We start from the raw sequence: 69,581 nt of genomic DNA, 5'->3' as shown, positions 1-69,581 counted from the left end.
GTCTGAGCACCTCTGGCGTCTGGCCTCCAGCACGAAGTAGTCAAGAACGACATGTTAGGTAGCAATAAATGAACGTGGGGCATGGATGGGCAGTCATTTACCAAAAATTGAAAAGATTCATATACGGGAGTGAATACATGCAACTTTTCCAATCTCGAGGATGACTAACGGCATAGATATCAAGAGTAGCTGAGCTCGGGCTCCAAATTGGATATCCCTACAACGAGAGCAGCGTTTTGGCTCCCGAGCTCATATGCTCCTGCTATCTGTACCATTCAATAGAGCCTCGTGATCTGAGCCAAATTCCATTTTGTGGGAATACACACAGTGTATACGCAGAGGAATACATGATGATCTGACATGTACCAGGTATAGAAGGCCCAACTGTCAGCCCCTCAGCACCCACTCCCGTCCTCTCTCTCTCTCTGGAATAATTGGCGAATTTGGTGACAAATCTGAGCATCTGGTGCTCGTCCTTGTCACGTACAACCATTGTCCGCTAAGTCAAAGCAAGGTTATCTTCTTTGGCTTCAGGCGTCAAGACTCGCATACGGCATGCTAGACGGCAGCGCAACACCGACGTCTGACGATATCAATCAGTGGCGGCTGCTAACTGCCCTGTAACCCGGGATGTACCACAACGAGGCTTGGAGAATGGAGCGCAGCCGCGCAGTGCGTGAGCCTGGTGAAACTCAGGTACTCAGCTGCCCATCGGCGATAGCAGACTGTCGACGTGGACGTGCCATGCGAGTCTGTCCTTCGCATCAGCTGTAAATCTGTAATGTCTTCGCCATCACCGTCGACCTCCAGCCTGAGCACATGGTGCTGCCTTAGCACAGCGTCGGCGGCGGCTAGCAGCGTGGAACATGCCTTGCAGGTCTCTCGCGTCACGGTGAACAACCCATCACGAGTGCCTCCACTCGGCAGCGTGCCAGCGTCCGTGTCTGTTGGAAATATGCCCTAGAGGCAATAATAAAAGTATTATTATTATATTTCCTTGTTCATGATAATTGTCTTTCATTCATGCTATAATTGTATTATCCGGAAATCGTAATACACGTGTGAATACATAGACCACAATACGTCCCTAGTAAGCCTCTAGTTGACTAGCTCGTTGGTCAACAGATAGTCATGGTTTCGTGACTATGGACATTAGATGTCCTTGACAACGGGATCATGTCATTAGGAGAATGACGTGATGGACAAGACCCAATCCTAGGCATAGCACAAGATCGTGTAGTTCGTTTTGCTAGAGCTTTTCCAATGTCAAGTATCTCTTCCTTAGACCATGAGATCGTGTAACTCCCGGATACCGTAGGAGAGCTTTGGGTGTACCAAACGTCACAACGTAACTGGGTGACTATAAAGGTGCACTACAGGTATCTCCGAAAGTGTCTGTTGGGTTGACACGGATCGAGACTGGGATTTGTCACTCCGTATGACGGAGAGGTATCTCTGGGCCCACTCGGTAATGCATCATCATAATGAGCTGAAAGTGACCAAGTGTTTGGTCACGGGATTGTGCATTACGGTACGAGTAAAGTGACTTGCCGGTAACGAGACTGAACGAGGTGTTGGGATACCGACGATCGAGTCTCGGGCAAGTAACGTACCGATTGACAAAGGGAATTGCATACGTGGTTGATTGAATCCTCGACATCGTGGTTCATCCAATGACATCATCGAGGAGCATGTGGGAGCCAACATGGGTATCCAAATCCCGTTGTTGGTTATTGACCGGAGAGCCGTCTCGGTCATGTCTGCATGTCTCCCGAACCCGTAGGGTCTACACACTTAAGGTTCGGTGACGCTAGGGTTATTAGGAAGACTTGTATGTGATTACCGAATGTTGTTCGGAGTCCCAGATGAGATCCCGGACGTCACGAGGAGTTCCGGAAGGGTCCGGAGGTGAAGATTTATATATGGGAAGTTGTCGTGCGGACACCGGAAAGTTTCGGGGGCATATCGGTATTGTACCGGGGCCACCGGAGGGGTTCCGGGGGTCCACCGGGAGGGGCCACCCCTCTTGGTGGGCCACATGGGCCGCGTGGGGCAGGGAACCAGCCCCTGGAGGGCTGGGCGCCCCCCCCCCCCCTGGGCCCATGCGCCTAGGGTTGGGGGGGGAACCCTAAAGGGGGCGCCCCCTTTGCTTGGGGGGCAAGCCCCCTCCCTGGCCGCCCCCCCCTCTAGATCTCATCTAGAGGGGGCCGTCCCCCTTCCCCCTTACCCTATAAATAGAGGGGTGAGGGGAGGGCTGAACACCTGATCCAAGGCGCAGCCCCTCCCATCCCCAACACCTCTCCTCCTCCGTTAAGTGCTTGGCGAAGCCCTGTCGGAGTACTGCCTCTCCACCAACACCACGCCGTCGTGCTGCTGCTGGAGCCTTCTTCCTCAACCTCTCCTTCCCCCTTGCTAGATCAAGAAGGAGGAGACGTCGTCCGTACCGTACGTGTGTTGAACGCGGAGGTGCTGTCCGTTCAGCACTTGGTCATCGGTGATTTGAATCACGGCGAGTACGACTCCATCATCACCGTTCCCTTGAATGCTTCCGCACGCGATTTACAAGTGGTATGTAGATGCAATCTCTCTCCCATGACTCGTTGCTTAGATGAACTCATAGATGGATCTTGGTGAAACCGTAGGAAAAATTTTAATTTTCTGCAACATTCCCCAACAGTGGCATCATGAGCTAGGTCTATGCGTAGTTCTCTATTGCACGAGTAGAACACAATTTTGTTGTGGGCGTAGATCTTGTCAACTTGCTTGTCGTTACTAGTCTTTTCTTGCTTCAGCGGTATTGTGGGATGAAGCGGCCCGGACCGACCTTACACGTACGCTTACCTGAGACAGGTTCCACCGACTGACATGCACTAGTTGCATAAGGTGGCTAGCGGGTGTCTGTCTCTCCTACTTTAGTTGGAGCGGATTAGATGAGAAGGGTCCTTATGAAGGGTAAATAGAAGTTGACAAAAATCACGTTGTGGTTATTCGTAGGTAAGAAAACGTTCTTGCTAGAACCCAATTGCAGCCACGTAAAAGATGCAACAACAATTAGAGGACGTCTAACTTGTTTTTGCAGCAATTGTCATGTGATGTGATATGGCCAGAAGTTGTGATGAATGATGAATGATATATTGTGATGTATGAGATCATGTTCTTGTAATAGGAATCACGACTTGCATGTCGATGAGTATGACAACCGGCAGGAGCCATAGGAGTTGTCTTTATTTTTGTATGACCTACGTGTCACTGAAGAACGCCATGTAAATTACTTTACTTTATTGCTAAACGCATTAGGCATAGAAGTAGAAGTAGTCGTTGGCGTGACAACTTCATGAAGACACAATGATGAAGATCATGATGATGGAGATCATGGTGTCATGCCGGTGACGAAGATGATCATGGAGCCCCGAAGATGGAGATCGAAGGAGCTATATAATATTGGCCATATCATGTCACTATATATAATTGCATGTGATGTTTATTATGTTTTATGCATCTTGTTTACTTAGAACGGCGGTAGTAAATAAGTGTTGGGGAACGTAGTAATTTCAAAAAAATTCGTACGCACACGCAAGATCATGGTGATGGCATAGCAACGAGAGGGGAGAGTGTTGTCCACGTACCCTCGTAGACCGTAAGCAGAAGCGTTAGCACAACGCGGTTGATGTAGTCGTACGTCTTCACGATCCGACCGATCCAAGCACCGAACGTACGGCACCTCCGAGTTCAGCACACGTTCAGCTCGATGACGATCCCCGGGGTCCGATACAGCAAAGCTTTGGGGATGAGTTCGGTCAGCACGACGGCATGGTGATGATGATGATGTTCTACCGGCGCAGGGCTTCGCCTAAACTCCGCGACGATATGACCGAGGTGGAATATGGTGGACGGGGGCACCGCACACGGCTAAGGAACGATCCGTAGATCAACTTGTGTGTCTATGGGGTGCCCCCCGCCCCCGTATATAAAGGATCCAGGGGGGAGGAGGCGGCCGGCCAAGGAGGGCGCGCCAAGGGGGGGAGTCCTACTCCCACCGGGAGTAGGACTCCCTTCTTTCCTAGTTGGAATAGGAGAAGGGGGAAGGAGGAGGAAGAGGGGAAGGAAAGGGGGGGGCGCCGCCCCCCTTCCCTTGTCCTATTCGGACTAGGAAGGGGAGGGGCGCGCGCCCCCTCCTGCCTCCTTCCCTCTTCTCCCTCGAGGCCCATGTAGGCCCAATAACCCCCCAGGGGGTTCCGGTAACCTCCCGGTGCTCCGGTAAAATGCCGATTTCACCCAGAACGATTCCGATGTCCAAATATAGGCTTCCAATATATCAATCTTTATGTCTCGACCATTTAGAGACTCCTCGTTACGTCCGTGATCACATCCGGGACTCCGAACAAACTTCGGTACATCAAAACTTATAAACTCATAATAAAACTGTCATCGTAACGTTAAGCGTGCGGACCCTACGGGTTCGAGAACTATGTAGACATGACCTAGAAATATTCTCGGTCAATAACCAATAGCGGAACCTGGATGCTCATATTGGTTCCTACATATTCTACGAAGATCTTTATCGGTCAAACCGCATAACAACATACGTTGTTCCCTTTGTCATCGGTATGTTACTTGCCCGAGATTTAATCGTCGGTATCCAATACCTAGTTCAATCTCGTTACCGGAAAGTCTCTTTACTCGTTCCGTAATGCATTATCCCGTAACCAACTCATTTGGTCACATTGCTTGCAAGGCTTATAATGATGTGCATTTACCGAGAGGGCCCAGAGATACCTCTCCGACAATCGGAGTGACAAAACCTAATCTCGAAATACGCCAACTCAACATGTACCTTCGGAGACACCTGTAGTACTCCTTTATAATCACCCAGTTACGTTGTGACGTTTGGTAGTACCCAAAGTGTTCCTCCGGTAAACGGGAGTTGCATAATCTCATAGTTATAGGAACATGTATAAGTCATGAAGAAAGCAGTAGCAACATACTAAACAATCAAGTGCTAAGGCTAACGGAATGGGTCAAGTCAATCACATCATTCTCCTAATGATGTGATCCCGTTAATCAAATGACAACTCTTTTGTCCATGGTTAGGAAACATAACCATCTTTGATAAACGAGCTAGTCAAGTAGAGGCATACTAGTGACTATATGTTTGTCTATGTATTCACACATGTATCATGTTTTTGGTTAATACAATTCTAGCATGAATAATAAACATTTATCATGATATAAGGAAATAAATAATAACTTTATTATTGCCTCTAGGGCATATTTCCTTCAGTCTCCCACTTGCGCTAGAGTCAATAATCTAGTTCACATCATCATGTGATTCAACACCAATATTCACATCTGTATGTGATTAACACCCATAGTTCACATCGTCATGTGACCAACACCCAAAGGGTTTACTAGAGTCAATAATCTAGTTCACATAGCTGTGTGGCTAACACCCAAAGAGTACTAAGGTGTGATCATGTTTTGCTCGTGAGAGAAGCTTAGTCAACGGGTCTGTCATATTCAGAGCCGTATGTATTTTGCAAATATTCTATGTCTACAATGCTCTGTACGGACCTACTCTAGCTAATTGCTCCCACTTTCAATATATATCCAGACTGAGACTTAGAGTCATCTGGATCAATATAAAAGTTTGCATTGATCCAGATGACTCTAAGTCTCAGTCTGGATATATATTGAAAGTGGGAGCAATTAGCTAGAGTAGGTCCGTACAGAGCATTGTAGACATAGAATATTTGCAAAATACATACGGCTCTGAATATGACAGACCCGTTGACTAAGCTTCTCTCACGAGCAAAACATGATCACACCTTAGTACTCTTTGGGTGTTAGCCACACAGCTATGTGAACTAGATTATTGACTCTAGTAAACCCTTTGGGTGTTGGTCACATGACGATGTGAACTATGGGTGTTAATCACATACAGATGTGAATATTGGTGTTGAATCACATGATGATGTGAACTAGATTATTGACTCTAGCGCAAGTGGGAGACTGAAGGAAATATGCCCTAGAGGCAATAATAAAGTTATTATTTATTTCCTCATATCATGATAAATGTTTATTATTCATGCTAGAATTGTATTAACCAGAAACATGATACATGTGTGAATACATAGACAAACATATAGTCACTAGTATGCCTCTACTTGACTAGCTCGTTAACCAAAGATGGTTATGTTTCCTAACCATAGACATGTGTTGTCATTTGATTAATGGGATCACATCATTAGAAGAATGATGTGATTGACAGGACCCATTCCGTTAGCATAGCACTTGATCGTTTAGTATATTGCTATTGCTTTCTTCATGACTTATACATGTTCCTGTAACTATGAGAATTATGCAACTCCCGTTTACCGGAGGAACACTTTGGGTACTACCAAACGTCACAACGTAACTGGGTGATTATAAAGGAGTACTACAGGTGTCTCCGAAGGTACATGTTGAGTTGGCGTATTTCGAGATTAGGTTTTGTCACTCCGATTGTCGGAGAGGTATCTCTGGGCCCTCTCGGTAATGCACATCATTATAAGCCTTGCAAGCAATGTGACCAAATGAGTTGGTTACGGGATGATGCATTACGGAACGAGTAAAGAGACTTGCCGGTAACGAGATTGAACTAGGTATTGGATACCGACGATCAAATCTCGGGCAAGTAACATACCGATGACAAAGGGAACAACGTATGTTGTTATGCGGTTTGACCGATAAAGATCTTCGTAGAATATGTAGGAACCAATATGGGCATCCAGGTTCCGCTATTGGTTATTGACCGAGAATAGTTCTAGGTCATGTCTACATAGTTCTCGAACCCGTAGGGTCCGCACGCTTAACGTTACGATGACAGTTTTATTATGAGTTTATAAGTTTTGATGTACCGAAGTTTGTTCGGAGTCCCGGATGTGATCACGGACGTAACGAGGAGTCTCGAAATGGTCGAGACATAAAGATTGATATATTGGAAGCCTATATTTGGACATCGGAATCGTTCCGGGTGAAATCGGCATTTTACCGGAGCACCGGGAGGTTACCGGAACCCCCCGGGGGTTATTGGGCCTACATGGGCCTCGAGGGAGAAGAGGGAAGGAGGCAGGAGGGGGCCGCGCGCCCCTCCCCTTCCTAGTCCGAATAGGACAAGGGAAGGGGGGCGGCGCCCCCCCTTTCCTTCCCCTCTTCCTCCTCTTTCCCCCCTTCTCCTATTCCAACTAGGAAAGAAGGGAGTCCTACTCCCGGTGGGAGTAGGACTCCCCCCTTGGCGCGCCCTCCTTGGCCGGCCGCCTCCTCCCCCCTGGCTCCTTTATATACGGGGGCGGGGGGCACCCCATAGACACACAAGTTGATCTACGGATCGTTCCTTAGCCGTGTGCGGTGCCCCCCTCCACCATATTCCACCTCGGTCATATCGTCGCGGAGTTTAGGCGAAGCCCTGCGCCGGTAGAACATCATCATCGTCACCACGCCGTCGTGCTGACGGAACTCATCCCCGAAGCTTTGCTGGATCGGAGCCCGGGGATCGTCATCGAGCTGAACGTGTGCTGAACTCGGAGGTGCCGTACGTTCGGTGCTTGGATCGGTCGGATCGTGAAGACGTACGACTACATCAACCGCGTTGTGCTAACGCTTCCGCTTACGGTCTACGAGGGTACGTGGACAACACTCTCCCCTCTCGTTGCTATGCCATCACCATGATCTTGCGTGTGCGTAGGAATTTTTTGAAATTACTACGTTCCCCAACAGTGGCATCCGAGCCTAGGTTTTATGCGTTGATGTTATATGCACGAGTAGAACACAAGTGAGTTGTGGGCGATACAAGTCATACTGCTTACCAGCATGTCATACTTTGGTTCGGCGGTATTGTGAGATGAAGCGGCCCGGACCGACATTACGCGTACGCTTACGCGAGACTGGTTTCACCGTTGCGAGCACTCGTGCTTAAAGGTGGCTGGCGGGTGTCTGTCTCTCTCACTTTAGCTGAATCGAGTGTGGCTACGCCCGGTCCTTGCGAAGGTTAAAACAGCACCAACTTGACGAACTATCGTTGTGGTTTTTATGCGTAGGTAAGAACGGTTCTTGCTAAAGCCCGTAGCAGCCACGTAAAATTTGCAACAACAAAGTAGAGGACGTCTAACTTGTTTTTGCAGGGCATGTTGTGATGTGATATGGTCAAGACGTGATGCTATATTTATTGTATGAGATGATCATGTTTTGTAACCGAAGTTATCGGCAACTGGCAGGAGCCATATGGTTGTCGCTTTATTGTATGAAATGCAAACGCCCTGTAATTGCTTTACTTTATCTCTAAGCGGTAGCGATAGTCGTAGAAGCAATAGATGGCGTAACGACAACGATGCTACGATGGAGATCAAGGTGTCGCGCCGGTGACGATGGTGATCACGACGGTGCTTCGAAGATGGAGATCACAAGCACAAGATGATGATGGCCATATCATATCACTTATATTGATTGCATGTGATGTTTATCCTTTATGCATCTTATCTTGCTTTGATTGACGGTAGCATTTTAAGATGATCTCTCACTAATAATCAAGAAGTGTTCTCCCTGAGTATGCACCGTTGCGAAAGTTCTTCGTGCTGAGACACCACGTGATGATCGGGTGTGATAGGCTCTACGTTCAAATACAACGGGTGCAAAACAGTTGCACACGCGGAATACTCAGGTCATACTTGACGAGCCTAGCATATACAGATATGGCCTCGGAACACGGAGACCGAAAGGTCGAGCGTGAATCATATAGTAGATATGATCAACATAGTGATGTTCACCATTGAAACTACTCCATCTCACGTGATGATCGGACATGGTTTAGTTGATTTGGATCACGTGATCACTTAGATGACTAGAGAGATGTCTGTCTAAGTGGGAGTTCTTAAGTAATATGATTAATTGAACTTAAATTTATCATGAACTTAGTACCTGATAGTATTTTGCTTGTCTATGTTTGTTTGTAGATAGATGGCTCGTGCTGTTGTTCCGTTGAATTTTAATGCGTTCCTTGAGAAAGCAAAGTTGAAAGATGATGGTAGCAATTACACGGACTGGGTCCGTAACCTGAGGATTATCCTCATTGCTGCACAGAAAAGTTACGTCCTGGAAGCACCGCTGGGTGCCAGGCCTGCTGCTGATGCAACTGACGACGTTAAGAACGTCTGGCAGAGCAAAGCTGATGACTACTCGATAGTTCAGTGTGCCATGCTTTACGGCTTAGAACCGGGTCTTCAACGACGTTTTGAACGTCATGGAGCATATGAGATGTTCCAGGAGTTGAAGTTAATATTTCAAGCAAATGCCCGGATTGAGAGATATGAAGTCTCCAATAAGTTCTATAGCTGCAAGATGGAGGAGAATAGTTCTGTCAGTGAACATATACTCAAAATGTCTGGGTATAATAATCACTTGATTCAACTGGGAGTTAATCTTCCTGATGATAGTGTCATTGACAGAATTCTTCAATCACTGCCACCAAGCTACAAGAGCTTCGTGATGAACTATAATATGCAAGGGATGAACAAGACTATTCCCGAGCTCTTCGCGATGCTAAAAGCCGCGGAGGTAGAAATCAAGAAGGAGCATCAAGTGTTGATGGTTAACAAGACCACCAGTTTCAAGAAAAAGGGCAAAGGGAAGAAGAAGGGGAACTTCAAAAAGAACAGCAAGCAAGTTGCTGCTCAAGAGAAGAAACCCAAGTCTGGACCTAAGCCTGAAACTGAGTGCTTCTACTGCAAGCAGACTGGACACTGGAAGCGGAACTGCCCCAAGTATTTGGCGGATAAGAAGGATGGCAAAGTGAACAAAGGTATATGTGATATACATGTTATTGATGTGTACCTTACTAATGCTCGCAGTAGCACCTGGGTATTTGATACTGGTTCTGTTGCTAATATTTGCAACTCGAAACAGGGACTACGGATTAAGCGAAGATTGGCTAAGGACGAGGTGACGATGCGCGTGGGAAATGGTTCCAAAGTCGATGTGATCGCGGTCGGCACGCTACCTCTACATCTACCATCGGGATTAGTTTTAGACCTAAATAATTGTTATTTGGTGCCAGCGTTAAGCATGAACATTATATCTGGATCTTGTTTGATGCGAGACGGTTATTCATTTAAATCAGAGAATAATGGTTGTTCTATTTATATGAGTAATATCTTTTATGGTCATGCACCCTTGAAGAGTGGTCTATTTTTATTGAATCTCGATAGTAGTGATACACATATTCATAGTGTTGAAACCAAAAGATGCAGAGTTAATAATGATAGTGCAACTTATTTGTGGCACTGCCGTTTAGGTCATATCGGTGTAAAGCGCATGAAGAAACTCCATACTGATGGGCTTTTGGAATCACTTGATTATGAATCACTTGGTACTTGCGAACCGTGCCTCATGGGCAAGATGACTAAAACGCCGTTCTCCGGAACTATGGAGCGAGCAACTGATTTGTTGGAAATCATACATACTGATGTTTGTGGTCCAATGAATGTTGAGGCTCGCGGCGGGTATCGTTATTTTCTCACCTTCACAGATGATTTGAGCAGATATGGGTATATCTACTTGATGAAACACAAGTCTGAAACATTTGAAAAGTTCAAAGAATTTCAGAGTGAAGTAGAAAATCATCGTAACAGGAAAATAAAATTTCTACGATCTGATCGTGGAGGAGAATATTTGAGTTACGAGTTTGGTCTACACTTGAAACAATACGGAATAGTTTCGCAACTCACGCCACCCGGAACACCACAACGAAATGGTGTGTCCGAACGTCGTAATCGTACTTTACTAGATATGGTGCGATCTATGATGTCTCTTACTGATTTACCGCTATCGTTTTGGGGTTATGCTTTAGAGACGGCCGCATTCACGTTAAATAGGGCACCATCAAAATCCGTTAAGACGACGCCTTATGAACTGTGGTTTGGCAAGAAACCAAAGTTGTCGTTTCTTAAAGTTTGGGGCTGCGATGCTTATGTGAAGAAACTTCAACCAGATAAGCTCGAACCCAAATCGGAGAAATGTGTCTTCATAGGATACCCAAAAGAGACTATTGGGTACACCTTCTATCACAGATCTGAGGGCAAGATTTTCGTTGCTAAAATCGGATCCTTTCTAGAGAAGGAGTTTCTCTCGAAAGAAGTGAGTGGGAGGAAAGTAGAACTTGATGAGATAACTGTATCTACTCCCTTATTGGAAAGTAGTTCATCACAAGAACCGGTTCCTGTGACAACTACACCAATTAGTGAGGAAGCTAATGATATTGATCATGAAACTTCAGATCAAGTTTCTACTGAACCTCGTAGGTCTACCAGAGTAAGATCCGCACCAGAGTGGTACGGTAATCCAATTCTGGAAGTCATGTTGCTTGACCATGATGAACCTACGAACTATGAGGAAGCGATGATGAGCCCAGATTCCGCAAAATGGCTAGAGGCCATGAAATCTGAGATGGGATCCATGTATGAAAACAAAGTATGGACTTTGGTTGACTTGCCCGATGATCGGCAAGCCATTGAGAATAAATGGATCTTTAAGAAGAAGACTGACGCTGATGGTAATATAACTGTCTATAAAGCTCGACTTGTTGCGAAAGGTTTTCGACAAGTTCAAGGGGTTGACTACGATGAGACTTTCTCACCCGTAGCGATGCTTAAGTCTGTCCGAATCATGTTAGCTATTGCTGCATTTCATAATTATGAAATTTGGCAAATGGATGTCAAAACTGCATTCTTGAATGGATTTCTGGAAGAAGAGTTGTATATGATGCAGCCAGAAGGTTTTGTAGATCCAAAAGGTGCTAACAAAGTGTGCAAGCTCCAGCGTTCCATTTATGGACTGGTGCAAGCATCTCGGAGTTGGAATAAACGCTTTGATAGTGTGATCAAAGCATATGGTTTTATACAGACTTTTGGAGAAGCCTGTATTTACAAGAAAGTGAGTGGGAGCTCTGTAGCATTTCTGATATTATATGTAGATGACATATTATTAATTGGAAATGATATAGAATTTCTGGATAGCATAAAGGGATACTTGAATAAAAGTTTTTCAATGAAAGACCTCGGTGAAGCTGCTTACATATTGGGCATCAAGATCTATAGAGATAGATCAAGACGCTTAATAGGACTTTCACAAAGCACATACCTTGATAAAATTTTGAAAAAGTTCAAAATGGATCAGGCAAAGAAAGGGTTCTTGCCCGTACTACAAGGTGTGAAGTTGAGTCAAACTCAATGCCCGACCACAGCAGAAGATAGAGAGAAAATGAAAGATGTTCCCTATGCTTCAGCCATAGGCTCTATCATGTATGCAATGCTGTGTACCAGACCTGACGTATGCTTAGCAATAAGCTTGGCAGGAAGGTACCAAAGTAATCCAGGAGTGGATCACTGGACAGCGGTCAAGAACATCCTGAAATACCTGAAAAGGACTAAGGATATGTTTCTCGTATATGGAGGTGACAAAGAGCTAGTCGTAAATGGTTACGTCGATGCAAGCTTTGACACTGATCCGGACGATTCTAAATCGCAAACCGGATACGTGTTTTTATTAAACGATGGAGTTGTAAGTTGGTGCAGTTCTAAACAAAGCGTCGTGGCGGGATCTACATGTGAAGCGGAGTACATAGCTGCTTCAGAAGCAGCAAATGAAGGAGTCTAGATGAAGGAGTTCATTTCCGATCTAGGTGTCATACCTAGTGCATCGGGACCAATGAAAATCTTCTGTGACAATACTGGTGCAATTGCCTTGGCAAAGGAATCCAGATTTCACAAGAGGACCAAGCACATCAAGAGACGCTTCAATTCCATTCGGGACCAAGTCCAAGTGGGAGACATAGAGATTTGCAAGATACATACGGATCTGAATGTTGCAGACCCGTTGACTAAGCCACTCTCACGAGCAAAACATGATCAGCACCAAGACTCCATGGGTGTTAGAATCATTACTATGTAATCTAGATTATTGACTCTAGTGCAAGTGGGAGACTGAAGGAAATATGCCCTAGAGGCAATAATAAAGTTATTATTTATTTCCTCATATCATGATAAATGTTTATTATTCATGCTAGAATTGTATTAACCGGAAACATGATACATGTGTGAATACATAGACAAACATATAGTCACTAGTATGCCTCTACTTGACTAGCTCATTAATCAAAGATGGTTATGTTTCCTAACCATAGACATGTGTTGTCATTTGATTAATGGGATCACATCATTAGAAGAATGATGTGATTGACATGACCCATTCCGTTAGCCTAGCACTTGATCGTTTAGTATATTGCTATTGCTTTCTTCATGACTTATACATGTTCCTGTAACTATGAGAATATGCAACTCCCGTTTACCGGAGGAACACTTTGGGTACTACCAAACGTCACAACGTAACTGGGTGATTATAAAGGAGTACTACAGGTGTCTCCGAAGGTACATGTTGAGTTGGCGTATTTCGAGATTAGGTTTTGTCACTCCGATTGTCGGAGAGGTATCTCTGGGCCCTCTCGGTAATGCACATCTTATAAGCCTTGCAAGCAATGTGACCAAATGAGTTGGTTACGGAATGATGCATTACGGAACGAGTAAAGAGACTTGCCGGTAACGAGATTGAACTAGGTATTGGATACCGACGATCAAATCTCGGGCAAGTAACATACCGATGACAAAGGGAACAACGTATGTTGTTATGCGGTTTGACCGATAAAGATCTTCGTAGAATATGTAGGAACCAATATGGGCATCCAGGTTCCGCTATTGGTTATTGACCGAGAATAGTTCTAGGTCATGTCTACATAGTTCTCGAACCCGTAGGGTCCGCACGCTTAACGTTACGATGACAGTTTTATTATGAGTTTATAAGTTTTGATGTACCGAAGTTTGTTCGGAGTCCCGGATGTGATCACGGACGTAACGAGGAGTCTCGAAATGGTCGAGACATAAAGATTGATATATTGGAAGCCTATATTTGGACATCGGAATCGTTCCGGGTGAAATCGGCATTTTACCGGAGCACCGGGAGGTTACCGGAACCCCCCGGGGGTTATTGGGCCTACATGGGCCTCGAGGGAGAAGAGGGAAGGAGGCAGGAGGGGGCCGCGCGCCCCTCCCCTTCCTAGTCCGAATAGGACAAGGGAAGGGGGGCGGCGCCCCCCCTTTCCTTCCCCTCTTCCTCCTCTTTCCCCCCTTCTCCTATTCCAACTAGGAAAGAAGGGAGTCCTACTCCCGGTGGGAGTAGGACTCCCCCCTTGGCGCGCCCTCCTTGGCCGGCCGCCTCCTCCCCCCTGGCTCCTTTATATACGGGGGCGGGGGGCACCCCATAGACACACAAGTTGATCTACGGATCGTTCCTTAGCCGTGTGCGGTGCCCCCCTCCACCATATTCCACCTCGGTCATATCGTCGCGGAGTTTAGGCGAAGCCCTGCGCCGGTAGAACATCATCATCATCACCATGCCGTCATGCTGACGGAACTCATCCCCGAAGCTTTGCTGGATCGGAGCCCGGGGATCGTCATCGAGCTGAACGTGTGCTGAACTCGGAGGTACCGTACGTTCGGTGCTTGGATCGGTCGGATCGTGAAGACGTACGACTACATTAACCGCGTTGTGCTAACGCTTCCGCTTACGGTCTACGAGGGTACGTGGACAACACTCTCCCCTCTCGTTGCTATGCCATCACCATGATCTTGCGTGTGCGTAGGAAATTTTTTGAAATTACTACGTTCCCCAACACGAACATGAGTCGTATGGAAGATACGATCAACATGGAGATGTTCACCGATGATGACTAGTCCGTCTCACGTGATGATCGAACACGGCCTAGTCGACTCGGATCGTGTAACACTTAGATGACTAGAGGGATGTCTAATCTGAGTGGGAGTTCATTAAATAATTTGATTAGATGAACTTAATTATCATGAACTTAGTCTAAAACTTTTGCAAAATATGTCTTGTAGATCAAATGGCCAACGCTCATGTCAACATGAACTTCAATGCGTTCCTAGAGAAAACCAAGCTGAAAGATGATGGCAGCAACTATTCGGACTGGGTTCGGAACCTGAGGATCATCCTCATAGCAGCCAAGAAAGATTATGTCCTAGATGCACCGCTAGGTGAAGCACCCATCCCAGAGAACCAGGATGTTATGAACACTTGGCAATCACGTGCTGATGATTACTCCCTCGTTCAGTGCGGCATGCTTTACAGCTTAGAACCGGGGCTCCAAAAGCGTTTTGAGAAGCACGGAGCATATGAGATGTTCGAGGAGCTGAAAATGGTTTTCCAAGCTCATGCCCGGGTTGAGAGATATGAAGTCTCCGACAAGTTCTATAGTTGTAAGATGGAGGAAAACAGTTCTGTCAGTGAGCAAATACTCAAAATGTCTGGGTTGCACAACCGCCTGTCCCAGTTGGAGATCAATCTCCTGGAAGAGGTGGTCATTGACAGAATCCTTCAGTCGCTCCCACCGAGCTATAAGAGCTTTGTGTTGAACTACAATATGCAGGGGATGGTAAAGACCATTCCTGAAGTATTCTCAATGCTGAAGTCAGCAGAGGTTGAAATCAAGAAAGAACATCAAGTGTTGATGGTCAATAAGACCACTAAGTTCAAGAAGGCCAAGGGTAAGGAGAACTTCAAGAAGGACGGCAAAGATGTTGCCGCGCCCGGTAAGCCAGTTGCCGGGAAGAAGTCAAAGAATGGACCCAAGCCTGAGACTGAGTGCTTTTATTGCAAGGGGAAGGGTCACTAGAAGCGGAACTGCCCCAAATACTTAACGGACAAGAAGGCCGGCAACACTAAAGGTGTATTTGATATACATGTAATTTATGTGTACCTTACCAGTACTCGTAGTAACTCCTGGGTATTTGATACCGGTGCCGTTGCTCACATTTGTAACTCACAGCAGGAGCTGCGGAATAAGCGGAGACTGGCGAAGGACGAGGTGACGATGCGCGTCGGCAATGGTTCCAAGGTCGATGTGATCGCCGTCGGCATGCTACCTCTACATTTACCTACGGGATTAGTTTTAAACCTTAATAATTGTTATTTAGTGCCAAGTTTGAGCATGAACATTGTATCTGGATCTCGTTTGATACGAGATGGCTACTCATTTAAATCGAGAATAATGGTTGTTCTATTTATATGAGAGATATGTTTTATGGTCATGCCCCGATGGTCAATGGTTTATTCTTAATGAATCTCGAGCGTAATGTTACACATATTCATAGTGTGAATACCAAAAGATGTAAAGTTGATAACGATAGTCCCACATACTTGTGGCACTGCCGCCTTGGTCACATTGGTGTCAAGCGCATGAAGAAGCTCCATGCTGATGGACTTTTAGAGTCTCTCGATTATGAATCATTTGACACATGCGAACCATGCCTCATGGGCAAAATGACCAAGACCCCGTTCTCCGGAACAATGGAGCGAGCAACCAACTTATTGGAAATCATACATACTGATGTGTGCGGTCCAATGAGTGTTGAGGCTCGCGGAGGATATCGTTATGTTCTCACTCTCACTGATGACTTGAGTAGATATGGGTATGTCTACTTGATGAAACACAAGTCTGAGACCTTTGAAAAGTTCAAGGAATTTCAGAATGAAGTAGAGAATCAACGTGACCGAAAGATAAAGTTCTTACGATCGGATCGTGGAGGAGAATATTTAAGTCACGAATTTGGTACACACTTAAGAAAATGTGGAATCGTTTCACAACTCACGCCGCCTGGAACACCTCAGCGTAACGGTGTGTCCGAATGTCGTAATCGCACTCTATTGGATATGGTGCGATCTATGATGTCTCTTACAGATTTACCGCTATCATTTTGGGGATACGCTCTAGAGACAGCTACATTCACTTTAAATAGGGCACCGTCTAAATCCGTTGAGACGACACCGTATGAATTATGGTTTGGGAAGAAACCTAAGCTGTCGTTTCTGAAAGTTGGGGATGCGATGCTTATGTCAAGAAACTTCAACCTGAAAAGCTCGAACCCAAGTCGGAAAAATGCGTCTTCATAGGATACCCTAAGGAAACCATTGGGTATACCTTCTACTTAAGATCCGAAGGCAAGATCTTTGTTGCCAAGAACGGATCCTTTCTGGAAAAAGAGTTTCTCTCGAAAGGAGTAAGTGGGAGGAAAGTAGAACTCGATGAAGTACTACCTCTTGAACCGGAAAGTAGTGCAGCTCAGGAAAACGTTCCTGTGGTGCCTACATTGAATGGAGAGGAAATTAATGATGATGATCAAGGTACTTCCGATCAAGTTGCTACTGAACTTCGTAGGTCCACAAGGACACGTTCCACACCAGAGTGGTATGGCAACCCTGTCCTGGAAATCGTGTTGTTAGACAACGGTGAACCTTCGAACTATGAAGAAGCGATGGCGGGCCCAGATTCCAACAAATGGCTAGAATCCATGAAATCTGAGATAGAATCCATGTATGAAAACAAAGTATGGACTTTGACTGACTTGCCCGATGATCGGCGAGCGATTGAAAATAAATGGATCTTTAAGAAGAAGATGGACGCGGATGGTAATGTCACCATCTATAAAGCTCGAATTGTCGCTAAGGGTTATCGGCAAGTTCAAGGGATTGACTACGATGAGACTTTCTCTCCCGTAGCTAAGCTTAAGTCCGTCCGAATCATGTTAGCAATTGCCACATACTATGATTATGAGATATGGCAGATGGACGTCAAAACAGCATTCCTTAATGGGCATCCTAAGGAAGAACTGTATATGATGCAGCCAGAGGGTTTTGTCGATCCTAAGAATGCTAACAAAGTATGCAAGCTCCAGCGATCCATTTATGGGCTGGTGCAAGCATCTCGGAGTTGGAACACTCGCTTTGATGAGATGATCAAAGCGTTTGGGTTTATGCAGACTTATGGAGAAGCCTGCGTTTACAAGAAAGTGAGTGGGAGCTCTGTAGCATTTCTCATATTATATGTAGATGACATACTTTTGATGGGAAATGATATAGAATTCTTGGACAGCATTAAGGCCTACTTGAATAAGTGTTTTTCAATGAAGGACCTTGGAGAAGCTGCATATATATTAGGCATCAAGATCTATAGGGATAGATCGAGACGCCTCATAGGTCTTTCACAAAGCACATACCTTGATAAGATTTTGAAGAAGTTCAAAATGGATCAGTCCAAGAAAGAGTTCTTGCCTGTACTGCAAGGTGTGAGATTGAGCTCGGCTCAATGCCCGACCACGGCAAAAGATAAAGAAGAGATGAGCGTCATCCCCTATGCCTCAGCCATAGGATCTATTATGTATGCCATGCTGTGTACCAGACCTAATGTAAACCTTGCCGTAAGTTTGGTAGGAAGGTACCAAAGTAATCCCGGCAAGGAACACTGGACAGCGGTCAAGAATATCCTAAAGTACCTGAAAAGGACAAAGGACATGTTTCTCGTTTATGGAGTGACGAAGAGCTCGTCGTAAAGGGTTACGTCGATGCTAGCTTCGACACAGATCTGGATGACTCTAAGTCACAAACCGGATACATGTATATGTTGAATGGTGGAGCAGTAAGCTGGTGCAGCTGCAAGTAGAGCGTCATAGCGGGATCTACATGTGAAGCGGAGTACATGGCAGCCTCGGAGGCAGCGCATGAAGCAATCTGGGTGAAGGAGTTCATCACCGACCTAGGAGTCATACCCAATGCGTCGGGGCCGATCAAACTCTTCTGTGACAACACTGGAGCTATTGCCCTTGCCAAGGAGCCCAGGTTTCACAAGAAGACCAGGCACATCAAGCGTCGCTTCAACTCCATCCGTGAAAATGTTCAAGATGGAGACATAGGTATTTGCAAAGTGCATACGGATCTGAATGTCGCAGATCCGTTGACTAAACCTCTCTCACGAGCAAAACATGATCAACACCAGAACTCTATGGGTGTTCGATTCATCACAATGTAACTAGATTATTGACTCTAGTGCAAGTGGGAGACTGTTGGAAATATGCCCTAGAGGCAATAATAAAAGTATTATTATTATATTTCCTTGTTCATGATAATTGTCTTTTATTCATGCTATAATTGTATTATCCGGAAATCGTAATACACGTGTGAATACATAGACCACAATACGTCCCTAGTAAGCCTCTAGTTGACTAGCTCGTTGGTCAACAGATAGTCATGGTTTCCTGACTATGGACATTAGATGTCATTGACAACGGGATCACGTCATTAGGAGAATGACGTGATGGACAAGACCCAATCCTAGGCATAGCACAAGATCGTGTAGTTCGTTTTGCTAGAGCTTTTCCAATGTCAAGTATCTCTTCCTTAGACCATGAGATCGTGTAACTCCCGGATACCGTAGGAGTGCTTTGGGTGTACCAAACGTCACAACATAACTGGGTGACTATAAAGGTGCACTACAGGTATCTCCGAAAGTGTTTGTTGGGTTGACATGGATCGAGACTGGGATTAGTCACTCCGTATGACGGAGAGGTATCTCTGGGCCCACTCGGTAATGCATCATCATAATGAGCTCAAAGTGACCAAGTGTTTGGTCACGAGATCATGCATTACGGTACGAGTAAAGTGACTTGCCGGTAACGAGACTGAACGAGGTATTGGGATACCGACGATCGAGTCTCGGGCAAGTAATGTACCGATTGACAAAGGGAATTGCATACGGGGTTGATTGAATCCTTGACATCGTGGTTCATCCGATGACATCATCGAGGAGCATGTGGGAGCCAACATGGGTATCCATATCCCGCTGTTGGTTATTGACCGGAGAGCCATCTCGGTCATGTCTGCATGTCTCCCGAACCCGTAGGGTCTACACACTTAAGGTTCGGTGACGCTACGGTTATTAGGAAGACTTGTATGTGATTACCGAATGTTGTTCGGAGTCCCGGATGAGATCCCGAACGTCACGAGGAGTTCCGGAAGGGTCCGGAGGTGAAGATTTATATATGGGAAGTTGTCATGCGGACACTGGAAAGTTTCGGGGGCATATCGATATTGTACCGGGGCCACCGGAGGGGTTCCGGGGGTCCATCGGGAGGGGCCACCCCTCTTGGTGGGCCACATGGGCCGCGTGGGGCAGGGAACCAGCCCCTGGAGGGCTGGGCACCCCCCCTTGGGCCCATGCGCCTAGGGTTGGGGGGGAACCCTAAAGGGGGCGCCCCCCTTTGCTTGGGGGGCAAGCCCCCTCCCTGGCCGCCGCCCCCCCCCCCCTCTAGATCTCATCTAGAGGGGGCCGGCCCCCTTCCCCCTTCCCCTATAAATAGAGGGGTGAGGGGAGGGCTGAACACCTGATCCAAGGCGCAGCCCCTCCCCTCCCCAACACCTCTCCTCCTCTGTTAAGTGCTTGGCGAAGCCCTGTCGGAGTACTGCCTCCCAACACCACGCCGTCGTGCTGCTGCTGGAGCCTTCTTCCTCAACCTCTCCTTCCCCCTTGCTGGATCAAGAAGGAGGAGACGTCGTCCGTACCGTATGTGTGTTGAACGCAGAGGTGCTGTCCGTTCAGCACTTGGTCATCGGTGATTTGAATCACGGCGAGTACGACTCCATCATCACCGTTCCCTTGAACGCTTCCGCACGCGATCTACAAGTGGTATGTAGATGCAATCTCTCTCCCATGACTCGTTGCTTAGATGAACTCATACATGGATCTTGGTGAAACCGTAGGAAAATTTTTAATTTTCTGCAATGTTCCTCAACAGTGTCCACGCATCATGTTAGCAGGAGCACCGCCGGAGCCGGTGGCCAGCACACACGTCGTCCGAGCACCTCTGGCGTCTGGCCTCCAGCACGAAGTAGCCAAGAACGACATGTTAGGTAGCAATAAATGAACGTGGGGCATGGATGGGCAGTCATTTACCAAAAATTGAAAAGATTCATATACGGGAGTGAATACATGCAACTTTTCCAATCTCGAGGATGACTGACGGCATAGATATCAAGAGTAGCTGAGCTCAGGCTCCAAATTGGATATCCCTACAAGGAGAGCAGCGTTTTGGCTCCCGAGCTCATATGCTCCTGCTATCTGTACCATTCAATAGAGCCTCGTGATCTGAGCCAAATTCCATTTTGTGGGAATATGCACAGTGTATACGCAGAGGAATACATGATGATCTGACATGTACCAGGTACAGAAGGCCCAACTGTCAGCCCCTCAGCACCCACCCCCGTCCTCTCTCTCTCTCTGGAATAATTGGCGAATTTCGTGACAGATCTGAGCGTCTGGTGCCCGTCCTTGTTGCGTGCAGCCATTGTCCGCTAAGTCAAAGCAAGGTTATCTTCTTTGGCTTCAGGCGTCAAGACTCGCATACGGCATGCTAGACGGCAGCGCAACACCGACGTCTGACGATATCAATCAGTGGCGGATGCTAACTGCCCTGTAACCCGGGATGTACCACAACGAGGCTTGGAGAATGGAGCGCAGCCGCACAGTGCGTGAGCCTGGTGAAACTCAGGTACTCAGCTGCCCATCGGCGATAGCAGACTGTCGACGCGGATGTGCCACGCGAGTCTGTCCTTCGCATCAGCTGTAAATCTGTAATGTCTTCGCCATCACCGTCGACCTCCAGCCTGAACACATGGTGCTGCCTTCGCACAGCGTCGGCGGCGGCTAGCAGCGTGGAACACGCCTTGCAGGTCTCTCGCGTCACGGTGAACAACCCAGCACGAGTGCCTCCACTCGGCAGCGTGCCAGCGTCCGTGTCCACGCATCATGTCAGCAGGAGCACCACCGGAGCCGGTGGCCAGCACACACGTCGTCCGAGCACCTCTGGCGTCTGGCCTCCAGCACGAAGTAGTCAAGAACGACATGTTAGGTAGCAATAAATGAACGTGGGGCATGGATGGGCAGTCATTTACCAAAAATTGAAAAGATTCATATACGGGAGTGAATACATGCAACTTTTCCAATCTCGAGGATGACTGACGGCATAGATATCAAGAGTAGCTGAGCTCGGGCTCCAAATTGGATATCCCTACAAGGAGAGCAACGTTTTGGCTCCTGAGCTCATATGCTCCTGCTATATGTACCATTCAATAGAGCCTCGTGATCTGAGCCAAATTCCATTTTGTGGGAATACGCACAGTGTATACGCAGAGGAATACATGATGATCTGACATGTACCAGGTACAGAAGGCCCAACTGTCAGCCCCTCAGCACCCACCCCCGTCCTCTCTCTCTCTCTCTGGAATAATTGGCGAATTTGGTGACAGATCTGAGCGTCTGGTGCCCGTCCTTGTCGCGTGCAGCCATTGTCCGCTAAGTCAAAGCAAGGTTATCTTCTTTGGCTTCAGGCGTCAAGACTCGCATACGGCATGCTAGACGGCAGCGCAACACCGACGTCTGATGATATCAATCAGTGGCGGCTGCTAACTGCCCTGTAACCCGGGATGTACCACAACGAGGCTTGGAGAATGGAGCGCAGCCGCGTAGTGCGTGAGCCTGGTGAAACTCAGGTACTCAGCTGCCCATCGGCGATAGCAGACTGTCGACGCGGATGTGCCACGCGAGTCTGTCCTTCGCATCAGCTGTAAATCTGTAATGTCTTCGCCATCACCGTCGACCTCTAGCCTGAACACATGGTGCTGCCTTCGCACAGCGTCGGCGGCGGCTAGCAGCGTGGAACACGCCTTGCAGGTCTCTCGCGTCACGGTGAACAACCCAGCACGAGTGCCTCCACTCGGCAGCGTGCCAGCGTCCGTGTCCACGCATCATGTCAGCAGGAGCACCGCCGGAGCCGGTGGCCAGCACACACGTCGTCCGAGCACCTCTGGCGTCTGGCCTCCAGCACGAAGTAGTCAAGAACGACATGTTAGGTAGCAATAAATGAACGTGGGGCATGGATGGGCAGTCATTTACCAAAAATTGAAAAGATTCATATACGCGAGTGAATACATGCAACTTTTCCAATCTCGAGGATGACTGATGGCATAGATATCAAGAGTAGCTGAGCTCGGGCTCCAAATTGGATATCCCTACAAGGAGAGCAGCGTTTTGGCTCCCGGGCTCATATGCTCCTGCTATCTGTACCATTCAATAGAGCCTCGTGATCTGAGCCAAATTCCATTTTGTGGAAATACGCACAGTGTATACGCAGAGGAATACATGATGATCTGACATGTACCAGGTACAGAAGGCCCAACTGTCAGCCCCTCAGCACCCACCCCCGTCCTCTCTCTCTCTCTGGAATAACTGGCGAATTTGGTGACAGATCTGAGCGTCTGGTGCCCGTCCTTGTCGCGTGCAGCCATTGTCCGCTAAGTCAAAGCACGGTTATCTTCTTTGGCTTCAAGCGTCAAGACTCGCATACGGCATGCTAGACGGCAGCGCAACACCGACGTCTGATGATATCAATCAGTGGCGGCTGCTAACTGCCCTGTAACCCGGGATGTACCACAACGAGGCTTGGAGAATGGAGCGCAGCCGCGCAGTGCGTGAGCCTGGTGAAACTCAGGTACTCAGCTGCCCATCGGCGATAGCAGACTGTCGACGCGGATGTGCCACGCGAGTCTGTCCTTCGCATCCGCTGTAAATCTGTAATGTCTTCGCCATCACCGTCGACCTCCAGCCTAAACACATGGTGCTGCCTTCGCACAGCGTCGGCGGCGGCTAGCAGCATGGAACACGCCTTGCAGGTCTCTCGCGTCACGGTGAACAACCCAGCACGAGTGCCTCCACTCGGCAGCGTGCCAGCGTCCGTGTCCACGCATCATGTCAGCAGGAGCACCGCCGGAGCCGGTGGCCAGCACACACGTCGTCCGAGCACCTCTGGCGTCTGGCCTCCAGCACGAAGTAGTCAAGAACGACATGTTAGGTAGCAATAAATGAACGTGGGGCATGGATGGGCAGTCATTTACCAAAAATTGAAAAGATTCATATACGGGAGTGAATACATGCAACTTTTCCAATCTCGAGGATGACTGACGGCATAGATATCAAGAGTAGCTGAGCTCGGGCTCCAAATTGGATATCCCGAATAAATCGATCTATCAACTTCTTTGGCTTGAATAAGCTTTACTGCCACACTTGAGTCCATCTCTATGAATATAGGAAGATCACTTCTCCGCAAAGAAAAGGAGAGACCCTCCATGCATGCACACGACTCCGCTTCAAGAGCATCTCTACATAAAAACAATTCCCTACATGCCGAGAAAACAATATTGCCCATTTTGTCCCTGAGCACCATACCCGCTCCGGCAGAGCCCTCTTCAGAAAATGAGCCATCGGTATTCAGTTTTACCCATCCTGAATAAGGAGGCAGCCAAGATTCAGTAGATGGTTTGAAGATGAATGTATGAGAATAGGGCGAGTGATGATTTCGTCGAAAAGTTGGAACGGTTTCTTCGGCAAACGAAGGATGTGTTGTCCATGTCGTAGATGTGACAACACGTGAATGGTAAGAACAAAAGATGAAATTTCAATATCATTTGGTGAAGAGGGTTTTTTTACTGATGGTTATACATGTTGGACATCACATGGTGAGGATCTGGCGGGCCATGACGATACCGAAGATGACAGTGGCACATGTCATGCTCACGATGAGCGAGATGCTGACAACGACATGTACTGGGTGGACAGGAAGATGAATGAAATCCATAAGATGAGAATGAGAAAAATCAAAGGTAGTGAGAATATAAGTGAGATGTTGGATGACGTGCATGATCAGGTGGTGCAAGACAGAAAATCCAAATGAGGTAGAAAAGTTTGAGCAATTATCCGTGGAACTGTAAACCCCTTTGTATCCTAGTAGCGACGAAAAATTCTAAAGATCAAAACAATCCACAAATTAGCCCAACAAAAATGTCGACACATTGTTAAAAATCTTGCAAAGGTTTGGCCAAAGGCAGCAAGTTGCCTAAGTAGACCTCATAAATGTTTTTAACAAATTATTATTTTGTAGTAAAAAGTAAATATTTGTAGGGATATCCAATTTGGAGCCCGAGCTCAGCTACTCTTGATATCTATGCCGTCAGTCATCCTCGAGATTGGAGAAGTTGCATGTATTCATTCCCGTATATGAATCTTTTCAATTTTTGGTAAATGACTGCCCATCCATGCCCCACGTTCATTTATTGCTACCAGGCTCACGCACTGCGCGGCTGCGCTCCATTCTCCAAGCCTCGTTGTGGTACATCCCGGGTTACAGGGCAGTTAGCAGCCACCACTGATTGATATCGTCAGACGTCGGTGTTGCGCTGCCGTCTAGCATGCCGTATGCGAGTCTTGACGCCTGAAGCCAAAGAAGATAACCTTGCTTTGACTTAGCGGACAATGGCTGCACGCGACAAGGATGGGCACCAGACGCTCAGATCTGTCACCAAATTCGCCAATTATTCCAGAGAGAGAGGGGACGGGGGTGGGTGCTGAGGGGCTGACAGTTGGGCCTTCTGTACCTGGTACATGTCAGGTCATCATGTATTCCTCTGCGTATACACTGTGCGTATTCCCACAAAATGGAATTTGGCTCAGATCACGAGGCTCTATTGAATGGTACAGATAGCAGGAGCATATGAGCTCGGGAGCCAAAACGCTGCTCTCGATTTATTCTTCTTTAGTTACAGAAATTAGACATCTTTTGAGTCTTCGTGAATCTTGTAGTACTCATATTTCTCGATCCCAAAATAGGGTTAGTGACAGTTTAGCAATTATTGCTCGTACCAAAGGTAGAACCATGACATGGTTAGGTTCTTTTTTTTTTTGCGAATAGACATGGTTAGGTTCTGGTCGTGAGGAAACTGTCCAGCTAGCTGTTGTTGGTTGTAATTCTATGAGTTGAGTAATACAAGTTTTTCACGCGCAAAAAAGAACCCCATGTACACCAAATACATATAGTTAGCACTTCCACATCGTGTGTGAGAGAAAATATCTTTATCATATTTATATAATATAATTGCAACAAATTCGGTCGTGAAAAATGGTTCTAATATGCTGAAGGTCTGGAAAGATATATTTAGGCATACAAGCATTAATATTCCATATGGATTTTTTGTTTTGTTTAAGTGTTAGTCTATGAAATATGTTTATCTTCTCCCGCAAAATAAATAAATGTGTTTATCTTCTCCGTCATGCCTTTTTTTTATAGAAGTTACACTATGCTGATTTTACCTCTTTTGACCAAACAACACATACTTCTATTAAAAAAACCTATATTGATCAATTCATCAATAAACAAATTATTTTTTAAATCACCCAATAAGAAACTATCACCTGAAACATTTTGTAAAGTAAACATCAACGGCTTATGTATAAGCAAAAGGCAAGAAACATACAAAATATAATTAAAAGAAGATGATAAACAAATAAATACAAGAGAAGAGATATAAAAAATATAAAAATAAAAGTACAAAAAAGAGAGAAGAGGGAATAGAAAGGAAAGTAAAAGACCAAAACAAAAATGATTATTGGGTAACCCAGCAAACGCAGAAGGGGAGTGAGGGCAGAGGATTTTCTTTTTAGAAAACATATTGTACTCACCAAAAAATTAAAAGCAAATCTCATGCAAATGACTCAGTATTGTTTTCGAATGCAAATGTCAAATAAAGATATTCAATTCAAAATATTATCTATAAACATGTTCCACTGTCTAATACATAACCGTGTAGACAGCAAAAAATGTTCCATACTTGAAAAAAATCCTGACATATGTGTTCAAATCACACAGCTGCACAAGGCTCATCACAAGATATCTACTTGAGCACAAAGCAAATCTACCACTATAGGGAGTCAGAGGCCACCATGCCAAAAACATCGCAAATCTTCCATATGCACAACAACCACAGCACTAGCTGAAAACCAATGCAATAACAACTTAGACAGTAACAACCATAATTACTTCAGACGATTACTGATGCTCTGCAGCTAACAGAGTAACCTAGTTCATGTAAAACAGACCATATTTGTAGGCACAGAAACAACCACGGTACTAGTTGAAAACCGATGCAGTTAACAAGTTGAATAGTAACCACCATAATGAGTTCAGGCATTAGTGCTGATAACCATACCAGTACTGCTAATGCATTTCATGGCTTGAATGGGTTCACTGAACACCATACCAACCAGTAACTACCATACATACCATGGTAAGATAGATAACATATGAGCAGCTTGCAAAATAACCACTGAACAATAACATCTATAGCACGGTCTGATAACCTGGTAGCAGCTTGCATAGAAATAACAGCAGTTCAGTCATGAGGGAAGAGCCATGCTGCCAGACGCATTTCATCGCCACGCTTCCATGAAATCTTTGGGTGAACAGAACTGAACCCGCCAGATCTTATGTCATAGGTGCCAAAAGAAGCGTTCTCCTTGTCATAGCCATACCCATACTCCATACAATTTTCCTCATCATCATCCAAGAACGAGATCTGATCACCTGCACCCAGGACCCCATACGGAGACAAGGACACAGCCCTGGAGCACCTTCGCCCTAGAAACAACACCTGGTTAGCCCCCACGGTAGACACACTGACCCACCGCGAATGCTCAAAGTCAGCCTTGAAAACCTCAAACGCACTCCATCCAGCAACAGCTTCACTATACAGCCCAGGTTCAGGAACCCGGCACACAATCGTCCTGCGTACCATCAGCAGTGCCCCACAGGATTCAACCAGGTAGAGCTTCTTGCAGAGCATAGTGTTGTTGGTGAACGCAATTGAATACCATGGATCACCCTTGATGGCTTGTCCAATACGAGAAACCTGTGGATCCCCGGTGCTATGGTCGTCGCTGATGTTCACGACAAGAAGGTTCTCGCCTTTGGTGAGGGCGTAGAGCTTGCCCTGGTAGAATGACATGTCTTCAAACCTCTTGCACCGATCGTACGCACGTACTGACCACGACAAGGCCCCTGGCTGGCACATTAGAATCTGACTGGTGTATCCAATGCCGACAAGGGCAGCAACAAGATTTGGTGAGCACACGACTAGCTTACTTATGTGCAGCTTGTCTGAGTCCTTCATATGCATCCATGTGACATAAGGGTCAGCTACTTTTGCCCCATGCTCATACGACCATTTAGCGACTGCATTTGGAGGCCGGAGTCGGACGCTGGAGAGAGGAGGGAGCGTCACTGTTTCCCTAGAGAAGGGATCAACCAGGAAGCACCCGTCGTCGCGGGGGAAGACAAGCCAGCTGCCGCAGGCACTCTGGTACCCGGCGAAGCCGCAGCCAGGGAAACGGAAGGGCTTGGTATAGGGGAGGCTGTAGAAGGTGCCATCAGGGAGCGCAAGCAGCGGCAGTGGCGGTGGCAGCAGCTGCTGCCTCGCGGCGGCACGCCACTGCGGGCACACTGACGCGAAGCGGGCACGGTCGGCGTGCGCGGGGAGCAGGCGGAGCACCAGGCCAGCCAGGTCGAGCGGGATGGACGACCACGACAGCGCCGGCGGCTGCAAATTGGGTTTCTTCTGTGCCACCACCGTCCCTGCAAAACAAAGAATCAACGGCATGAGTGAACGTTGCCTCGCTTTCCAACATTGCAGACACACCAAGAAGAATCACGGCGCGGCAGCATTTCCCTCGCGAAGTGGCAATGCGTCGAACACCTGGCGCTCATAGAAAGCGAACGCATCCGGAGCCCGGGACAGAAACCCAAACCCCACAGGCCACAGCATTACCTCCACGAGCGAACCACACCGCGGCGAAGCGGGCGCGGTTGGCGTACGAGTGGAGCAGGCGGAGCACCATGCCAGCCAGGTCGAGCGGGATGGACGACCATGACCGCACCGGCTGCCAGTGTGATATCTCCTCTGCCGCCATCGTCCCTGCAAGTGCAAAGAAACAACATCATCAGCGACCGCTGCCCTTTCATCGAACATCAACCATCCAACAGAACACAACGAGAAGAAACACGGCACAGCACCACCCCCAGCGCAGAGGCAATGCGTCGAACGGCTGGCGCGCATGCCCAGCGGACGCGGCGGGAGCCGAGACGGAAACCCAAACCAAGAACCGGGGCTAGCAAGAGAGGAAGAGGATGGCGCCAGAGAGCAGCGCCGTCCCGTTGCCGGAGCAGGCGTCGATCTGCCGTAAGCGCCTGATGGCCGGACGACCACGGCGGGCGTGGGGAGGAACACCCAAGGGCCAAGGCTCCAGCTTCCATGCCCCTCCGAGCGAGCGAGAAAAGCGGAAGAGGTGTCAGGAGAAGGGAGGATTCGGGTACCGGAGAGAGCAGCGCCGTCCTCCCGGTGCCGGAGCTGTGGTCGATTCGCGGTGGGCTGGCCGCCGCGCCGCTGCCGTCAGTGGAGTGTCGGGTGTTATTGTTTTTTTCTTCTTCTATAAAACACGAAGGCAAGAGGAGGTTGAAGGATCCTACAGAAAGACCAGTGTATTTGTTTTATTTTTTTGCATCGATGTATTTTATTTTTATTTATGCGGGGATGCATCGATGTATTTAGCCATAAAATTAAGTCTTTTTTAAAAGATGAAGAAACAAGAATGAAATGATGTCGACCATTTCTTTTCCCGAAAGATGTTCCCTTGCAATCCACCTGATATCATTGACGGGATAGCAATAAATCATCTGTCATGTCTACCGTCCCGACACGCCATAGGTTCAAGCACCAGATGGATCAACAACTCCTGGGCACACCATAGCCGAAGATCCAAGGTAATGTCATGTTGAATCCTTGCACATAACACTGAAAGATCTAATATGATGATCGAGAGATTGCTCCATCTACTCGAATCTTAGTAATAGCAGGAGTAGGAGGAATCTAAGTGTCTGATGACAAGAGTTTCGAGAACCTTGCAGTCCAGGCTAGGTTTGGGGCTTGGATGATCTAACAAACATGTGTGTTGCTTGGGACTTTGAAATTCATGCTCATGCAGGGCCTGCTCGCAGGCCAAATGGCCCATAGAGTGACCAAAACAGACACGAAAATCTACGTGTGGCAGAGAATCCATCAGGAAGAAAATTCAGCATTTAGTATTTAATCACTAGTTTGTTTCATCGACTCCACCAAGTCTTGATTTGCAAGAGCCTAGACACACAAAGATATGGTGCAATCCATCAAGGAGTGTTCCCAAGAATCTTTTGCCTGCATAAGCCGCAATTGCTTACTGGTGAAATGTTGCGAGGGTGTAGAAGGTCATCCATGGGTAGGGACTGCCGAGCCAAAGGCCATAAGAAAAATTTCAACTTTGAAGGGACCTGCACCTTCCACATCATGCTCGAACTTCCCTAATCTCTATTAGTACTTGAAGTATCAACCTGCTCCTCTAAACATGCCTCGCGCTGGTGTTTGTGACCGCTAGCATTCCGTATGTACTAAAAATGTCCTTCTTCTCGAAATTCCAAGACTAGAAATTGTCCATATGACGGGTACACAACAGGACAGATAGAATTAGCTCGGCGTTGATGGCAATGAAATGTTGCAAGGTCATTTCACGATTCCATGATGCCAAATTTGGGATGATCAGTTTGCTAACCAGCCGCGGTGGGTTATTCGAAATGCTAGATATTGGTCTCATGTTATAATCCCTCGGGAGTTAGTTATGCCTCCAAACTTCCGTACTGTTTCCATCGCCGATTCTTCCATCAAGAATAAACGGTCATATCTGTGATGGAAAGATACCCACCTAGGATTCCAAGAACTCTATCAAGGTTAAACACCGAGCCTTGAGAATCTGGGCACTAAGAGATTTTGGGTCGTGCAATATATACCATGCTTGGCGAGCTAATAGAGCAAGGTTAAACAATTCAATATCTCTAAACCCTAGACTGCCAAAACTTTGGTTTTGCATTTCTTCCAATGAAACCTACTGATCGTGAAAACAGAAGTCTGCCATCCGCAAAGAGCAAGTGGCTTACCGGTGGCGTTGATTGAGCAACTTTAATACGATTGAGGTGCAATGACTCACTTTTCCTTTTTAGGAGGCACGAAAGACCTTCCGCTGCTATTAAGAACACATGCGGAGAAATACTACCCCCTGCCCTGATGGATTCCTCAAGAAGGCTTAAACTCTTCAAGTTTATTGCCATTAACCAAAACAGAGAATCTGACGGAACTCACCCTGCTCATGACTAAAGATATCCATGTTGGTGCAAACCCCAACTTGGTCATTATAGCCTCAAGATACTCCCACTCAACACGATCATATACCTTCATCATATCCAATTTGAGAGCATGTAATCTATTTTAGTATTTTTCTTCACTTTGTTCCTCTTCATAAAATGAAGACATTCATAAGCTGAGATAATATTGTCAGTGATAAGACAGCTTGGAACAAAAGCAGATTGCTCCTCAGAAATAATCTCAAGAAGGATAAGCTTCAGACGATTGGAGACAACCTTCGACGCAATCTTATGTAAAAATTTACAAAGACTGATTGGCAAGAATGGTCTGATTGATGCTCTCGAGACTTTCTTCACCTCAAAAAATTCGGAGAACCTCGAAACTTCAGCACCGCAGATGTCCCAATGTTGCCGAAAGGGATGCACCGGATAACCATCAGGCGCGATACTTTAGTCGGGAACATCTGAAAAGGGCGTATTTCACTTCCTCACAGCTATATGACTTGAGAGGCTTTGAATTCATGTCTTCCTCAGACCTCAACTATGTGTATGTGGTACAAACATATATAGACAACACTGTCAAATCACATGGCATGCCAGTGTCAACTGTGACTAATCGGGACATGACTTTCACCAGCATTTTTTGGCGAACCATTTTCAAATATCTGAATGTTGCTCTAAATATGAGTTCCACACATCACCCTCAAACAGATGGCCAGACTGAGAGGATGAACCAAAGATAGAGGCTTATTTGAGAAGTATGGTTTTTTGCTGAGCGTAAAAAGTGTTCACGGTTGTTATTTGTTGAGTGGTGGTGCAACATCTCCTACCACACAACCACCAAGTTCACCCCGTTTCAGTTTTTATATGGACACCCTCCTCCTCTTATAAATGAAGTATATGTTCCTGGTCCAGTGTACAGTTAAGCTAGAACATTTTTAGAAGGAAAAAAAAGCATACATCAACAATTACAACACAACTTGTTAGAAGATCAAGCTAAAATGAAAAAGCATGTGAATATGAAAAGGACTGACGTAACATATGAAGTTGGTGACATGGTTTATTAAAAATGCAACCATACCGATTGGCGGCATTTGGTATAAGAATAGGACTGGAACTTGCAACAAAACTCTATGGCTCCTTCAGAATTTTACAGAAGGTGAGTACCAGAGCATAGAAACTACAATTACCTCTTTTTTTTTTTGCGAAGTATACAAATTACAATTACCTGACACTACACAGATACATGGTGCTTTCGCATCAGTCAGTTAAGGAAACACTTGGTTCATGGCTGTTACAGCTCCAGACTTCCTCTGGTTGAGTCACATGGCAAGATCAAAGTGGCACCAATCATGGTACTAGACACAAGAGTTGTTCCTAGACACCAAAAATTGGTTACACCGGAGCAGGTTCAGTGGCTGAACATGTCACTCGAAGAGGCTACCTGGGACGTTGTTGATTCCATCAAGTACACGTTCCCAGAATTCTTCAATGCAACCATTCACTCATACTTGTGGGCAAGGATCATCTTCAGCAAGGGGCAATTGTCAGGGTCCTGATGTTGTGAACCTGACAAAACTGAATCTCTTCGAATAGTTCAACAATCAACACCGAGCTCTCTGAAGGTTCAAAGGAGGAAGAGAACCTTTGGTTGACGTGTGAAGAGATCAATATCTCACGGCGACGATGGACTCCATTTTTACTCGACCGCATAGTACTCGACCGTTAAGAGCTACAGTTAACTGAAGAAGATGCTTTACCACGCTTTTGTTAACTGACCATTTCTTTACCACACACAATATTTTTCCTTTATAGCGCATTCCGTGGATCGAGTCATCATCTTCTTCTCCAAGTCGTTGTAGCCTAGCTATAAAATCCTAGACTACTTGGTAGAATTAGTTGATCCAAGAGAACTTGTATCGGGTTATCAATTCAGGGATTCATGAACACATCCGAATGTATCGGCAAACACATTCGTTGCATAGCCCTTGAAGAGAAGATGCTCTAGGATCCTGACGATGTCCACCTCCAACTCCAAGGCATGCTATCAGCGATGCCCAGGGCAATCCGAATGTGTTGGGTATTTTGCATAGGCATCGTAGATAGATCTACGTGTAGCTTGGCCAGCGACTCACTTTAACAGTGACCGTATGTATGCCCTGAAACTCTGTGCAGTGTGTCTGAAACTCTAAACCTGGGCGAACAAGAGTGTGGACAGAATTTATGCCATGGCTTGCCTTATCAAGTCTCCGTCAGTGCTATATCCATGAGATCTTACATTAAGATCCATGCAAAATTTTCTTTTCAGTTTTTCCTTTTTCTCTCTTGCACGTCGTTATATCACTTGACTGAGACTTGCGACTGAGACTTGGTTAAATCTCAGTTGACTGAGACCTAGCCACACCCAGAAAAGAAACTCTATGCACATCACTAGTGGATCGATGGGAAGGGAGAACTAATGTAAGTACTACTACAACTGAAGAAGATTACATGAATTGCAGACATAATTTCGCCAAGTATTGGGAGCAAGTATTAGGTTTCCCGCAAATAAATAAATAAAATTAGAAGATGTACTGTATTTTTATGTATCCTTCTTTAGTGCAGTACCATATACTACTATAATTCCATTATTCCCTTTGCAATGCTGATTATGAGCATAGTATGTTTATCTGTAACCAGACCGAAGACACGGATGCGGGCGGCTTCAGAAGGAGTAGAAGCTGCGCAGCCTGTCCTTGTTCTCCTGCCACCACACCCTCGCCTTTACCTCCCCGAACTTGTCACGGCTGCAATGCAATTTTGCAACACCAATTCATTCATTCATTGCCAGTCCAATACAGTACATGCTAGGTGCTCGAGTAGTACATTGGTACCTGAGTTCGACGTGCCGGAGCTGCATGGGGTGGTCGGGGTAGGCCCGGACGGTGATGAACACGCCGGGCTCGTACTCCTCGACCCACTCCGTCCACGGCGTGTTCCTCTGCTGGTGGTCGCTCATGTCGTCCCCCTCCTCCCCGTCCTCGTGTCGGGCCGCCGGCGCCACAGCTTTAGGTGTCGTCGTCGTCATTGTTGTTGTTGGTGGCGTTTTGCATGCTCTGAGGGTGTCGGGCGCGGTGACCAGGCCCAGTATCGGCGACCCCGCCGTGCCGCTCGACCTGCTCCCGCTGGACGGCTCGCTGGCCGCCATCGCATCATCCTGTGCCAACCAAATCCACAAACACAAGCATTGCAATTGAGTCGATCGAATCGAACCAAGCAAACGATCGATCAAGTGCATACCGGCAGCGGTTCTTCTTCGTCCGACTCGGACTGGCACGGGGTGACAGGTGCGTCGTCGTTGCCGTCGCCGTCGGACTGGTTGACAAGGCTGTAGAGCTCGACGATGCGGTCGTGGTTGTACGCCCACCAGCTCTGCGCCGCCCAGTCGTCGAACAGCTCGTCCCTGAACCGCACCTTCCGGAGGCGGTTGGTGCCGTCGGGGCGCGGCGCCAGCGTCATCAGCACGCCCTGCTCCGGCTCCGCCACCCACTCGTCGGCGCCGTCGTCGCCCTTTTCAGCCGCATCGTCGTCGGCGTCCAGCGAAGGGGAGCAGCACTTGTCGCAGTCCTCCTCCGTGTGCAGCAGATGATCATGGCGGCGATCGTCCTGCGGCTGCGCCGGCGCGATCTTGGCCGACGTCGCCCCTGAACCATCCTTGTGGCGCTCACGGGGGTCTGCCTCCCTCCGCTGCCTCCGCCGCGCATGACCGGCGCCCCCGGCCGCCTTCGCCTTGAGAGACATGGCCTTCATCTGAAAGCAACACAAGAGTGGGAGACAAACTAATCAGCAGGCGAGCAGCACCAATGCGCGCCTGCGGGCACGGTGGGTACGTACGTTCTTGGCCAAGCCCCTGATGGACCTGGCGGCCCTGCTGTCGCCGGCGCCGCCACGGAAGCACACGTTCATCTCGATCGCCGGCCGGCCGGCCACCCACCTCTGGTCCGCTCCCCTCCCCTCTCCTGGCTGTACGCCCACCTCTGCTCCGCTACTGCCTGGGACGGATAGAGGTTGGATTGGGAGGAAGATGAAAATTTGAAACCAGGAAGGAGTAGTTAATGCAGATGGAGTATTTCTTGGCTACATTCGTGCGCGAGTTACACGGGCGGCGCGGACATTTCGGATTTCGAGTCGCTGCTGCTGCGACTGCGATCGAGGTTGGATTTTCGGATTTCGAACGGGGAACGGCCAGGGTAGAGCGTGTTCCGCTTATAGCGCCGCTTGTAGCCCGTGTAGGAACGGGCCGGCCCATGTAGAACTATGTCTCTGCTTTAAAAGCTTTCACATCTTTCCCTCAAAAAAAAAAAGCTTTCACATCCGCGAAAATTACTCCCACCTTCAAAAGTTGACACGTGACACACCCTCTTTTCATAGATTCGTTGAACGCTTTTATCTCTTGAACTATGCGTCTAAATCCCGAACCATTGTTATTGTTAGATTTCACGCACAATATCTTCAAAACTAGATCCCATGTTAAGGGCATGTTCAATGGTGCTATCCTAAAGGTGTCACATAGTATAAGTGTTGACGTGGAGGAGAGAGAAATCGTAAGAAAATGCTTACCTTCTCTTACTTAAGAGATGATCTTTTAGTATAATATGTCTTACCATGTTTTTAGGAATAACTAGTTATAGAGTATAAGGCTAAGAGATAACCCATTGCAAACGTGTTTTTATTGTCATCTTTAAACTACATGCAAAACTTAAGATAAGATTATCTTATCAACCACTGTACATGACCTAATAGATTTGGACGAACCTTTTTTCACGAAAAAACCGGAAGAAAAAAAGCCAGACACGGAAGCATTTTTTCCCTTTCCGAGAAACACAATTATGCCTCTCACGAGAAGCAAATCTGTGCTTCTCATGGAAGCAAAAAAAGAAGCATTTCTCCTTTCCAAGAAGCACAACGCGGAAGCAAATTTATGCCTTCACGAGTTCTCGTGAAAGCAAAAAAAAAAAGATGTGTTTTTTTTCTTTCCAAGAAGCACAGCGCAGAAGCAAACCAAAACAGTTCATGCAGAGAAGCAAATCTGTGCTTATTGCGGAAGCAAAGATGCATCTACACAAGAAGCAAATTTGTCTTTCTTGTGAAAGAAAAAAAACATGTTTTTTTCCTTGAGACGAAGCATAAGTATGTGCCTCTACAAGAAATAAATCTGCGCTTCTCATAGAAGCAAAAAAAATGTATTTTTTTTAAATTTGTTTTTCTCCCAAACCTAATGAAGACTGGATGAAACCAAAAAGCCTAAAAAGGAAAAAAAAACATGTAAAACCGGAAAACTCGTAATGGAAATTAAAAAACAAAATCCTAAGAAAATGCCCAGCATACGACATGTGCAGCTCTCATCCCACTAAAGGGCCCTTGGGAGGATCCGGCAAGGATTAGTTGCTCTCCTGCTAACCGTGAGACCTGGTCTCATATAATTTTCCCCCAGCCTAGTTAGGCTTCCACCAGCTATGTGCTTTACATGCATACACTTCCCATTTTCAGCTATTTTTTCTCTTTCTTTTCCTTTTTGATTGGTTTTTCTTCTATTTGGATTTTTATTCAAAAAATTTAGATATATTATTTATTCTAAAAATATACTCACGAATTTACCAAAATATTGGTTAATCTTGATTAATTCTCATATTTAATATGAATTTGTGATTTTCTTAAAAAGTTCACAAATTTTGTAAAAGTGGTCATCCAATTTTAAAAAGTTCATTTATTTAAAAAATATTAGGTAGTTTTAAAGCTACTCTTGAATTTCAAAAAATGATGTTATTTTTAAAAAAAATCATGATTTATAAATGAAAGAATGCTCATGAATTTGAAAAAAGTAAAATAAAAAATAGAGGAAAACACAGAAAGAAAAAACCACAGGAGGACCAATATGAAACCAAAAGAAAGAAAAGAAAAGGGTACTAGAGAGAAACCTGAAAGAAATAATAATGGAGGAAGCCAATGAAAAGCCGCATAAAATGGAACAAACCCATTGAAAGAAAACGGAATGGGTCTGGTCCATAGTGCTGGAATTTAGTCTATTTTGGGCAGCCCAATAACTATTTCAGAAATTCCTAATAAATCCTAGAGGCCCACTTAGCTCATTTGTGCAAGGCAAGGGATACTACTAAAAGTTTAGTCCCACATTGCTAGTTTAGTGGGAGTTGGACCTCCTTATAAGGGGGGTTCTTTTCCCACTTGTATGAGCATGAGAACAAGAGGGACATCCACGCGCGCTCCTCCTCCGCCGCCCGCCTCGTCGCGGGTTGCGGGAATGAGCCAAGCCGATGTCTAAATTTTTGCCATGCACTACGGTATACGAAAGGTGGAAAGTTTTGCTGTAGTGGAGATTAAATGCGAACTCTGCACCCTTCGGCTGTTGTCTGTTCGTTTCATCTCCCTCGGTCCCTTCAGCTCCAGGCGCTGCCCTCTCGCCTTCTTCTCTTGCGCCTATAAAAGGGAGGTCGCTCCTCTCAGCAAGAAGCACCAGAACTACTTCCTCTCGCCACCGGTTCCTGAGCACTTCGCTGCTGCTACGATCTTCTCCATCCTGGCTTGCGGCGTGCACCGCAGGTCGGGACAGTAGGCCTCTGAAACCGCACTCTTTGAGTCCTGTACGGGAGAAGGGTGATAAGGTTTTTGGGGAGCGCTCTGCGCGACTACTGGCTGATTCATCACGGACGATCCGGTCGCCGACGACTACTTCCCCGACAACGACTTCTTCCCCGACCTCCACGACCTCCTCGACGACATGGCAGGCGAGGACACCGACCCCAAGTCCAGCGCTTCTGCTGCTGCTGTGCCGTACGTGTTCTTCTCCTTTCTGTTAGAAGTCCTGCTACAGTTCTTGGCTCTAGTTTCTGTCCTACATATGTTAGGTTCTATGTCGTATAAGCAACTTCATCTAGTGACTGTTCTAGATGTGTTTACCTCAAGTTCATATATGCAGACGATGTTTACCTTCTCTCTATCAAATTGCATGACTTGCTTTATATTTGCTATTTTAGTCATGTTTTATCTACTATTTCTATTAATAAAATCATTCGGTAAATTGCTCATATTTCCAACAATCCAAAAATCTTATTATAGGCAATTTACCCCAAGTGGTTTTGCTGCTTCCATGAGACCTCCTATGTTTGAGGGTATCCACTATAAGAGGTGGCGCGTGAGAGCAGTCTTATGGTTTCAGACCATGAGCTGTTATGACGCCACTCTTGGCAAACCTGAAGGAGAGCAAGATGCCCAACAGGCACAAGCTTTTCAGAAAATGGATACTCTGTTTAAGGCTGCTCTCTTGAGTGTTCTTGGTGAGAATATAGTTGATGCTTATGCGTCAATTAACAATGGAAAAGATATATGGGATGCACTCGAGGCCAAGTTTGGGGTCTCGGATGCCGGCACTGAGTTGTATATCATGGAGCAATTCTATGATTACAGGATGACTGAAGAGCGCTCCGTGGTTGAGCAGGCTCATGAGATACAGTCATTCGCTAGAGAACTTGAGCACTTCAATTGCATACTACCGGACAAGTTTGTTGCCAGGGGTATCATTACTAAGCTTCCTCCTTCATGGAGGAACTTTGCTACCTTACTGAAGCACAAGAGACAGGAGTTTTCCGTTTTGGATCTCATTGGTACTCTTGATGTGGAAGAAAAGGCGAGAGCAAAGGACACACGTGCTCGAGGTATTGAGGGAGGATCTAGTGCCAATGTGGTACAGAAGCAGAACTTCCAGCCCCACAAGTTCAAAAACAAGGGCGAGTTTGATGGTAAAGCAAAGTTTGATGGAAAAAACAAGGCTGTGCAACACACGAACTTCAAGAAGAAGAATGGCAAGAAGAAAGGTGCTTGTCATGTGTGTGGAGATCCTGATCATTGGGCTCCTAGTTGCCCTAATCGCCATGACAAGCGTCATCCTGGGAAAAGCGGCAAGACCGCTAATGTTGTCATTGGAGATACTGACATGAAGGATGCTGGGTATGGTATATTTCCCACTATTCTTTCAGTATGTCATTCTCCTGATTGGTTGATTGACACGGGTGCTAATGTGCATGTATGCGGTGATATTTCCATGTTTTTGTCTTATCAGACCGCAGGGACTTCAGCCGTGCTGATGGGCAACGGTTCAAGTGCTTCTGTTCGTGGTGTTGGCACGGTTGATCTGAAGTTTACTTCGGGGAAGATCGTGCGGCTGAAGAACGTGCATTATGTCCCCTCCATCAATAAAAATCTTGTTAGCGGATCTCTTCTGTGTAGAGATGGCTATAAGCTTGTCTTTGAGTCGAATAAATTTGTAATATCCAAGTATGGAACCTTTGTTGGGAAAGGCTATGAGTCAGGAGGCCTGTTTCATTTATCCATATCAGACGTTTGCAATAAAGTTGTTAATCATATTTGCAACAATAGTGAATCAAATGTGTGGCATTCACGACTCTGTCATGTTAACTTTGGTTGCATGTCGCGACTAGCGAAGTTGAACTTAATCCCTAGTTTCACCACTGTCAAGGGATCTAAGTGTCAAGTGTGTGTGCAAGCTAAGCAACCTCGTAAATCTCACGTGACTGCGGAGACGAGAAATCTTGCACCACTAGAACTTATACATTCAGATCTATGTGAAATGAATGGTGTTTTGACAAAAGGTGAAAAGAAATATTTCATGATGTTAATTAACGACTCCACTAGATACTGCTGTGTGTATCTTCTGAAATCTAAGGATGAGGCTTTGAACTTTTTCAAGATCTATAAAGCTGAAGTGGAAAACCAACTTGATCGGAAAATCAAGAGGCTTAGGTCCGACCGTGGTGGAGAGTATTTTTCCAATGAATTTGATGCTTTTTGTGCGGAACATGGTATAATCCATGATAGGACGCCTCCCTACTCACCTCAGTCAAATGGGGTGGTCGAAAGAAAGAACCGTACTCTAACTGATTTGCTTAACGCCATGTTAGACACATCGGGTCTCTCCAAGGCATGGTGGGGGGAGGCGATATTGACAGCGTGTCATGTCCTAAATCGAGTCCCCATAAAGAACAAAGAGATAACTCCATTCGAGGAGTGGGAGAAGAAAAGGTTAAAACTCTCTTATCTGCGAACATGGGGTTGTTTGGCGAAAGTCAATGTTCCAATTCCAAAGAAGCGGAAACTTGGACCAAAGACTGTGGATTGTGTTTTCTTGGGATATGCTTTTCATAGCATTGGCTATAGATTCTTGGTTGTAAAATCTGAGGTACCTGATATGCATGTCGGTACGATCATGGAGTCGAATGATGCGACTTTCTTTGAAGATATCTTTCCCATGAAGGATATGGCTACCTCATCTAATCAGGAGATGCCTAGTTCATCGAATCAGGAACCAGTTACAATTACCGAACCTGCCATTTTGATGGAACACTTTGAAAGTCCTGTGGAGGAGAACAATGAAGTTCCTATTAGGAGCAAGAGACAGAGGACTGCAAAGTCCTTTGGTGATGATTTTCTTGTGTATCTCATAGATGACACTCCCAGTTCTATTTAAGAGGCCTATGCATCTAAAGATGCTGACTACTGGAAGGAAGCAGTTCGTAGCGAGATGGATTCCATCTTGGCGAATGAAACTTGGGAGATAACTGATCGTCCTTATGGGTGCAAACCTATAGGATGCAAATGGGTATTCAAGAAGAAGCTTAGGCCTGATGGTACTATTGAAAAATACAAGGCTCGGCTCGTGGCTAAGGGTTATACCCAAAAGGAAGGTGAAGATTTCTTTGATACTTACTCACCTGTGGCTCGACTGACCACTATTCGAGTTCTACTTTCACTAGCTGCCTCACATGGTCTTCTTGTTCATCAAATGGATGTTAAGACTGCTTTCCTAAATGGAGAGTTGGATGAGGAAATTTATATGGAACAATCAGATGAGTTTGTAGTAGATGGTCAGGAAGGGAAAGTGTGCAAGTTGTTGAAGTCCTTGTATGGACTCAAGCAAGCACCCAAACAGTGGCATGAGAAGTTTGAAAGAACTTTAACAGCTGCAGGCTTTGTTGTGAACGAAGCTGACAAATGTGTGTACTATCGCCATGGTGGGGGCGAGGGAGTTATGCTTTGCTTGTATGTTGATGACATACTAATTTTCAGAACAAATCTGAATGTTATTAAGGAGGTCAAGGATTTCCTATCTCACTGTTTTGAGATGAAGAATTTAGGAGTGGCTGATGTCATTCTGAACATCAAGTTGTTGAGAGATGATGATGGTGGGATTACATTGCTTCAATCTCACTATGTGGAAAAGATCTTGAGTCGCTTTGGCTATAGTGACTGCAAGCCCTCTCCAACACCATATGATGCTAGCGTGCTGCTTCGAAAGAATCAAAGAATTGCTAGAGATTAATTGAAGTATTCTCAGATTATTGGCTTGCTTATGTACTTAGCAAGTGCTACAAGACCTGACATCTCTTTTGCTGTTAGCAAACTGAGTCGGTTTGTTTCAAAACCAGGAGATGTGCATTGGAAAGCTCTAGAGAGAGTTTTGCGTTATTTGAAAGGCACTGCGAATTATGGAATTCACTACACTGGGCATCCAAAGGTGCTTGAATGGTATAGTGACTCAAACTGGATCTCAGATGCTGATGAGATAAAGGCCACAAGCGGTTATGTATTCACTCATGGAGGTGGCGCTGTTTCTTGGAAGTCTTGCAAGCAGACCATCTTAACGAGGTCAACTATGGAAGCAGAACTCACAGCACTAGATACAGCTACGGTCGAAGAAGATTGGCTTCGCCGACTCTTGAATGACTTGCCGGTTGTTGAGAAACCTGTACCGGGTGTCCTTATGAACTGCGACAATCAAACTGTGATCACGAAAGTAAGCAGTTCAAAGGATAACATGAAGTCATCAAGACATGTTCAGAGAAGGTTAAAGTCTGTCAGGAAAGTGAAAAACTCCGGAGTTATTGCGTTGGATTATATCCAAACATCTAAAAATCTGGCAGATCCTTTTACTAAGGGTCTATCGCGTAATGTGATAGATAATGCATCGAGGGAGATGGATATGAGACCCACAATATGAGTTGTTTACAGTGGTAACCTATTCTTTGTGATCGGAGATTCCGTGAATTAGATGTGGAAGACAAGCTGTTGGTCAACTGAGAGGAGAGTATCCCTACTATTCTCAATACCACTCCATGAAGATGCAATACTCTGCTAATCTGCATGGCAGGTTGATGTATATCTTAATGTGTTTTAAGTGGCTTATTTAAGCAGAGATGTTATCCTGCAGAACATCTTTTGAAGAATACACCTATATGAGTCTGATTGTCAAACGTCGCAATCTATGAGAGTAGGGTTCTCTCTAGTAAACTCATGAAAGGTCACGGAGTATGACGCATAAGCTCCACCCGCGGGGAAGACCCATGGTAGCCACGTATCGGTCAAGGCTTTATGTGAAGCTAGATTCGCACAAAACTTGCAGTTCAAGGCCCAGTCCACTGTTCAAGTTGCTTACTAGTGTAGTATAGAGTTCTAGGTGGAAGTTCAACTTAATAGTCTCCACTGCAGTACCGGTATATAAAACAGTATTTTGGAACCAAAGGCAAATTTCTGTGTGCCTCTGGGATCTGGTGGGGGATTGCTGGAATTTAGTCTATTTTGGGCAGCCCAATAACTATTTCAGAAATTCCTAATAAATCCTAGTGGCCCACTTAGCCCATTTGTGCAAGGCAAGGGATACTACTAAAAGTTTAGTCCCACATTGCTAGTTTAGTGGGAGTTGGACCTCCTTATAAGGGGGGTTCTTTCCCCACTTGTATGAGCATGAGAACAAGAGGGACATCCACGCGCGCTCCTCCTTCGCCGCTCGCCTCGTCACGCCGCGCCGCGCCGCGGGTTGCGGGAATGAGCCGAGCCGATGTCTAAATTTTTGCCACGCACTACGGGTATACGAAAGGTCACTCGGGAAATGGAAAGTTTTGTTGTAGTGGAGATTAAATGCGAACGCTGCACCCTTCGGCTGCTGTCTGTTCGTTTCATCTCCCTCGGTCCCTTCAGCTCCCGGTGCTGCCCTCTCGCCTCCTTCTCTTGCGCCTATAAAAGGGAGGTCGCTCCTCTCAGCAAGAAGCACCAGAACTACTTCTTCCTCTCGCCACCGGTTCCTGAGCACTGCGCTGCTGCTACGATCCTCTCCATCCCGGCTTGCGGCGTGCACCGCAGGTCGGGACAGTAGGCCTCCGAAACCGCACTCTTTGAGTCCTGTACGGGAGAAGGGTGATAAGGTTTTTGGGGAGCGCTCTGCGCGACTACTGGCTGATTCATCACGGACGATCCGGTCGCCGACGACTACTTCCCCGACGACGACTTCTTCCCCGACCTCCACGACCTCCTCGACGACATGGCAGGCGAGGACACCGACCCCAAGCCCAGCGCTTCTGCTGCTGCTGTGCCGTACGTGTTCTTCTCCTTTCTGTTAGAAGTCCTGCTACAGTTCTTGGCTCTAGTTTCTGTCCTACGTATGTTACGTTCTATGTCGTATAAGCAACTTCATCTAGTGACTGTTCTAGATGTGTTTACCTCAAGTTCATATATGCAGACGATGTTTACCTTCTCTCTGTCAGATTGCATGACTTGCTTTATATTTGCTATTTTAGTCATGTTTTATCTACTATTTCTGTTAATAAAATCATTCGGTAAATTGCTCATATTTCCAACACATAGCACACGAGACATGTGCATTTCTCCGGAACTTTGACACAGTGAGCTTCATATTGGAAAAACCCGGCATCGTTACATAGTCCCGAAATATTTTACAAGATATACAAATACATTATTTTGTAAAAAAATTAAATGCCAGTTTTAGGTATTTGGGCATGGAGCCCAAGGCTGGCCTGACCATCGTGATTTTGGGCTCAGGCCGTCAGCTAGGCTGCCTGTGTCCATACCTAAGCTAATATTTTTCAAAACGGATGCCCCAAAATATAATTTCCCCAATGTTGCATTAAATATAATTTTTCAACTCATATAATATAGTTTTAGGAATTACTTTTGCTATTGTTTTAAATAATATGTTTCACTATATAACTTTTTAATTATGCATCGAAGATAAAATGTTCTCGTAACTTTGTGAAGTGTTTCAACCAATAAAAATTGTACCTGAATAATATTTGGGGATATCTTCCACTTCTACGGGCAATATTCACGTTTGGTCAAAATAAAATATTCACTATGTTAAATAAATGTTCACTCAACTTCAACTGATTTCAATATTAAAAACTAGTACATGCTAAATTTTATTTTGTTCTCAGAAAATCACAATCAAAAGGCAAAACCAGATAAATGACATGTTAGTGCGCCCTCCTTTGTATTGGAATTGCGTCAAGTGTTTTAGGAGTACCTGTAAAAGAAGTGTTTTAGGAGTAGATGGAACGGAAGAACTGAAACACCTTGTTCATTCCTTTGCAAGCTGGTTAATTAGATCTATTAAATAGTAGCTTTTTAAATGGCTTCCCAGCTTATCCCGCATAGCAACTTCAATTCATGTTGCCTTCGACCAGGGACCAAGAAATTAACTGTGAATCTCCGAATTCAGTCAAACCACACTAGCAGCACAACTGAACAATGTCCATTGCAAGTTAAATACCATCACAAGAGAGCAGCAACTCGAGCACAAACAAATCTACCAATTCAGAGTTAGTTGCCAAAACAACGCAAAAGAAAAAATAAATCAACAAGCCAAAGATACAGTGATGCAGTTTAAGATCATTCAGAGGCATAGCAACAACCACAGTACTATTGAAAAACTTCTGACTGGTAGTAGTAAGTACTCCACCATCATAAGTTCAGACAAAACACTGACTAAAGGCACTTAACAAGTACTCCCTCCGTCCCAAAATTCTTGTCTTACATTTGTTTAGATACGGATGTATCTAACACTAAAATGTAACTAGATACATCCATATTTAAACAAATTTAAGACATGAATTTTAGGACGGAGGGAGTAGTAACAAAGCTCAGATAGATACTAGTGCTAATCATTTTGCGGCTTGTAGGAGAACCACTGAACTGTGCAGGTTGAAAACCGATGCAGTTAACAGCTTGCATAGTAACCACCATAATAAATTCAGACAATCACTGATACATGGCAACTATGGCATAAGAAAGTTAAATACTCTCCACTAAGGCATTTCACGGCTTGTATGGGACCTCCGAACACCATAATGAACCGCCATGTTTACCACAGTCAGATAGATAACCTGTGAGCAGCTTGCAAAATAAAGGATGGACACCAACATCTACAGCATGGTTAGATAAACATGGGAGTAGCTTGTATAACAACAAGCCAACAACAATATAGCACCTTCAATTCAGTCCTGGGGGAATAGCCATGCTGCCAGACGCATCTCTTTGCGGCGCTTCCAGGAAATCATTGGATGAGGGGAAGAGACATCGCCGAGTCTCATGTCATAGGAGCTGCAAGACGTGTTCTCCTTGTCGTAGAAGTAGTCCACGCGATGCTCGTCATCGTCATCCAAAAAGAAGATGCGATTGCCCAGTAAGCCATACCGAGACGCAGACAGAGCCCTGGAGCACCTTCGCCCTACAAACAGAACCTGGTCATCCCCCACGGTCGACACCTTGATCCACCGTGAATGCTCAAAGTCAGCCTTGAATACCTCAAACTCGCTCTTTCCAGCAACAATTTTACTGGTCACTCCAGGTCTAGGAGCCTGGCACCAAATCTTCCTGCGTACCATCAGCAACGCGCCACACGATTCAACCAGATAGACCTTCTTGACGGGCATGACGGGTACAGAGTTCTCTCGACACACAACATGGTAGACACTGAGGTCCCCCTTGTAGCAATGGTCACCCTTGGCCTTGATGACCCTTCCAACCCGAGAAACCTGTGGATCGCCGGTGCTTTGGTCACTGCTGACGTTCACCACAAGGAGGTCCTCATCATCGGTGATGGCATAGAGCTTTCCCTGGTAGAATGCCATGTCTTCAAAATCCTTACACTCATCGCATGCACGTACCGACCACGACAAGGCCCCTGGCTGGCACATTAGGATCTGACTGGTGTATTCAACACCGACCAGTGCAGCAACGAGGTTTGGCGAGCACAGGAGCAGCTTAATTATGTGCAGCTCCTCTGAATCATTGATATGCATCCATGTGCAGAAAGGTTCGGCACATTTCGCCTTTCCCACATCTGACCACTTAGTGACTGCATTTGGAGGCCGGAGTCGGACGCTCGAGAGAGCAGGGAGCGTCACGGTGGCCCTGGAGAAAGGGTTGACAAGGAAGCACCCATCGTCGCGGGGGAAGACAAGCCAGCTGCCGCAGGCGCTCTTGTACCCAGCAAAGCCGCAGCCGGGGAAGCGGAAGAGCTCGCCGTAGGGGAGGCTGTAGAAGGTGCCGTCAGGGAGCGCGAGCAGCGGCAGTGGAGGGGGCGTCAGCTTCTGCCTGGCTGCGGCACGCCACTGTGGGCACACCGCGGCGAACCGGGCGCGGTCGGCGTATGCGGGGAGCAAGCGGAGCACCAGGCCTGCCAGTTCCAGCGGGAGGGCTGACCACGACGACGGTGGCTTCCAGTGCCGATTGTTCTCTGCTGCCATCGGTCCTACAGTGCAAACAAGAAACAGCATCAGCGAAGAATGACGGCACAGCAACATTTTTGCCCGGGCTGAGGCAAAGCGCCGAACACCTTGCGCGCATTGCCAGCTGACGCGGCGGGAGCAGGGAGCGAGATCCAAAACCCCCCGAGAGAGAGCAAGGGGAGAGAAGGAACGCTCGCGAGGAGAAGGAGTGGCGGGTACCAGTGAGACGGTCGCCGTCCCGGTGCCGGAGATGGGGTCGCGTTGCCGTCCCCGCCGCGCTGCGGCTGCTGTCGCTGGCGTGCAGAATGGAGTGAGTGGAATGTGGCTGGGGCCGTGCCAAGTGGATACGTACAGCCTTTTTTTTTAGTGGCGTGGATACGTACAGCCCAGGCCCACCCGAGCCGTATGGGCCACATGCCCGCTCACTGGAAAACAAAATAAAAAGAGGTTCCCGCCTTCTCGTTTTTACGAGAGAAATAACTTCGTTTTCAGTCGGCAATGTAGCTTCAAAATGGAGGCCAATTCAAAAAGCATATTTATATGAATTAATTGGAACAAATGCTTGGCATGTGAAAGAAAATGTTCACAAATATCCTAAAACAGTTTCTAATATGCTGACGGTCTATGGAAAAATATTTAGGTATACGAAAATTAATGTTCTGTATAGATTTTTTTTATTGAAGTGTTAGTCTACGAAATATGTTTATCTATTTAAGAAACATGCAACTTGGTAGTTTCAAAAAGAATAATGGGTTACACTCCTTCGTCTTGATTTGACCTCTTATAACAAAACAACACATACTTCTATCAGAAGAAAGCTGTACCGATCTAGTCACAAATAAACAATTTATTTTAGAAATCGCCCAATAAAAGGCTATCGCCTGAAACTTTTGTAAAGCAAACATCAACGGCTTACATATAGGCAAAGGACAAAAACACCAAAGAAATAAAATTTAAAGAAAATGATAAACAAATAATGAAAAGAGAAGAGATGTAATATTACAATAAAATAATTAAAAAATAAAAAAGAGAGAAAAGGAAATAAAAATGAAAGGAAAACAAAACGAAAATGTTTGTTGGGTGTATATCTGGCCATGGGCCGGGCCAGGCCAGGCTTGGGCCGGGCCTAAAAAAGCCCACGGTAGAAAACTAAGGCCCCGGCCCTCCCAAGCCCTATCATTGGGCCTACTTTTCAAGCCCAAGCCCGATCCATCTGGTAAAAAGCCCTAAAAGGCCCTTAGGGCTTAGGGCCGTGGGCCAGGCCTCTTCCTTAAAATGCCAATATGCCAAGCCCAAGCCCGTCCAGGTCCTACTGGTGGGCTCAAAACTCCGGCCCATGGGCAAGCCCGGCCCATGGGCAAGCCCATCGGGCCTAGGCCCTGGATTTTAGGGCCGGGCCTGGGTGGGCCAACAGGGCCGGGCCTGAGATGGCCAGGAGTAGTTGGGTGACCTAGCAAATGGAAGGGGTGAGCAGAGAGTATTCCTTTTTTTTAATGTTATACTCACCCAAAATTCAAAGCAAAACCCCCATGCAAATGACTCAATATTGTTTTCAAATTGCAACTGATTTTTTGAACTGTGGGGAAATAATGAACCAAAACACGTTTTCAAATTTGAAAACGCAATTGTAGCTCATTAGTACTCCCTCCGTTCCAAAATATTTGCTTCAAATGGACTACCACATACGGATGTATATAGACATATTTTAGAGTGTAGATTCACTCATTTTGCTCCGTATTTAGTCACTTGTTGAAATCTCTAGAAAGACAAATATTTTGGAACAGAGGGAGTAGTATATATTTTTCATGCATACTGCAAATCACCAAATTTGCTGGTACAAGACTCACTCTCAGATTTATTTTTGTACTGTTTATTTCCGTCATGGATCAGTTTATCCTGAGAGCCAAAAGTCCACTTTGCATTAGGAATCTCCTTTCATGATTGGTGTGCTAGATCTCTTCTTTAGTAATGCCATGGGATGGAGGCCAAGATCTTGACTATTACAGTTTTCAACACATAAATATTTCATAACTTGGGTTTGATAAAAATATATTCATAATCATAAAATTTCCAGAAAAGATTTCGTATGGCTGTATTGAAATATGTTTCAGTATCTATTTGAAATATGCATGGCAATAAAATTTGTCGCGACTTTTAGAAATTTTTTTAACAAATAAAAATATTCAATGGTACAAAATATTGTCTAGGAACATGTTCCACTGTCTAATAGTAACTGTGTAGACAGCAAAAGATGTCCTGTGCTTGAAAAAGTTCTCGAAATAGGTGTTCAGACCACAAAACTGTACAAGGCCCACCACAAGATATCTACTTGAGCACAAAGGAAATCTACCACTACAGGAGGTCAGAGTCCACCATGCCAAATCATCGAAAAATTGAAGAAGAAAATACTACAATGCATTTCAGATAAAAGTAAAGATAGTACCAGTTGAAAGCCGGCACCATCAACAGCTTGCATAGTAACCACCATAATTAGTTCAGAGAATTACTGATGCATGGCAACTAACAGAATAACCTATAGTACAGATAAATACTACTCCCTCCGTTCCTAAATATAAGTCTTTTTAGAGATTCTACTATAAACTACATACGGATGTATATAGACATAATTTAGAGTGTAGATTCATTCATTTTGCTTCGTATGTAGTCCATAGTGTAATCTCTAAAAAGACTTATATTTAGGAACGGAGGGAGTACTAATGCATTTCATGTCTTGCATGGTTTCCACTGAACACCACACCAACCACCATACATACCACGGTCAGATAGATAACATGTGAGCAGCTTGCAAAATAACCACTGAACAACAACATCTATAGCATGGTCAGATAACCTGGTAGCAGCTTGCAAAATAACCACTGAACAACATCTATAGCACGGTCAGATAGCCTATAATAGCACGGTCAGATAGCCTGGTAACAGCTTGCATAGAAATAACAGTGCTTCAATCATGAGGGAAGAGCCATGCTGCCAGATGCATTTCATCGCCACGCTTCCAGGAAATGTCTGGATGAACAGAACGGTACCTGCCGGATCCCATCGCATAGGTGCCGTAAGAAGTGTTCTCATCGGCATAGCCATACTCCGTACGATTTTTCTCATCATCGTCCAAAAACAAGATGTGATCACCCGGGACCCCATACTGAGAGAAGGGCAATGACCTGGAGCACCTTCGCCCTAGAAACAACACCTGGTCAGCCCCCACCGTCGACACCTTGACCCATCCTGAATGCTCAAAGTCAGCCTTGAAAACCTCGAACGCGCTTGGTCCAGCAACAGCTCCACCGTCATCAGGAACCCGGCAGAAAATCGTCCTGCGTACCATCAGCATTGCCCCACAGGATTCAACCAGGTAGAGCTTCTTGCAGAGCATGGTGGTGGTGCCGAACACGTATGAAAACCATGGATCACCCTTGATGACTTGTCCAAATCGAGAAACCTGTGGATCACCGGTGCTATGGTCCTGGCTGATGTTCACCATAAGAAGGTTCTCGTCTTTGGTGAGGGCGTAGAGCTTGCCCCGGTAGAATGCCATGTCTTCAAACCCCTTGCACCGATCGTACGCGCGTACGGACCACGACAAGGCCCCTGGCTGGCACATCAGAATCTGACTGGTATATCCAATGCCGACGAGGGCAGCAACAAGATTCTTCGAGCACAGGACTAGCTTACTGATATGCAGCTCTTCCGAGTCCTTCACATGCATCCATGTGAGGTAAGGGTCGGCCAGTTTTGCCCCATGCTCATACGACCATTTCGCGACTGCATTCGGAGGCCGGAGCCGGACGCTGGAGAGAGGAGGGAGCGTCACCGTTTCCCTGGAGAAGGGGTCGACCAGGAAGCAGCCGTCGTCGCGGGGGAAGACGAGCCAGCTGCCGCAGGCGCTCTGGTAGCCGGCGAAGCCGCAGCCAGGGAAACGGAAGGGCTTGGTATAGGGGAGGCTGTAGAAGGTGCCGTCGGGGAGCGCGATCAGCGGCAGCGGCGAGGGCAGCCGCTGCTGCTGCCTCGCGGCGGCACGCCACTGCGGGCACACCGCGGCGAAGCGGGCGCGGTCGGCCTGCGCGGGGAGCAGGCCGAGCACCAGGCCGGCCAGCTCCAGCGGGATGGACGACCACGACAGCGCCGGCGGCTGCAGGTGGGGTTTCTTCTCTGCCGCCATCAACCCTTGGAAACAAGCAAGCAACGGCATCAGCGAACGCCGCCTCATTCTCCGACGTCGCAAACGAGACAAGAACACCGATGAGAACCACGGAACGGGAGCATTCTCCGGCGAGGCGGCAATGCGTCGAACATCTGGCGTGCATTGCCAGCGGAAGCGGCCGGATTGGGCAGCGGGACCCAAATCCCGAGCGAGCATGGGAGGAAGAAGGAAGGCCCGTGAATAGAAAGGGAGAGGCGGGTACCTGAGATACCAGCGCCGTCCCGCTGCCGGAGCTGCCGTGCGCGCCGGAGCTGGAGTGGAGTGTGGAGTGTGTGGCTGTGGTGCGGAGTGGAGTGGACAGTGGAGTGGAGTGGAGTGTGTGGCTGCCCGAACCTAGTATCAGTCCAAATTTTTTTTAATTTTTTTTAGATAATAGTATCAGTCCAAGAGGCTGTGGATACGCAGGCCCAGGCCCAGGCCAAGCCAAGCCGTATGGGCCGCACGCTCACTCACTGATAAAAAGCCCGGTCAGCATAAGAAAATGAGTTCCCGCTTCTCCTGTTCAGAGAGGAACAATACGATTTCAGTTGGCGCTTGGCAACTTCGAGATTGATTTCAATATATTTTCCCCATATTTATGCAATAAATTTTGAACAAATACGTCTGTGTGTGCGTGCGTGCGTGAAAAATAAACTGTTACATGAAATTCTAAAACATGTCTCTAATATGCCCAGGGTCCATGAAAAAAGAATAGGTATACATTATTCCGGCGAATTTTCATGTTTGTATAGGAAAAAATATTGTGACGTTATACCGTCTACGAAATATGTTTATGTATTTAAGAAACACACAAATTGTTACTCCCTCCTTACCAAAACAAGACGTTTTTGCAGTTCAATTTTGGTACAGACCAACCACCAATAAACAATTATTATTTTTGAACCCGACCAGCCAACAGCTATCACCTCAACATTTTGTAAAACAAACATGAACGCCTTATGTATATGCAAAGGCCAAGAAAAATGAAAGGAGCAATTTAAAGAAGATGACAGATAAACAAATAATGGAAAGAGAATAGACAAAAGAAAAACAGACTGAGAGAAGATGGAGAAAAAAGGCATATTAAAGGAAATATTCAGCAAATGGAGCGGGTGCGCAGATGATTTTACTTTTCAAACAAAGTGTACTCAATTAGGTGCGTGCAGGATTTTCCTTTAGTCAGCCAAATTTGTTTAAATCTCACGTGCAAATGACTCAATGTCGTTTTCAAATGGATCATGCGATCCTTTTGCCAAAAAAAAAAAAACTCTTCATTAGGAAACCCCTATTAGATGTTGGGTGTGTTAGACCCCTTCTTTAGCCATGCTGTGGGTTGGAAGACAAGATTAAGTTTTCATTGATTGACTGTTATTAATGTTAAATAAATAAATAATTTATAGACTGTGGTTGATAAATTAATAGTTAACATAATAATAAGTTTTCCAACAAATATCTTGTACAATTGTTTTGAAATATGTTTCAAAAACGATAAAAGGACCATAAAATGTTCTTGCAGCTTTACAGTATTCTTAACAATTAAAAATATTCCATACAAAATAAATTATCTACGAACATGTCCTACCGTCTAATGATTGCTTTCACAGAAAAAAAAGGCTCGATACATGAAAAAGTTGCTGAAATATGTGTTCAAGCCACACTAACAGCACAACTGCGTAAGGATCATCACAGCTACTTCAGCTAAAAACAAATCTACCACTACAGGGAGTCACACACCACCGTGCCAAATCATCACAGAATAGAAAAAAGACCAGGACACCAATGATACATATAAGCAGTTATGCGTTTTAAACATCTTCCATACGCACAACAACAATCAGAGCTACCAGTTGAAGACCAATGCAGTTAACAGCTTCACATTAACGACCATAAATTAGTTCAGAGTACCAGTATAAGACTGTAACTAACAGAGTAACCTAGTTCAGATATAAAAGGCCACCATGTCAAAGATACAGAGAAGAAGTTATGCATTTTGAGTTTTTTCGTAGGCACAGGCAACAACCACGGTACCAGTTGAAAACCGCCGTAGTTAACAGCTTGCATATCAACCACCACAATTACTAGTTCAGACAAGTACTAATACACAGGCAAACAGAGTAACCTAGCTCAGATAAATTACTACTAATGCACTTCATGGCTTGCATGGGTTCCACTGAAGACCACATCAACTACCATACATACCACGGTCAGATAGGTAACATGTGAGCAGCTTGCAAAAAACCCACTGAACAACAACAGCTATGGCACGGTCAGATAACCCAGAAGCAGCCTGCATAGGGATAACAGTATAACACCTCCGCTTCAGTCCCGCGGGAAGAGCCATGCTGCCAGACGCATCTCATCGCCACGCTTCCAGGAAATATCTCGATGAACAGAACGGACTCTGTCAGATCTTATGTCATAGGTGCCGAAAGAAGTGTTCTCCTTGTCATAGCCATACTCCACAAGATTCTCCTCATCATCATCCAAGAAAAAGATGTGATCATCGAGGATCCGAAACTGAGACAAGGACAAAACCCTGGAGCACCTTCGCCCTAGAAACATCAAAGCCCCCAAAGCCGACACCTTGACCCACCGTGAATGCTCAAAGTCAGCCTCAAAAACCTCAAAGCTGCTCTCTCTGGCAACAACTTTGCCGCGCATTCCAGGTCCAGGTACCTTGCACCAAATCGCCCTCCGAACCATCAGCAACGCCCCATGCCCTTCAACCAGGTAGAGCTTCTTGCAGGGTATAGTGTTGTCAGCGAACACAACTGGATACCATGGCTCACCCTCGATGACTTGTCCAATCCGAGAGACCTGCGGATCGCCGGTGCTTTGGTCCTGGCTGATGTTAACCACAAGAAGGTTCTCGTCATTGGCAACGGCGTAGAGCTTTCCCTGGTAAAATGACATGTCTTCGAAGCGCTTGCACCGATCGTAGGCGCGTACTGACCACGACAAGGCCCCTGGCTGGCACATGAGAATCTGACTGGTGTATCCGATGCCGACTAGTGCTGCAACGAGATTTGGCGAGCACAGGATTAGCTTACTTATGTGTAGCTTCTCAGATGTATTGATGTGCATCCATGTAGTGTAAGGGTCCGCATATTTCACCGTGCCGTCCTCTGACCATTTAGCGACTGCATTTGGAGGCCGAAGCCGGACGCTGGAGAGAGCAGGGAGCGTCACTGTCTCCCTAGAGAAGGGGTCAACCAAAAAGCAGCCGTCGTCACGGGGGAAGACGAGCCAGTTGCCACAGGCACTCTGATACCCAGCAAAGCCGCAGCCAGGGAAGCGGAAGGGCTTGGTATACGGTAGGCTGTAGAAGGTGCCGTCCGGCAGCGCGAGCAGTGGCAGTGGCGGGGGCAGCTGCTGCTGCTGCCGCCTCGCGGCGGCACGCCACTGTGGGCACACCGCGGCGAAGCGGGCGCGGTCGGCGTACGTGGGGAGCAGGCGGAGCACCAGGCCGGCCAGGTCGAGCGGGATGGACGACCACGACAGCGCCGGCTGCGAGTGCGGTTTCTTCTCCGCCGCCATCATCGGCCCTGCGAGCGGAAAGAAACAACATCATCAGCGACCACTGCCCTTTCACCGAACACCAACCGTCCAACCAAACACATCGAGAAGAATGACTGCACGGCACGGCAGCAGCATTTGGTTGCGCAGAGGCAATGCGTCGAACACCTGGCGCGCACGGCTCGCGAACGCGGCGGGAGCCGCGACGGACGGACGGAACCCCAGACGCACACCCCGCGCGATCAAGAGAGGAGGCCCGAGATCAGAGGCGCCCCATCGCCGGAGCAGGCGTCGATCTGCCGTAAGCGCCGCATGGCCAGAGGCACGGCGGGCGCACCCCAGGTCATCCCGGCCCCAAAACCCCTGGCTCCGAGCGGGAGAGGAATGCGGAAGAGGCGCGAGGATGAGGGGGAGCCGGATACCAGAGAGAGCAGCGCCGTCGTCCCGGTGCCGTAGCTGGGGTCGCCGCGCCGTCCGCGCCGCGCCGCTCATGCTGCCGCTGCCGTCAGTGGAGTGGAGTGGAGTGAACCGAGTGTGACTGGCTCCTGGGCTTGCCGTGTGAAGTGAACCGAGTGAGGGCAGCCCAGGCCCATCCATCCCGTATGGGCTGGACCGGGCCCGCATTTCTCATTCCTTGGGCCCAGGCACGTCGCGTCAGGTCGCTGGCGGCTGGCGCGGCGTGCGGCCGACTAACGGAGCGGAGCGGAAGCCACAACCACCCCGGCCGTGATACGATCTATCCAGCCGCAGCCAACGAGAAGCAGTAGCAGCAGCAAGGAAGAGCCCGCCGCCGACGAGGAAGAAGGCGGCCGGAGGAAAGGGAGATGGCGTACAGGGCGGAGGACGACTACGACTACCTGTTCAAGGTGGTGCTGATCGGGGACTCCGGGGTGGGCAAGTCCAACCTGCTCACCCGCTTCACCCGCAACGAGTTCAGCCTCGAGTCCAAGTCCACCATCGGCGTCGAGTTCGCCACCCGCAGCATCCACGTCGACGACAAGGTCGTCAAGGCCCAGATCTGGGACACCGCCGGCCAGGAGAGGTAAACCCTACCCCCATTCCAACCCCCAGATCCATTCCTCGTCACAGCAGCTGGTGTGGCATGTGGATCTCATGGCCCCTTGTCGTCGGCGATTCTTGGATGATGCTGCAGGCCAGCAGCAGCACACGCTGCTGCGTTCGGTTGAAATGCTTCACTGAATGTTGAGATTTGATTTGGCATTGCCTCGATCCATACATAGCTTTCCATGGCTGAGCAGCCTGACATGCTTCAGGTTCAGGGTATCACATTTTTAGCAATGCGCTGTTGCAGCTGAAGATTGTGTAGGGCCAGGAGCTGACCCTGATATAGACTGACTGTACATGCAATCCTGTGCTGAACATGCTTGGAACTCTTGTAGCCATCAATTACAACTCCTGTGCTGAACAATTTGTAATCAGAGGTCGATTAGACGCAGGAACCTTTTAATTGAGAGCGACTAATTTAACTGCCCATGTTCATCAATGAGAGCGACCATACATGATACATGCCCATTTGCTGTTCAGCTGTTACCCGCGCCGGCGACTGATCGTCGGTTTGCGCTGCGTCCGCAGGTACCGGGCGATCACGAGCGCGTACTACCGCGGGGCGGTCGGCGCCCTGGTGGTCTACGACGTCACGAGGCACGTCACCTTCGAGAACGTCGAGAGGTGGCTGAGGGAGCTCAAGGACCACACGGACGCCAACATCGTGATCATGCTCGTGGGGAACAAGGCCGACCTGCGCCACCTCAGGGTCGTCCCGTCCGAGGACGCCAAGGCCTTTGCCGAGCGCGAGAACACCTTCTTCATGGAGACGTCCGCCCTCGAGGCGATGAACGTCGAGGACGCCTTCACCGAGGTGCTCTCCCAGATCTACCGCGTGGTGAGCAAGAAGGCCCTCGACATCGGCGACGACCCCGCCGCGCCCCCCAAGGGCAAGACCATCAACGTCGGCTCCAAGGACGACGTCTCCGCGGTGAAGAAATCCAACTGTTGTTCCTCTTAGCTCAAGATTGTGGGCATTGGCATCTTATACTGTAGGGGAGGGCACTATGTTATTGCAGTCATAGTCCTCGTTTGTATTCATGCGCCATCAACCATATCCCAGTGTTCATTTTGCCATGTTTGATGCATTTGATTCGTTCAGGACTACAGCCTTTGCTGGTATAGTTTAGGGATTTGAAAGTGTGAGTGAGGTTATCGCGAATTTCTTACAGGCCTTTCCTTGGGATGTTTTCTACGTCTTGGATCTGTGTATTCCTGAGTCTGCTTGTTTACACAGTTCCATTTCGTTCAGGGGATTTGTCATGGTAAAACTGTTACTGTACCAAATATTTTTGCAGACTCCCATCATGAAAACTACAGTTAAAAGCCAAAAACTATTGCTAGACTATTTTTGGTTTATAATCCAAAAAAACATAGTATATTTTTCTGCTTTTGGCTTGTACCATCATGTAACAGTATATCCAGTCAAAAGCCAAAGCCAAGAGCATAAAAATAGATGCTTTTTTGAGTTATATAAACCAAACTCCAAAAGCCAAAGTTAAGCCTAACCAAACACCCGTGCAAACCGAAACTGCAAAACCAAGAAAACCATATAGAACATCCAGAAGAAAGAACCATTTGAGTTCTCAACTCTGATTTTTGGCAAAGGGAAATATATAGGTTTAATTACAATGTACAAATAGATAAAAGGGGCAGACAATCCAGGAAAGCCATGATGAGAGAAGTTCAGGCACCATGGGGGGTCTAAGAGCAGTCTAGGAAATGAAACCATGCATTCTGGCTATACAGTTTTGGGGCAGGCTATGTCCACAACAAACCGAACAGGAAATTACAGGTAAATAACACAAATCATCCAACATCTCTTATGTACAAGAAACTGAGCTGAATCATCTCAGTCACTGCTGCGGCAAATGATTTATTGGCGCGGCGGACACCCGCTGCTTCACTCTGCTGGCAGAGCTGTTGCCTTGCAGATGGGGCATAAGTTCTTCACCATCAGCCACTGCCTGATGCACACCTCATGGTACTTGTGACCGCAGTCGAGGGCTCCTACAAGGTCTCTCGCCTCAAACTCCTCCTGCAAAGACACGGAACAAACGTGCTTTAGAAACCAGAGACGGCATTGACAGCAAAAACTGCATATCTGGTTAATCTAGCCGTCGATCCTGACAAAGGGGTGTATTGACTGTTCTAGGTAAATGAGCTGCTTCTAAAAAGGATAAGGAGCTACAATATTATTACTATGTAAATATTGTCAGGTTAATTTTTAGTACAGTACAAAACTTAGAAATTAAGACCTAGTGGTGTTATGAACACAAGAGATAGAATGTGCAAGGGATAATACCTGGCATATAATGCAAGCATCCTTCTCCACAGACTGATCGGACCCGCGAGCTGCCCTGGGAACAACATACCAATGTACCCTCAGATTTTGACAGATGTACCTTTCTGGCAAACCGGTATTGACATCTCCAATCTGTTCTTGCAATGCTAGAAGCTCCTGCAGGAGAGCAGGACCACGTTTTATCAGTTACATACATGCAAACCCGTGAAAGTGTCTGCAAGAAACTATTGTGAGTTGGTCATCTGCTCCATACCTCATAGGTCATGCCGTCTATATCTAGCCCCATATCCCATTGTTCGTCAATAAGATGTATTGCATCATAAAATGTTGACATAGTCGCCATAGCAGCTTGCTGTATGGGCAGATTGATTACATCAGATAGCCATATTCAAAAGGAAATCACTCATAAAAGTAAGCCCAGTCATGTAGAAATACAGTATTAGTGAGGTATGGATGGCAAATTTTAATGTCTGTAGATACTAATAGAGGCAGTAGGCAAGCAAGGCAACAGAAACATGATAATCACGTATCACAGCAATGGAAAAATGGTTTCATTTGTCTTGGCCAAAATTAGGGCATGCTATTCATGAAACACAGATTGCAGGGGAAAATACATATGGTAGAGGGCTCACAAAAAATGTTTAGGTAATTTGATTTTCTAAAACTTGATGACAGGCATATTTTGAAGATTTCAAGTAAAATAAATGTGCAGCACTTCAGCAACCAAGGGTAATAATTGGCAATGTTTTCTTGAAAAAAATATCCCAGAGATCTTTATGACTAAATTCATACATCAATTAATTACTCTTTGAAAATGAAATTGTGTTTCCAGCATAAGTATGAAGCATGCATATCCTTGCAGAATCAAGGATTCAAGTCCAAATTATACATGCAAACGGGTAATACATCTTCTATGCTTCGCAAGAAACAGCAGGTAGACGCAAACAAAGTATCCAAGGAAGATTTTTTTTCCAGCATTAATTATGCAATTAGAGCTACATGCATGCTGTCATTCCATGAGAAGACTGTATGGAAATGTGAATCACCTGAAGAAGTCTTAGACTCCCATTGTAAACTTGATCTGTAAAAAATGCATGAACTGGAGGTCCATTAGTATGTCCAGAACTGGAGAAAGGCAGACATGGATCCCAGGTGAACGCCCTTCGAGAACGATTTGCACCTTGCACCATTCCAGAAGGGTTTGGACCTTGCACCATTCCAGCTTGATTTGCACCTTGCACCATTCCAGCAGGATTTGCACCTTGCACCATTCCAGCAGGGTTTGCACCTTGCACCACTCCAGAAGGATTTGCACCTTGCACCACTCCAGAAGGATTTGCACCTTGCACTACATTGCTTTGACGCTGAGGCCCTTGCATCTGAATATGATTAAGCATAGCAGGAGTTTGCATGCTATGCATAGGAATCTGGTTGAAATGAGGTAAAGGCCCATGAAAATTAGCAGAAGGGCCAGCTTGGTAATCTTGAAGACTACCATTTGGCATGCCCATTGTTCCATGAGCAAACTGACCTGTTAGAAAAGCAAGATTCTCGGTTACCTCTCCACATCTCACTCACAGAATTATATCCTATAGCCAGGCCATAGCTTATAAAAGGTTACAGTTAATCTAACTAATGAAAGCTACCAAGAATATAAGCCACTAATTATTCAATGAAAACTACTGACAGCCATAAAAAAAGTGCCTTGAATCATCACTTAACAAAATAATTTCACTTTTATTAATCACGAAGGTTTACTTACCTGAAGGATTGAGGACTGCATTGTTGTATGCCCAGTGTGGGACTCCATCAGCAATAACATTTGCAGGGTGTGTAGTCCATGTATTGCCCTGGCCCATGTGACCAGCTGGAAATACATAGTTACCATGACGCACCAATGCTGGGTGAATAGCCATTGGCGTTGACCTGTTTGGTCCATCAGCAGAAGAGCCATTTGGTGCACCATGTGATTCAAATGAAGCACCCCATGTCCCTTGTGCAGGATTCTGAGGCACATGAGCAGATGAACTCGAGCTTGCAAATCCATGATCAAAATGATGGCCACTCTCAATTACAGCATTCCTCGTTTTCATGGATTCTCTGGTAGCATCACCAAAACTGCTACTGCTGCTACTCTCATCCCTAGTTCCTGTGGCAACTTGATGATATGAAGGTGAGGGTGGTGGATTGCCCTGTCCAAAACTTGCATGAGGAACATATCTGTTCACAGATGGTGTTGACATACCGGGATTGTACATAGTCGATGGGTAGACAAAACTTGGATCAACGCCTCCATATGGGTATAAATTCTGAGCATGCTGGAGCTGATTATTAATGCTCTCATAGTAATAACTCCGTGAATCACGGACTCCATCATTAGTAGTATTTCCTGGAGCTCCAAGAGCAACTTGCACGCCCTGATTGGATAAATTACTCCCAGTGCCACCATTATTGTAATTTTCAGGCTGAGCTTGTCCTTCCTCTGATTCAAGATTATCACCCTGATGTGTCCAACACATATTTCTATGTGGCATGATGCCAACCACAATTCCCTTGCTTATGGATCAACAATGCTTTTTCATTAACTCTTCCTGCAAATCAGATTAAGTAAATATGGTCAGCAGTCAGTCCAAACTCTGCAAGTCGACATGCAAAATGCGAGGAAAACATGTTTTCTTTAAGGGGTCATGGTACAGGACAAAAACTTCACAGAGATATCAATTTGGCAAGAACAGGCATTCTTCAGCAGTAGATAAGGCTTAGCATGAGCAATGTTGATGAACATAATGGCGACAGAAGATTGTACACTAATTGTGGAGGATGAACGGACACAGATCTAGTGCCAGCATAAGAACATACACAAAGCATAAAAACTTCAACAGAGCATTAAATGAACAAAATCGGGACATATGAGTTTCACATGTTTTAGTCTCATAGCATTTTGGAATAGTTTGCAGAGGAATAAATGATCATCATAAAAATGGAAACGAGGTGTAAATTTCCTGCACAGACAAGGATCAACCATAACATCATTTATTGATTAAGAACAAATTTGGAACTAATAATTAAACATGATGACAGATTTAGCACTCAATTGCTCTGTTCAGGCAATACCCTTGCGTCTTGGTAATCTTCCAGACTTAAAAACTGCAGTAATAAAATCAAGATGAGGGAGAGAACATACGGAAATTGGAAACTGAAACAGTTTGCTGTCACTTAAACGAAGAGTAAAAACAAGAGTGTTTGGCCACCTGAAAATCAGACTCATGTGTATGATTAAGCAGTTGTACCCTGTGTCGACAGCTCACTGCAAAAAGCCAAAAACAGCAGCATTAATAACTAATTAACTACACCCGCTCGTCCAGGCACATCCCCCACCCGAATAATCTGCATTCATACATCATGTTAGTTCATCAGTAACTAATCTAAGCCGGCACGCTGTGAAAACAAACTGTCCACACCACAGTTGCAGAAACACGGTCCAAGGATGGAATGGAAAACCTCTAGGCAACCAATCTCGTGAAATCCGTTAACATGGCTCGAATTCCAGCGAAGATCACTGTCCAGTTCAACGGGCAGCCCACTGCCCTGTTCGCGTCGAGCTGAGAGCTGCTCCCCCCCATTCGCTCTAAAAATAAACCGCCCGCGGCAACCGAATGCGCGCGGGCGGATCTAGAGGCGCGCGCAGAAACCCTGGAGCCCAGTGGGGCTTACCTAGCCACGGGTGAGAAGGGACGAAATTACCTCGGAACCCGTGCCCGGGAAATCCGGGCGCGCCGGCTGACGCAGCGAGGAGGGACGGCGATTTGGAGGGGCGCGGCCGAGGATGAGCAGGGAACGGCGGCGACGGCGAGAGGGCAGTGGACGGCGCCGGACCGAACGGGGCGGGGCGGCAGCCGGGTCGGGGCGGGTTGGGGCGGGTCAGGGGGAGGAGGGCGAAAGGGTACGGGAGGAAGAAGAGGAGGAAGCCATGGGGCGGCAGTTCGTTCGTATTATGGCCACTGACCCTCGGTGGACGGCGGCATTTCGCTAATTAAATAGGCGAGCGAATTACCATAGGGGCAAAAACTGAGGAAATGGAAGTACCAAAACAGCCCTATGTGTTTTCTTTTTTCCTTACGCCGATCTAAGCTTCTGGTGTTTTATTTTAGAAAAAATATATTTAGAGTTAGTAATACCGTGGGGGGTAAGGAGGGGGGAGAGTTGATCGACGGCGGCGGCATCAGCGAGATCTGGATGTGAGCGGTCCCCCCACCCCACCCTGCGTCGCTCCCTACCCTTACGCCGCTTCTTCCTCCCGTACCCTTTCGTCGTCCTCCCCTTGACCCGCCCGTCCCACCACAATCCGGCCTCCGCAGCTGCCGCCCCGCCCCGCTCCGTTCGACCGCCGACTCCTACCCTCTCGCTGTCACTATTGTTCCCCGCTTCTCTCCGCCGCGCCCCTCCCAACCGCCGTTCTTCCTCGCTGCCTCAATCGACCCGCCCGGACTTTTGGGCATCGTTCCCGAGGTAACATCATTTCTTCTCACCCGTGGCTAACTAAACCTCACTGTGCTCTAGAATTTTCGTGTCCGGCTAGATCCGCCCATGGGCATTCGGTCGCCGCGGGCGGTTATTTTTGGAGTGAGTGGGGGGAGCAGCTCTCAACTCGAGGCGAACATGACAAGTCGGCGCTGCTCGTTGAACCAGACGGTGGTCTTCACTAAGATTCGATGGCTAGAGGGAGAGGGTGGATCTCCATTGTGCGGTGGTGGGGTGGACTGGAAAGATGGGCGCAAGAAGGAGGGGTGGATCTCCATTGCGCGGCGGTGGGGTGGATCGGAAGGATGGTCACAAGAACGCAAGAACGAGGGGTGGATCTCCATTGTGCGGTGGTGAGGGGGACTGGAAGGATGGGCGCAAGAAGGAGGGGTGGATCTCCATTGCGCGGCGGTGGGGTGGACCGGAAGGACGGTCACAAGAACGCAAGAACGAGGGGTGGATCTCCATTGTGCGACGGTGAGGTGGACTGGAAGGATGGGGCGAGAAGGAGGGGGTGGATCGGAAGGAACGGGCACGAGAAGCGAGGGGTGGATCCTCCATTGTGCGACGGTGGTGTGGACTGCTAAGGATGGGCGCGAGGAAGGGGGGTGGATCTCGGCGGTGGGGGTGGACCGGAAGGACATGTACATAGAATGAGGGGGTGGATCTCCATTGCGCGTACGGTGAGGTGGACTGGAAGGATGGGCCCGCGAGAAGGAGGGGTGATCTGGCGGTGGGGTGGACACCGTAAAGGACAGTCACAGAGAATGATGGGGATGGATCTCCATTGCGCGACGGTGATGTGGACTGGAAGGATGGGCGCGAGAAGGAGGGGTGGATCTCGGCGGTAGGGGTGGACTGGAAGGAACGGTTCCCAAGAACGAGGGGGTGGATCCTCCATTGCGCGACCGGTGAGGTGGACTGGAAGGATGGGCATGAGAAGGAGAGGGTGAAATCTCCATTAGTGCGACGGTGGGGTCGGACTTGGAAGGATGGCACGAGAAGGAGGAGCTGGATGGTGGGGGCGAGAAGAAGGGTGGACGAAAGTCTAGAGAAGAGGGGAGGGGTGTTGGCGGTGGGAGGTTTAGAAGAAGAAGACTGGCATAAAAATGAGGAGCCAGGTGTATGAAGCGTGAAAAGGAGTCGGGACCCAGGCAACACTTTACTACCGGCGGCACCGATCTTTTTATTTACCTATTCCGTCCTGGCACATTGCGCAGGCGCACCCCCCGGCAATGAAATGCATTTTCTTAGCTCATACCTCGACGAGGATCGGGTAATTAAACTTGGGAATACAAATGTCTAGCGCATTGGGGAAGCAATTAAATTTTAGACAAAACAATTCTCTTGGTGTTTTCCATTTTACGGGCCCAAAAATGTTTGCATTGGCTTCAATAGATTTGGGTTATGCCCAAAAGAAATATGCAATTCCTTTTCCTGGCCGGTGCGGGGAGGAGGGCAAAAACGTAATCTCAAACAATGCCGGTATCCGGTGAACGCGAGCAGGACATATCTTTTCAGTTTTCACCCTCACCGATAAATACTAGCAGCAAAAGCAACAAAAAAAGAAAGGAAAACAATAAACACACGGCATTAATTCATCAGCACGAAGATAAACATCGCCAGCCCAACGCCACGCAGCGCGTTTCGTCCTCACGCACGCACATACGCGCGGCGTCACTGCTGTCTATCCATGCAAAAAGGCTTCCGTTTTCCCCGCACGTTTCGACCCCAACAAAATGCGTTGCGCGTCGCCATGGACACGCTTCCTCGCCTCCCCGGACACCTGGACATGTCCGCCGCCCGCCCTTGCCAGAAAGTCAGAAACGCATGCACGCTTTCCAGCCAAAAGCCGCTCGCGCGAGTACAAATGTGCGTCTGGACGTAAAGCACGTGACGACGGGGGCCGAGAGCCTCGGGTTGTTGGCGGTGCGTCGCGTAGGGAGCGCCGGTGAGCTAGCCATGCATGCACGGGCCATGCGACGCAGGTGACGATGGACGGACGGACGGGCGGTGGATGGATGGATGGAGCGAAGCTGGCTTGCACGTAATGGCATCGGGTGAGGGCTATCCGGCCACGTCGATCGCAACGGCTCCGGCTTGTCGGACTAGCGCTTTTTTTTTTTACAGCTTTTCGCCTGTCCCGGGGCGAGCGGGCGGGCGGGCGGAACGGCACCGGGTTTTCTTCTTTCCGTTTCATGCGCGCGCGCGTCTGCATGCATGGCTCCGTTGCAAGGAAGGGGCGACGAACCCGGGTCGCTGGCCTGCGAGAACGTTTGATGGTGTGTACTGCATCTCCGGCTCAAAGCTACTTTGCCCAGATCGCCTCCCCCGCACCATGTACAAATTTTTTATGGGGTTCTTTTTTTTTAATGGGGTTCTCAGATAAGCATGTGCAGTGGCGGAGCTACCCAAAAATTTTTGGGCGGGTGCATGTGCAGTTAACTTTTCATGTGAATAATGGGCGATGCTGGGTTTTCTCTTACCCTTCTATCTGAACTTTTTTTTTCAAAATCAGTGATTTTTCTTAAATTTGATGATTTTTTAAAAAATTTGATTAACATTTCTCAAATTCACTGAACTTTTAAAAAATGAATGAACTTTTTTTCAAACCTGATGAACTTTAAAACTCGATTAACTTTTTTCAAATTCAATGGCCTCTTCTAAAATCAATGAACTTTTTTCAAATTTGATGAACAGTTTTTCAAATCCGATGATTTTATTTCAAATTTGGTGAACCTTTTCAAAATCAATGAACTTTTCAAAATTGATGAACTTTTGTTTTTCAAAATCAGTAAATTATTTTCAAATTCGTGAACTTTTTTGAAGTTTGTGTTTTTTAAAACCCATGAACCTTTTTCAATTCATGATTTTTTGCAATTAAGTGTACTTTTTCAAAATTCAACCATTGACCGACGAACCAAATGTGCCCTAGCACGTGAGTGGTGAAATGGGCCGGCCCATTCCTGCACCTAGTGGGTGCCAGAACTCCTAACCGGCGCATAAGGCGCCGACTAGGAGCTCCCATACGAAATGGTAGCTCCCCTCCTTTTTTTCCCGTGTGGGTTGGGAAATAGACACCAAATGCGCACGCCCCCGATCGGTCTCTCATAAATGGGTCGGCCTATATTACCGATTCTCACGTGCCACTCTTCCATAGATTTTGCGAAGGTTCTAAAACATTCCCTGAATTGATTTTCTTTTTTTATGATTTTATTTTTCAATATTTTCATTTAAATATTTGGATCATCTTATGAAATTCAGGAACATTTTTTGAAATTTGCAAATATTTTTTTAATGTGTGAGTAGTTTACAATGTTTGAGAACAAATTTTTGAATCAATGAACATTTTAAAACTTTGGGAACAATTTTCAGAAAAGATTTTTAAATTTGTGAACTTTTTTGATAAGCGATTTTTATTTTTTATTTTTTAATGTGCTAACATATTTGAATTTAGGAACTTTTTATGAATTTTGGGATTTTTTTTCAAAATCTATTATTTTTATTTCTGGAATTCATGAATATTTTGTAATCGATAAACATTTTTGAATCCTGCACTACCGTCATGTGTCGCACGCCTTCGTCTTCTAGCATTCACAACCGTGCAGTAGCAACCTAGGGTTTGTCCCTGTGGGGCTTCGTTGACGGAGGGTAGGTCCAATAGGAAGAGGGAGAGGAGGGCGGAGGAGGAACATGCAAAGAGGTGCAATGGCATACAACAGATGGTGGCGAGGAACGACGAACAATGGGGCCAGCGATGGGTGAACCGGTTGTGGCGCCGACGGCTGCTCCCCTTTGTCTCTATTTTCTCTTGTTAACTCTAGAAGAACGAAGAAGAGAGAGCGACTGATGGTATGTAAGGGTTCTGATCCAATATATTTTGCTGGCCTTCGACAGTAAATCCTGGGAAAAGTAAAAAAAAAGGAAAATAATAGGAAAAATAAAAAACACTAGGCACTTGAGGATCTTTAGTATGCAGCATCGAGAGTTGTAGAAAAGGTAAAGGTGTGATTACGCAGTGTTGGATATAGCAAGCGATGGGATAAGGGCGAAAGTATGCCTCGTAGGATATAGCCATGAACAAGATAGGGGTGGGAAGGTAGGTCGGATGCACATAGGATTGCCAAGGGTGGGTAAGGACCGGAAAGGGAGGGACAAAATGGGGTTGCATGAATATATTTTGAATCACTAACATTTTTTGAATTTTAGAGCAAAATTTTGAATTCGTGAACATTTTTGAACCAGTGAATATTTGTTGGACTACCGTTTTCGTCCTTTTTGCTATCATGTGCCTCTCTTCCTTGGACCGGTTTCTTTTTATTTATTTTTTACTATCATATTTTTTCTTTTTCTTTTTTTCCATTTTAAATTCGGGAACAATTATTTAAATTTGCAAAATAAAAGAGATTTTTCATTTTCCTTCTCTTCTTCTTCTTTAATATAGATTCCCAACCCAACGCCACGCACCTGCATTTCGTGCTCACGCAGGACGTCGTCACTCCTCTCTATCCATCTACCTCCACCAGCAAAAGAGCTTCCGTTTCCCTCGCACGTTTCGGCGCAAACAAAATAGGTTGCGCGTCGTCATGGGCACACTTCCTCCCTTCCTCGAGGCCCCACCTTCCCATACACGTACACGTGCTTGTCACCCTTACAGAAAGTCAGAAACGTTTCTCAAAAAAAAAAAGGTCAGAAACGCATGCACGTACGCTTTCCAACAACCCACCGCCCGTATGCGTTCCGGCGCCAAAAGGCGCTCGCGCGAGTACAAATTTACATCTGGACGTAAAGCCCATGACGACAGGGGCGTGTTGGCTGGGTACGTAGCGGCCGAACGCCTCGGGTTGTTGGGGGTGCGTCGCGTAGGGAACACCGGTAAGCCATGCGACGTAGGCGACGATGGACATATGGACGGGCGGTGGATGGATGGAGCAAGCTGGTTTGCACGTAATGGCACCGGATGGATATATCCGGCCACGTCGATCGCAACGGCTCCGGCTCGTCGGACTCCCGTTTTTACACCTTTTCGCTTGTCCCGGGGCGAGGGTGCGGCGGACGTGAAGGGATACGAGCAGTGGCGGAGCCAGGAAAAAATGAGCGAGAGGGGCCATAGTGTTGTTAATCCTTGTTGGGCAGGCCAGTCCACTAGATTACACTATTTTAACAGCAAAAAAGTATGTATTTACATGCATATTAGGTCTAAACCCAGTGTTGTTAGGGGGGGGGGGGCAGGGCCCCTGCTGGTCGGCATTTCCTATTTAGCTCTGCAGGCGCCGGTTATAGAAATAGGCTCGATATGGTTGGGAATCGATCCCGCGACCTCACGGTCGTTCGACTCATGCACTAACCACCGCACCAACTCGTATTAGTTGCCCAAATTACTGCTTCTTCACCTTTTCTTCTTACAACGATTCTTTTTTTCTATTTCTATTTCCTTTTTATTCGAAACTGTTTTGTTATGTTTTTTGTTCTTTTTTCTTCTTCTTCTTCTTTTCGGAACATCTTTATTTTTCTTTTGCTTATTTGAAAGAACTATTTTTTCAAAATCGTTGAACTCTTTTTCAAAATTGGTGAACTTTCTTTCACAATCGATGAACTCTTTTTCAAGATCGATGAACTTTTTTCTAAATCGATGTACTTTTTTTTCTAAATTGATGAACTCCTTTTCAAAACCGATGAACTCTTTTCACAATCCACGAACTGTTTTTCAAAATTGATGAATTTTTTTCAAAATCGAAGAGCTTTTTTAAAAATGGATGAACTCTTTATTCAAAACTGTTTTGTTATGTTTTTTCTTCTTTTTCTTTTTTCTTCTTTTCGGAACGGTTTTATTTTTCTTTTGCTAATTTGAAAGAACTATTTTTTTAAATCGTTGAACTCTTTTTCAAAATTGGTGAACTTTCTTTCACGATCGATGAACTCTTTTTCAAGATCGATGAAATTTTTTCTAAATCGATGAACTTTTTTTCTAAATTGATGAACTCCTTTTCAAAACCGATGAACTGTTTTTCAAAATCGATGAACTTTTTTCAAAATCGATGAACTTTTTTAAAATGGATGAACTCTTTTTCAAAATCGATGAACTGTTTTTCAAAATTGATGAACTTTTTTTAAATTCGGTGAACTTATTTCATAATTGATGAACTCTTTCCCAATTTGATGAACTTTTTTCATTTTTGTTAACTTTTTTTTCCAAATTTGATGATTTAAAAAATTAGATGAAGGTTTCCAAATCTGTGAACTATTTTGAAATCTCGTTTTTTTCCTTTTTTCTGATTTTTTTCATTTTATGTTTTCATCTTTTTTTCTGAAGTCAACGGTTGACCAGTCAGTCAACTGGTCAACCGCGACCGTACGAACAGCCCTCGAGGCTCTCGATCGAGCGAGGGACCAGGCGGGGCGAGTTTAGCGAGCGACTGGGCGTGGTCGCCACATGGGTCGGCCCACGATTCGCCGCCTGTGAGCGCCAGCTCCCTTAGCTGGCGCCTGAAGCGCCAGCTCCCTTAGCTGGCGCCTGAAGCGCCAACTAGGAGCTCCCCTGCTGGTCCCCCCTGTCTTCACCATTGGATACAAGGCCGGATCGGGATGCCACCCCCGGCCGGCGCCAAGCCGCCAACGGCCTTGGCAGCGAACCCGCATGAACGGCACTGGGTTTTCTTCTTCCCTTCTTCCCCGTGCGCGCCCGCGTACCTCCGTTGCAAGGAAGGGACGAGGAACCCGGGGCGCTGGCCTCCGAGAACACCGTGGCGCGTCGTTTGATGGTGTGTACTCCATCTCCGGCTCAAAGCTATTTTTTTTAACATCACGCAAGCGCTCATCTATACGCGCATACACTCATCCCTATAAATACACACACACACACACCCTATCCCTATGAGCACCTCCGATAGACTAAACCGGCGTGTCATCTTGAAATTCCCGCGTTATGTACGGAATTTTCATGGGGTTCTCATATACGTATGTGTGACATAACACTCCTCTTGGAATAAAAAAAGGAGCAGTCTTCTTGCTCATGCAATGAGTTGCCGGCCCATGATTTTGGGCCAGGATGGGCCAATAATAATTTTTATCATATGAGTATTGCGCCATGCTGGGTTTTCTCTTACCCTCCTATATGAACTTTTTTTAAAATGATGAATTTTTTTTCAAATCCGATGAACATTTTTCAGGTTTGAGTGAACTTCTTTCCAAAAGTGATGACTTTTAGAAAAAATATGGCCGTTTTTCAAATTCGATGAACTTTTTTCCCAAATTCGTGATTTTTTAAAGTTTCTTAACTTTTTTTAAACCCGTGAACCTTTTTAAAATCACAATTTTTTGACTTTTTGCAAAAAAAGTTTCCTTAAAAATAG

The 69,581-nt window shown here is 46.6% G+C and overlaps 7 protein-coding genes across 14 annotated transcripts; 1 reads left to right on the top strand and 6 right to left on the bottom strand.

Annotated features, from left to right (window-relative positions):
- Positions 1-26,831: 26,831 nt before the first annotated feature.
- LOC123146028 (F-box protein SKIP23) lies at positions 26,832-29,302 on the bottom strand. The gene is made up of 3 exons (XM_044565601.1): positions 29,181-29,302; positions 28,636-28,782; positions 26,832-28,442 (listed from the first exon to the last, which is right to left on the bottom strand). The coding sequence occupies exons 2-3, from the start codon at positions 28,775-28,777 to the stop codon at positions 27,205-27,207; spliced, it is 1,380 nt and encodes a 459-aa protein (XP_044421536.1). The 5' UTR covers positions 28,778-28,782; positions 29,181-29,302; the 3' UTR covers positions 26,832-27,204.
- Positions 29,303-33,551: 4,249 nt separating this feature from the next.
- LOC123081826 (putative protein Brevis radix-like 5) lies at positions 33,552-35,091 on the bottom strand. The gene is made up of 4 exons (XM_044504349.1): positions 34,908-35,091; positions 34,314-34,823; positions 33,908-34,230; positions 33,552-33,820 (listed from the first exon to the last, which is right to left on the bottom strand). The coding sequence occupies exons 1-4, from the start codon at positions 34,977-34,979 to the stop codon at positions 33,739-33,741; spliced, it is 987 nt and encodes a 328-aa protein (XP_044360284.1). The 5' UTR covers positions 34,980-35,091; the 3' UTR covers positions 33,552-33,738.
- Positions 35,092-45,067: 9,976 nt separating this feature from the next.
- Positions 45,068-47,510, bottom strand: LOC123146014 (F-box protein SKIP23). Of its 2 annotated transcripts, XM_044565588.1 has the most exons (3): positions 46,844-47,510; positions 45,698-46,647; positions 45,068-45,621 (listed from the first exon to the last, which is right to left on the bottom strand). In XM_044565588.1, exons 2-3 carry the CDS (start codon positions 46,640-46,642, stop codon positions 45,481-45,483), a joined length of 1,086 nt encoding a protein of 361 aa, XP_044421523.1. In that variant the 5' UTR covers positions 46,643-46,647; positions 46,844-47,510; the 3' UTR covers positions 45,068-45,480. The 2 variants fall into 2 exon arrangements, with proteins under 2 accessions (XP_044421523.1, XP_044421515.1); XM_044565580.1 differs by having other exon boundaries at positions 45,068-46,647; positions 46,844-47,507.
- Positions 47,511-49,094: 1,584 nt separating this feature from the next.
- On the bottom strand, positions 49,095-51,180 carry LOC123146003 (F-box protein At2g26160). The gene is made up of 2 exons (XM_044565568.1): positions 51,046-51,180; positions 49,095-50,806 (listed from the first exon to the last, which is right to left on the bottom strand). Exon 2 carries the CDS (start codon positions 50,799-50,801, stop codon positions 49,587-49,589), a length of 1,215 nt encoding a protein of 404 aa, XP_044421503.1. The 5' UTR covers positions 50,802-50,806; positions 51,046-51,180; the 3' UTR covers positions 49,095-49,586.
- Positions 51,181-52,549: 1,369 nt separating this feature from the next.
- On the bottom strand, positions 52,550-54,962 carry LOC123145983 (uncharacterized). Of its 2 annotated transcripts, none has more exons than XM_044565546.1 (2): positions 54,507-54,911; positions 52,550-54,367 (listed from the first exon to the last, which is right to left on the bottom strand). In XM_044565546.1, exon 2 carries the CDS (start codon positions 54,360-54,362, stop codon positions 53,142-53,144), a length of 1,221 nt encoding a protein of 406 aa, XP_044421481.1. In that variant the 5' UTR covers positions 54,363-54,367; positions 54,507-54,911; the 3' UTR covers positions 52,550-53,141. The 2 variants fall into 2 exon arrangements, with proteins under 2 accessions (XP_044421481.1, XP_044421475.1); XM_044565540.1 differs by having other exon boundaries at positions 52,552-54,367; positions 54,761-54,962.
- Positions 54,963-55,030: 68 nt separating this feature from the next.
- Positions 55,031-56,598, top strand: LOC123145996 (ras-related protein RABA1f). Its single transcript, XM_044565556.1, has 2 exons — positions 55,031-55,380; positions 55,932-56,598. Exons 1-2 carry the CDS (start codon positions 55,163-55,165, stop codon positions 56,362-56,364), a joined length of 651 nt encoding a protein of 216 aa, XP_044421491.1. The 5' UTR covers positions 55,031-55,162; the 3' UTR covers positions 56,365-56,598.
- A 382-nt stretch (positions 56,599-56,980) lies between these two features.
- LOC123145949 (probable E3 ubiquitin-protein ligase ZFP1) lies at positions 56,981-61,183 on the bottom strand. 6 transcript variants are annotated; one of them, XM_044565526.1, is made up of 8 exons: positions 60,960-61,183; positions 60,823-60,855; positions 59,471-60,299; positions 58,889-59,239; positions 58,755-58,789; positions 57,962-58,060; positions 57,709-57,864; positions 56,981-57,441 (listed from the first exon to the last, which is right to left on the bottom strand). In XM_044565526.1, the coding sequence occupies exons 3-8, from the start codon at positions 60,240-60,242 to the stop codon at positions 57,307-57,309; spliced, it is 1,548 nt and encodes a 515-aa protein (XP_044421461.1). In that variant the 5' UTR covers positions 60,243-60,299; positions 60,823-60,855; positions 60,960-61,183; the 3' UTR covers positions 56,981-57,306. The 6 variants fall into 6 exon arrangements, with proteins under 6 accessions (XP_044421461.1, XP_044421448.1, XP_044421455.1 ...); XM_044565513.1 differs by having other exon boundaries at positions 58,755-59,239; positions 59,471-59,866; positions 59,954-60,299; positions 60,960-61,180; XM_044565520.1 differs by having other exon boundaries at positions 58,755-59,239; positions 59,471-59,857; positions 59,954-60,299; positions 60,960-61,179.
- Between the last annotated feature and the right edge of the window lie 8,398 nt (positions 61,184-69,581).

Source organism: Triticum aestivum, chromosome 1B (assembly GCF_018294505.1).
Source record: "Triticum aestivum cultivar Chinese Spring chromosome 1B, IWGSC CS RefSeq v2.1, whole genome shotgun sequence".
Classification (NCBI taxonomy): Eukaryota; Viridiplantae; Streptophyta; class Magnoliopsida; order Poales; family Poaceae; genus Triticum; species Triticum aestivum.
Note: the sequence above shows the minus strand (reverse complement) of the source record. Positions and strands in the feature narration are given on the sequence as shown.

What these genes read in the sequence shown, in the direction of transcription:
- LOC123146028 (XM_044565601.1), bottom strand. Translation starts at nt 28,777, where the DNA reads ATGGCGGCAGAGGAGATATCACACTGGCAGCCGGTGCGGTCATGGTCG. An exon ending in GGTGTGGTTCGCTCGTGGAG is followed by an intron (nt 28,443 to 28,635) that starts GTAATGCTGTGG and finishes TTTGTTTTGCAG; the next exon opens with GGACGGTGGTGGCACAGAAG.
- LOC123081826 (XM_044504349.1), bottom strand. Translation starts at nt 34,979, where the DNA reads ATGAACGTGTGCTTCCGTGGCGGCGCCGGCGACAGCAGGGCCGCCAGG. An exon ending in TCAGGGGCTTGGCCAAGAAC is followed by an intron (nt 34,824 to 34,907) that starts GTACGTACCCAC and finishes TGTTGCTTTCAG; the next exon opens with ATGAAGGCCATGTCTCTCAA. An exon ending in ACGAAGAAGAACCGCTGCCG is followed by an intron (nt 34,231 to 34,313) that starts GTATGCACTTGA and finishes TGGTTGGCACAG; the next exon opens with GATGATGCGATGGCGGCCAG.
- LOC123146014 (XM_044565580.1), bottom strand. Translation starts at nt 46,642, where the DNA reads ATGGCAGCAGAGAACAATCGGCACTGGAAGCCACCGTCGTCGTGGTCA.
- LOC123146003 (XM_044565568.1), bottom strand. Translation starts at nt 50,801, where the DNA reads ATGGCGGCAGAGAAGAAACCCCACCTGCAGCCGCCGGCGCTGTCGTGG.
- LOC123145983 (XM_044565540.1), bottom strand. Translation starts at nt 54,962, where the DNA reads ATGCGGGCCCGGTCCAGCCCATACGGGATGGATGGGCCTGGGCTGCCC. An exon ending in CGACGGCGCTGCTCTCTCTG is followed by an intron (nt 54,368 to 54,760) that starts GTATCCGGCTCC and finishes TTCCGCTCGCAG; the next exon opens with GGCCGATGATGGCGGCGGAG.
- LOC123145996 (XM_044565556.1), top strand. Translation starts at nt 55,163, where the DNA reads ATGGCGTACAGGGCGGAGGACGACTACGACTACCTGTTCAAGGTGGTG. An exon ending in GACACCGCCGGCCAGGAGAG is followed by an intron (nt 55,381 to 55,931) that starts GTAAACCCTACC and finishes CTGCGTCCGCAG; the next exon opens with GTACCGGGCGATCACGAGCG.
- LOC123145949 (XM_044565492.1), bottom strand. Translation starts at nt 60,242, where the DNA reads ATGCCACATAGAAATATGTGTTGGACACATCAGGGTGATAATCTTGAA. An exon ending in TGCAGTCCTCAATCCTTCAG is followed by an intron (nt 59,240 to 59,470) that starts GTAAGTAAACCT and finishes CTTTTCTAACAG; the next exon opens with GTCAGTTTGCTCATGGAACA. An exon ending in ATGCTTGCATTATATGCCAG is followed by an intron (nt 57,442 to 57,708) that starts GTATTATCCCTT and finishes GTGTCTTTGCAG; the next exon opens with GAGGAGTTTGAGGCGAGAGA.